The 61,527-nt window shown below is 48.2% G+C and overlaps 1 long non-coding RNA gene across 1 annotated transcript; it reads right to left on the reverse strand.

Annotated features, from left to right (window-relative positions):
• Positions 1-8,921: 8,921 nt before the first annotated feature.
• On the reverse strand, positions 8,922-28,702 carry LOC106146714. The gene is made up of 3 exons (XR_001231272.1): positions 28,481-28,702; positions 12,560-12,664; positions 8,922-10,193 (listed from the first exon to the last, which is right to left on the reverse strand). It is a non-coding gene; the product is annotated as an uncharacterized LOC106146714 (long non-coding RNA).
• Positions 28,703-61,527: the final 32,825 nt, after the last annotated feature.

Raw genomic sequence — 61,527 nt, forward strand, 5'->3', positions numbered from 1 at the left:
TGCAGCCCTTTTCTAAGGCACTCATCCCTGCACAAGGGCCCTGTCCTTGAGATTCACTCACCTCTCAGCCTGTAATGCTGCCCCAGGGGAGGTTAAGTCTCAAGGAAATCACTGGTATCAACGCCATAGCGATGTCCTCCATTCCTGTAGGCCTCACAGATAGCCCGCCTGCATAGGTAGCGTTCTTGCTTCCATTTTTCAGATGGAGAAAACAGTGAGGGAGAGGGAGGATAACTAACTTGCCCCCAGCTGTACCCCAAGGAGGTGGAGTGGGGGATTTTAAGGTAGCATCTGATTCCAGAATGTTTTTAACTACCGCACTGGCTTTTCCTGGATACGTCTCTTGGAAATCAGAAAAAAAATTTTTTTTTGAATAATTTAACTTTACATCACTTTAAATCAGAAAAAATCATTTTTAAAGAATTTAATTTCATCAGACAAATGATTTGACAAGTCTGTGGTGTTTACACTACAATATATGAATTCACACACATTATGGGTTCAGTCTTTTTTATAGCCTAAAATGCTATCTGAAAAAAATGTGACATTCTTATGGCTTCTCTTGAATTTTCTAAAATATCATATAATTTTTTGAAAGTGACTTCTGGAAATGCAAATCCAGATTTACCTTCTAAACAACCACAAAGGACAAAATACCCATGGTATTGTACTTTAAAACGTACAATATTGTATGTTACTGTACATTTCAAAATGCACTTCTTAAAGTGTGCCTTGGACCATTTGCCTGAAAGCTGGCCTTGCAGAAAATGAGGACTGCCATTCCTTTTAAGACTCGTAAGTTCCAAGGTTTATTCCATTTTCTCGCTTCTTCAGGATCAAAGTTCAGAACTGAGGCAGAAAAATGGAAAAGCTAGTTCTTCATTTTAAAATGCATTCGATTTAACATCTTCAGTGAAGCACGGCAAAGCCTTCAGAAGAGAATTGCTGCCCACTGGCCTGAGACCCGTCTCTCTGGTGGGGTCACCCCGGCCAGGGCCGCTCAGTTCCATCCACTGCCCTTCGAATGTCTAATTCGCTCTGGGAATGTCTGCTGGCCGTCTTCCACTGTGCCCGCCCGTCAGCACACCACCATTTGAAGCACTTGGCAAACCCTTCTTTGAAAGGCATACTCAATCCAGGAGTCTGTGGTTAAAAAAAAAAAAAAAAGGTCTACAAATATTTAGATCCAAGGAAACAGGCCGTCAAGTATATGTCGACCTGTCCAGCATCAGCTGGAGACAGTCTCTTTGGAGAAGGTAAACACGAGGCGGAGAGCTCTTGGAAGTCTTGGTGGGCGGTGAGCGAGGGTGGACGAGAGCTTGATGGTGCTGGAGGTGGAGCCCAGCAAGCCAAGCTTTTGAAAGGTTCTGGGAAAGCTGCGCTGCTCTCTGTGCCAGCGTTAGACCCAAAACAAGCAGTTCAGACCACGCATGCTTGCTAATGGCAACTGCCCGGGCCTTTCACAGCGGGACACGCCCTCCTTGGGTCGGCAGAACCTTGACATAAAACTTTGTTCTCCTGGCTTTCCTCTGGGTTCTGCTTGCCCCTCTGTGTAGCGAAGTGGCAGTCGTGGGCCAACGTCCAGCTTCCTGCGGCAGTGGTTTCTAAAGGAATGCGCTGGACTTCATTCCGTTTGCATCAAAGAAGCTTTTTTTTTTTTTCCTGCAAAACTGCGTCCCTTTCAGATTACACTGAGGGATGGTTCCTGTCTCCCAGCCTTCCCAGAAAGGGTGAAGGAAGAATGACGCCCGCTTCTCTGCAGGCTGCCTGTACGGAGGACCTGCCCAGGGAAGGCAGGATGGTATAAAACATTCCTGCTCAGTGCCCCGGGAGGGCTTATGAGGAGATTACAGGAGATCCCTGCCTTCCTCCCTCCCTCCCCTCCCTCACTTCCTCCCCTTCCTTCCTTCCTCCCCTTCCTTCCTTCTTTCCTTCTTTCCTTCTTTCTCTTTCTTTTTTCTCTTTCTTTCTTTCTTTCCTTTCTTCTCTCCCACTCCTCTCCCCTTCCCTTCCTCCTTCTCTCCCTTCCCTCTCTTCCTTCCTTGTTTCCCTCCTTCCTAATATACACATTTAAACTGCCATGAAGCAACAGGGTGGAGCACAATGTGTCTTCCTTCAAATGCTTTTGGGGTGCTGCACCTAAGAGTGACACTGAGTTTCTGGGACCTGGACTCTCAAGGCTCAAGGAGGTCCATGGTCCCGACTCAGGCAACAAGGATAACCCTCATCCTTCAGGCTTCGAACCCCTCTGCCTGAGAAAGGAAGAGACAGACGTTAGAGCAGAGGCTCCTCAGGCACTGTAGTTCTAGAGCCGTGGGACTGGGCTGCTGGGGAAGCTGCCTTTCTCCACCTCCTGTCCCCTGGGATGGACTCTTCCTTCTCTGTGCCCCACCGGGTTGTACCAGACACAGGACGTAGAAGAGGCCATGAAGCACGCCCCTGGAGATGCGGTGCTGTGAGCTGCCCGCCATCCACAGCCCCAAATCCTCCTCCTGGGGTTTTCAGCCTCTTTTCGGCGCCCCTGGTGACAGGAGAAAGAACCTCGTCACCCATCGGTGCACTGAGCATTGGGGAATAGGCAACAAGGTGTCTCACGGGTCTCTGTCCTGCTGGGTCCTCCTGCAACCTGCTGAAAGCCTGCAGCCACTCAGGGACCCGAGAAGCATTTCAGAGCCTGTGTCTTATGTGGCCGGGGCAGGAACCTGAATTTCCAAAGGAGACAAAATAGAACTGACCTCCGTCTGCCCAGAGGGGGCTCTGAAGCAGGAAAGGGCACAGGGTGGAGGGGAGGGGCATGCACTGAGCAAGTGAAGGACAGAGGGGGAGGGAGGGGGCGTTAGGAGGAGATGTGCGAGGAAGAAGCCAGCGGTGCAGGACAGACGGACGTGGTGAGGGGTGTGGCGGATCCCACTCAGAGGTCACTGTGGGGTAGCCACACAAGATGACATCCCCAAGGCAGAGTAGAGAGCCCACAGCTGCTCCGCCCACAAGGTCCAGGCTCCAGGGCCCCCCGCCCCTCCCCTCTCCCGCACACAAAGAGCCACCCTCTGCGTGCTTCCTATGTCCCTCCTCCGGCGCGCACCAGCCCTGTGTGTGGCCTTGTCTAATCTCCCGCTGGAGCACAAAGCTGTTTGGCCTGTGCTGTGGCCACTGAAGAGAGAGTCCTTTGAGGAAAATGCGGAAAAGAAAGGAGAAAGGAGGCGGTCTTCCTCTGCCACCCCAGCTCCTTCGTGCAGAACACTGATGTGGCCCCAAAGTCCCCAAGATGACATCTTCCGGGCAGCTGCTTTGAGACACAGGCGTTCCATTGCATTTCCACTGTTGGGTTCGTTAAGGAACCGTGTTTCTTTCCCCCAGTGTGGGAGGCAAACATCAAAAACAAGGTTCAGCAATGCAGGATTAGGAAGAATTCATTGCTTTTCCTGACCACAGGACTTCTCGGCACCCTCCACCTGAAAGTGCACCTCTTCCCCTCAGGGTGACAGCACTGGGCCTGGGCCCTGGACTGCAGGCTCTGCCTTCTTGTCTTTGGCTAGAGAGCAACAGATAGAGTGAAAGACTGCGCCTTCCCGAATATCCCATGTCTTGAACAGCGTCTCTGGCATAGTAAGATCTCAGTACATATTTTCAAAATAAGTCAATAAAGGATTCACTCCATAAAAATAATTTTTTTCATGGGACACATCTTTGGATGGCTGTGCTAAAGAACAGAGCTTTTAGAAACACTTCTAAGAGGGCCAGGGATATAGCTCAGCGGCGTAAGTGCCTGCCTGGAAAGCTCAAGGTCCTGAGTTCAGTTCCCAGTACCAAAAAAAAAAAAAAAAAAAAAAAAAAACACTTCTAGGGAATGCTGCCTTGGGGGAAATGGCAATAAAACTACGGTGCTGTTCAGGTTCTCCACTTGATGTGGAAGAGTGCAGATCCATCACTCCATTCTGTGATTTTCTTTTTCAGGAGACTTTTTCCTTCTAAAGTTTATTTCAGCCAAAACTGTTTGTTGTCCTTGTCAGTCCAAAAGCCATCTTACTGTGGCATCTTTTCCCACTCTTTTTGACTCTCTGATCTCCCCATACACACACACACACACACACACACACACACAATGGCACATGGCCGTCATTAAAGCATATTTTAGAATTAGAAAATGCAGAGAAGGAAAAGAAAACACCATGGCCAATCCCTGTTCTTCCTTCTTTCCAGACTTCTTTCTTTGCTGTTTCTCTGCAGCTCACGTCTCTCAAAGCACACACTGGACAAGCCAGAGAGGGGACCCGCCAGCTCCCTCCCCAGTGAGAAGCCAGTGGGTGTGCCCACCATGCCCACAGCCCCTTCTTGAGCCAACCCCCAGGGCTGCTGGTGCACGGACATCACAATTGGACCAGAGGCACGTGGGGTCCACTGAGGCTCGCCAGCTAGAGCTCTATGCCTACCAGGGCATCTCAAGTAAAACTTTCCCACTGTAAAAAGATCAATATTTCTCCCACGCTAGGAAAACAAAAGCACTTCCTTTTCTTTCTGCGTTTCCCTTTTTATTGGCATGTGGCATATTATATTTCAAAGATGTTTCAAAAATGACTACTCCCTCTGTCACTCCAGACATTAATTGTTCAGGGACACAGGCTTCCTGAGTCCCCATCATTTCAGCACAAGTCAGTAGGTTTGGAGGTGACGCCACTGCCAGGGCCAGGGGACCCTCCTCAGCCCTTGCAGTGCGCATCTTGCACCTGCGCCCGGCCAGGTCTCAGAACAGGGCTGGGCTCTTTCTCAGTCCCCACTGGGTCTCGCTGCCTCCTATCCCATACCTTCCAAAGACCCAGACAAGCAAGGTGGGGATATGCTCATATTTTCCTATCCAGCCTTGAGAAAATAAATAAGTGCACTTTTTTCTCCTCTGCCCATTTGAATCCCAGGCTTCTTAATGCTTTTCACAGAGAAGCATTACCATCTTGTAATTAAATTAGATGCTTGTGGGAAACAGCACAATTACAACCAGAAAATAATTTAGAGAGATGAAGCCATTATGGTAAGACTTTTCCTATTTAGTGGAGAGGAAATACAATTAGGTGAAGTGACTTATTAAAAACACCTACTCGGAATCCGAACACCTCCCAAGTGCACCGAAGCGCTCTGCTCTGGATGCAGAAAGGGACTCCGCTTCTGCTCCGCCCAAATCAAATTAGAAAGCCGAACTCAGTGATTCCCCAGGAGGGGTGGCTACATCGCATAGCAGATTGAAAAAACGTTTAATCTGAAGCTGTCCGGAAATTACTAAGAGCTAAGTTATTTCCAATGTTTTAAGGTGATGAGCTCAGGGTTTTGTGATAAGACAGTCCAACCTGTATCACCTTAATTTATATAAATCCTAAAGAATAAACAAGGGAGTAGAAATCTACTTTTCAGGAGGGGGCAGCAAAATTCACCAGGCATTTGATGACAACACTGAGCCAGTTACAGACAGGACCTGACGCACTGCACAATAGTTTTGGTGTTATACATGCTTCTCTGTGTGTGTTTAAGGGTGTACACAGCGAGAGTTACCAGCCAGATGCTCCTAGAGTCTGATGATTGAACACACAGAACCAAGTGACTGAACGTGACTATTTTAGAGTCAGAAGGACTGGGGTCCAATATGGTCAATTTACATAGCCCTAAAGAATCTCTCTCCAAACTTAAATCTCCATGCAAACTTCAGCCTCTGCCTCTGTAACGAGGAGCTTGTAGAACCCATTTTTAGGATTGATATGGAATTAGAGGAAGTGTGTAACCCGTTCAGCACTTTCCTGGCACGCAGGAAATACCCAGTGATGGCTATTTCAAAAAGTAAAAGTGACAGCTCGCACATTCGTAGATGTTTCCAGGTATCAGGCGCTGTCATGAATGCTTTAATACATTACCTGAGTAACCGGCAGGGGGTATTAGGTAGGTATCACCCATCCCGTCTCCCTGTCACAGAAGAGGAAATCAAGGTTTGAGAGTTTGAGTGATGTCCAAAGTCATACAGCCTGGGCCTGCACCCCTCACCCTAGAGCCATGCTACAGGAACTCCTGGCATCTTCTTTGAGAGAGGAGAACACAGTCTCTAGAGCAAAGAAACAGCATAAAGAACCCCCACTTAACCCCCACTCATTTTATAGTTTTTAATTTCTGTTTCCAGAACTAGGATTGAGCGCAGCTACATCACCAGTCCCTTTTTTATTTTGAGACAGGGTCTTGATGATTCACTAAGTCACTCAGGCTGGGCTCCAACTCTTGATCCTCCTGCCTCAGCCTCAGAGAGCGGGGATGACAGGTGTGCACCACCAAGCCCAGCTGATTAGCAGTTAATTTTCATCCTCAGTGCCGGAGAGTGGGTGCACACAGTCCTCCCTTCCTTCCTATTTTTGCAAAATTCAGTCTCTCATACTTCAGCTCAATTCCACTAGCTCTCCGACAGCAGGCTGTGAGGAAAACAACTCCACATCCTGCTGTGTAGTTCACAAATCCCCGCCGAGGTAACAGGTGCACTCGGGATCAGTGGCCAGTCACGTCGCAGCTTTCATGCTGTCTGTGCTGGTTCAGTTTGCAGAGCTTGATCCTCTTTCCTCCTGTCTTCCACTGAAGAAACACACGTGAAAGTTTACAGAAAATAAAGGTGGGACCGAAAGAGGCACCTGGCTAAAATAAGGACAGTACAGCAAAGAAATCAATAATGCTGAGCTGTGTGAGGTCTGACCAAAATACACAGTGAATGCCTAAAGAAAATTTATTACAGCAAAAGACGCATTGCTGTGAATCCCCCTCAGAATCCTTCCCTGACTTTGAACACGCTCATCCATCCTTCTGGCCACCTTCTGCAGCAGCTCTGGAGTCCTCTTTCCTGAGCGTCTGTAGGAGTTGTGATCAAAAATTCGGTGAATGCTGCCTCAGAATGCCATCCAATGGAAAGGCAACTCTTAAAAACAGGACGTCGCGTCCTCATCCACGTTAGTCACTGGATCGAGCACTGTGCAATTTCTGGCTCTTCCCCAAAGCCAAAATAACCATGAAAGGGAAACATTTTGAATCAGTTCAGGACATCGAGGCAGCCAGGACAGGGCAGCTAAAGACACTCAGGAAAGAGGACTCCAGAGCTGCTGCAGGAAGTGGAAAGGACGATGGGACGAGTGTGTTGGAAGCAAAGGAGAGGATTCTGAAAAGATTTCATGGCAATGTGTCTTTTACTGTAAACATTTATTTTTAGTTTAAATATCTGCTGTATTTTTTGATTGCCCCTCGTAAATGGAGCCCAGAAGAAACAGCTGACTTTGGGGGTATCATGCTGCCTCATTTAGGGACAAGTGTAGGTGTGTAGCCAAACGGCTGAGCAAGGGTGACAGACCCATATAGCCCAGGGATGCTTGTTGTGGGAAGGACGGCAGCGACGGTGTCCACAGAAAGTGACATCAGCAACTGGCGTCACATGGAATTATTTCACGACACTGACAGCACAAAGGAGACGGTGTCGGAGGCTACCCCAACCTAGAAAGGAGCTCAGTGCCCGAGGCGGAAGCATGGCTGGAGGAGCATGAGTTACAGGGGGAAAAGAAGAAATTGCTAAAATTACAGTCTACACAATAAATATTAATTTTACAATTTTTACGACTGATGTTAAAACAATCTTTAAGACAAGTTTTAGTGTCTCGACCAAATGTTTTAAAGGTTGCAGAATCATTGTACTATTTCCCATGGATTACTGAGATCATTTTGCATAGTTTCAGCTATTTTTTTTATATTGGGGATTGAACCCAGGTTCTCCACACTAAGCTACATCCCTTGTCCTTTCTTTTATTCTTTATTTGTGACAGGGTCTCACCAAGTTGCTAACTTAACCCAGTTGGGCTAGAATTTTGTGATCCTCCTGCCTCAGCCTTGCAGAGGAGGCTGGGATTACAGACCTGCACCACCATACCCAATTGAACGATAATTTTCATGGTCCCACAACTTGCCCAAATTGCTGTCAATGCCTATACACCTGAAATGTGTTCGCTTCCTCCACAGCAGACCTCCGTGCAAGGCGAGAGCCTCCCCTCCCATGTTCTTCTGACCGTAGTGGTTTTTGTTTGGCCGCCTGCCTTGGGCTGGCTCCCATCTCCGGAAGTGTTCTCTCTCCTGCACCCTCCTTCCTCAGGAACTCATAGTGAGGCTTCTTCACCCAGTTCCCTGCCTACCTATTTCCGGTTCTGGCCTCCATTTCTTCCTAACACCCCAAACCATGGGCAGCAGCCAGGCTGCTCCCAGCTCCCTGTGTCTAGCTTTAAGAACTCTGTGTGTCAAGCACCTGCTTACTATCACCCCCTTCCATCCTCACTCTCACAAGCTCCTGCCGGGAAGAGGACACCAGTGCTGCCACCGCTGTGCTGAAGAAACTGAGGCACAGACAGAGTAGATCCCTTGCTCAGTCACCAGGAGGGCCCAGTGCAAGGGTCACAGCCAAGTGGTCTGGCCTCTCCCCAGGCTGCCCCTCTGTGTCACCACCCTGGGTCAGCTTAGCCATTAGGCTTGAGTCACAAGCTACCTATGAAGCACAAAAACATACTGCAGATTAAGGGAAAGAAAAAATATAGTCTTCTCCCTCGAGCCTGAAATCTATAAAAACAAAACCATCTATTTAGTTTGGTATAAAACATAATATTTGTTGACTTCAAAAACAACGAAATTTGTTGTTTGGAAAAATACCATCATGCCAGGGATATAGCTCAGCAGCACAGCACCTGCCTGGCAAGCGCAAAATTCTGAGTTCAATTCCTGGTACCAAAAAAAGAAAAGAAAAGAAAAATCTCAGGCTGGGGATATAGTTCAGAGGCACAAACACCAGCCTGGTAAGCACAAGGTCCTGAGTTCAATTCTTGGTACCAAATTTTTTTTAAAAAAGAAATTTAAAAAAAGCAAAAGAAAAGTCCCATCATGTTTTCAAATATTGTATAGGTTAGGTTTTCTGATTTGGAAAGCATTCCTAAGCCTACAGACAGATTACCTGCACACTTAGAAATACTTCACATCATAGCCGCACGTGAAACAACTCATTTTGTAAACAAATGTTTACAAATTATTTCCAATTAATTTGTAGCCAAATACATGCATATCTGATGTGAGCTGTGGCCTCATTTTAAAGTATAGGCAGGAATCTTTGCTTTGCAAAAAAGAAGAGTCCAAGTCCCACCTAGGGTCCACCCTTGGCTGAATTTCCGTACATGGCAGTGGACAGGCCCAAGCTCTTTGTTCCAGCGCCAGAGGGGATTCAGGACCAAGATGCAGGAGCAGGTTGCCGGGATACTCATCCACAGTCTCCTGCCCACGAAGATGCGACGCCGGGCTCCTCACTTAACCTTTGTATCCTCACAGGTGGAGATGACAAAGATGCCTGCTGCAGAGGGAGAAGTTCATCCATGGCTTGAGGAGCACACTCTATGCCTTTGTTTGTTCATTCAACAACCAAAAACAATGCAGTAATAAGACGGTGCGGCCTTGTTCCACTCCTGGGACAGGCCTGCAAATAAAACTGCACTCAAAGCCACATCTGGTGAAAAAAGATAGTGAAAAGGGAGACAGAAAAGGAGCCAAAAAAAGAAGTCAGGAGGAGACAGAGGTGGAGACCAGGGAAGGCTTCGGGGAGGGGTTGGTATCTGAGGGAGACCTGAAGCAGGTGGACCAGAGCTGTGAGCAGCCAGGCAGAGGGCAGCAGCCTGTGCCAAGGTCCTGGGGCAGGAGTGTGCCCTGGGTGTCTAGGAATGGCAGAGAAACCATGTAACTGGAGCAGAATGAGGACCAGGTCATGAGTCTGCTGGGCTCCAGCAACAAACCACCACAGATTCAGAGCTGCGGACATTGATTGTCCCACAGCTGTGGACACTGGAAGTCCAAGGTCACAGGATCAGCAGGGCAGCTTCCTAGTAGGGTCTCGCTCCTTGGCTTGCAGGAGTGTCTTCTCCCTGTGCCCTCAGGGTTGTCCTCTCTGTGTGCCTGCACCCTGATCTCTGCTTCTTGTAAGGTCACGGTCGTGTTGGTTAGGACCCACCCTTAGACCTCGGCTCACCTTGATCACATCTTTAAAGAACTTACTTCCAAGGGCAGTCACATTCATAGGAACCTGGGGTTAGGACCTCAGCATGTTACTGGCCATGTTACATGGCCTCCTTCCAGAGATTCTTCTCACAGTCTTGGTGTCCCAAACAGAACTGGTCAACACACAGGGAAAAGGTAGTAAGGTTTTACATCTATTAACACTATGAAAAGTATACTCTATAGGGTGACAGTGGATCACTGAGAAAGCTAGAGCACAGGCTAATGGCTGCCATCAATTGTAGCCCCACCCACTTCTCCCTCCATCCTCAAGTTGACCTCAGATCTAGGCCGTCCAATCAAAAACCAGCTTGATTTCATGCCAGAAGAACTGAAGAGAGCACTTTCTGATTGGTCCCAGTTGCAGGGCTTGGGACCGTGTTCCTGTACAAGCCTCCTGAATCTCTGTGATTGACAGGTCATGGCCACAGGCTCAGCCGGTTGGCCATGCCCCAACCTCCTGCCTCAAGCTTATGAATTCGAGAGGTCCCAGTTCAGCCCGTGACAGAGAGTGCAGTCTCGGCAGAGGCAGATGGGAAGGACACAGGAAGTCTGGAACAAGAAAACTCTACAGGTGTGTTCACGGGGGGAGGGATTTAGAACAGGGCTCCGTTGCTTGCAAACACTGCCGGAAGACCTGAGGCCTCACAGAGGCTGTGAGTAATGAGGCAGCTTCCGGAGCTGCAGTTTTAGAACTTGCACCCATGCTGCAAGCCGAGAGGGAAACTTTTCCCAGTAACAAGCAGAGAAAGTCTACACGACAACCATGGTGGGGGCAGAGATCAGAGCCTGCCGAGCGTAACTGCACTTTCCCATTACCTGTCCATTCCCTAGTCTCTGTTCCTTTCATCTCTCTGTCTTTTCATCCAATGCTGAAAAGCCTGCTTGGGGACCCCTGGGATACCTCAGTCCTTCAACTTATCCCTGATCCTTCCATCTGTCTCTCTCTATCTCTCTCTCTCTCTCTCTCTCCCTCTCTCTCTCGAGCTTCCTGGTTCCTCTCCTGCTCACCCACCCACCCCCAGCCAAGCCCATCACTTCCAACTCAGCTCCGCTGGACCAACCCTCCCCACTTCTGCAAACGGCCATCTCCTGACTCCTCCCAGACGCCACAGCTATGGAATCCACAGACACATGCCAGCAAGCCAGGAAAGTCCATCCACCGGGAAGCGGGTGGAGCACAGGGGAAGCTTCCAGGGTGCTAGAAACTGGCGGAGAACATCGGTAAGGCTGGTGGAGACCTGTGCTTGATCACACCCAGGGGAACTTGGGCCAGGACAAGCAAATTGTCACCTGCTGCGGGGAAAGAGCAAAGCCCCCAGCTAATGTAATTGCTCTACCCCCATCCACGGCTGCTGCCAGCAAGGTTGTCATATGCATGAGGAGGCCGCCGCCCCCGACTCTCCCTGCAGCCCACGCCGGCTCTGCAGAGGGCACATTGCTGTTGCAGGCCGCGCCGGACACGACCTTGGACAGCAGCTTCCCTCCCAGGGCGAGCGGATGCCCCTCGTTTTCTACCTGTCAAAAAGCCTCAGTATCCCCCATCTGTGGCACAGCGAGGGCCCCGGAGATGAGCAGATGAACCTCACGTGCATGGGCCAGACACAAAGAAGCCCCTGACCAGTGCTGACTTAGTTCCAGGTCTGTCTCCTCGGTGTCCCCACCGTCACCCTGGTTAGTCTGAAGGAACGGTGCTGGAGGGCAGCTGCCCACAGTTCAGGCCTGGCCAACCCCCCAGCTCACCAGCAGGGGGCACTCTTTCCCGGAGCCCTGGGTGCAGACATTACCTGTTGGGTCAGGCAAAAACCACACCCAACCTCCCACTCGGAGTGGTCCCCCGGGGGTCTCCAGGACGCCCACCAGGAGTCTGCTGTTTCTATCGCTGAGGAAAATAAATTGTTTCTGTTCTTGGAAAAGCACCTGAGCGGGTGTGACCAGCAGAGTGGCAGTAAGCGTGGGTTCTCCACAGTGGAAGGAGAGGACAGGCCCGGCCCCAGGCCAGCAGGCAGCTTGCAGGCCCCTCCTCTTCTGGAAAGGGACAGTGTGACAATCTGTGCTGCTACCACTGTGGGCAATCTCACAACGGGCACTTTCAGACAACTTTCCTAGGGAGTCGGGTTAATTTTTACTAAAATCAGATTCTGCCTTCCTTTAATACAACGCTTAGCTTATCACTTCCTTGTCTTAGCTGGGGTTAGTTAGGGAGAGTGCTGAATTTGTTTAGACAAGCTCTATAATATTAAAAAAAAAAAAAAAAAAAGGAAGGCAAAGTACACTGAGTTTCTAAGTCCAGAGAACATTCCGTACATCTTCAGTTTACAACCAAATGTGCTTTACGTTAGCGGGCAAGCTATAGCTTGTAAAACCGATGTGGAAATAATCTCAAGTATGAGGTGCACACACACCCCCATTTATTATGCAACTGGAGAGAATTCAGGCAGGGAGAAATCCGCAGCTGAAAGCGGAGATGGTCCATACTTACTTGTGCTTAAGCAAAATTAAAATGGAGCTGTTTCTTTCACGCATTCCGTTCCCCAGGCCCGGTGTCAGCTGGGTAATCATTAGATGGGAAAGAGCGCAGTGTTCTCTGGGTAAGAAAGTCAAATATTGCAAGTGTTGACATTTTGTTCAGGTTTTTTTAAGCACACTCAAACACCTAAATTTAGAACGATGACATTTTTGTCTGTAAAATCAGTAAGCCTTTGACAACGCCCAAGATAACATTTTTGAGGTCCACCTACACATTAAAAGCATTTGGATCATGTTCCGTGAATTCTCACCGGTTTATCAAATACAAGTCTCCAGCTTTTCAAGCTCTGATGACGGTTTTAGTGGAATCAAGAAAAAGTGCTTTAGGATGATCTTCGTTGCCTCTGCTTTCAAAGCAGTTTCCTAAAGACGCCACCCTCCCGCCATCCAGAACTTGGTGGAGGTGCAGCGTTTCTCAGGTTCTCAGCTCTGGGGAGAAGCAGCTGTCTGTAACACCCCCTCCCTTAGACAGCCTCCTTTTCTTTACAGCACTTCTCATCTGACTCATTTATTGTTTTATTTTTTCTCTTAACAAAAAATCAACTCCAAGAGGACAGGGGCTGAGCCTGTCTCAGTTCCATATTCTACACCTCTGCGCGCACGTAGTCAGTACTCAGTAATTCCTGAGGATCTGTTAAGAAACGTGATGATAAGAGTCTGCGATTTCAGGAATGACACTGGAAGATTTTGTCTTTTATTATAAGCAGTAAATTCATGCCTATAAAAGTGGGGTATAGCCGGGTGTGGTGGCACACACCTATCATTCGAGCACTCTGGGAGGCTGAGGCAGGGGGATTGTAGGCTTGAGCCCAGTCTGGATGACTTAGTAACTTAGCAAGACCCTGTCTCAAAAAAAAAATAAAAAGGTAATACATATGTATATAAGATATTATTTAATCACTGGTGGAACATCCAAAACTCCTAAGAATAACCTCTAGGACCAGGAGTACTAAACATCGTGCTATAGACTTGACCTTGTTACCAGTGATATAACCCTAGTCAGCACCACTTAATGTCCCTGAGCCTTGGCTTACCTGTGTGGCAGGTGGGGATAATAATAATCATCTCTCTACCCCACAATGCAATGTCAGAGAATGACCATGACGTATACAAATACACGAGCTCCAAAGGACCACGCACACGCAGACCGTTGCTGCCGCTGTCATGATACATGGTCAAGAGAACAGAGGACCACGCTGCCTGTGACTTTAGTCACCTTGATCACCCCAGTCTCTTGTCACCAGTATTATAACAAGAACCTTGACTCCCTGGCCTCTGATGACCATCTCATGTGCGAGAAAACCCCGGGGAAGCGTTGCCCTGAATATAGACTCCCCATTTGTTGCTGAGCTTGTATGGATGGGACTGGGCCAGTGTCAGCTCAGGACTCACAGATTGTACGTCTTTTACCTTGAGAGTTGTGGCCCTTGTTGCACATCTGTTCTCTAACAGGCTCTGTCAAGCTATTTCCTACTGTCTCACGCTAACACTGCTTTTGCTTTAGATCAGATCAATTTTCAACTGTGTTGGAAACATTTTATCTCTGACCTTCCTTGTCTATTCACTGTTTTAAAAAGGAAAGGAAAAAAAAAAACCCTATGCAAACATGAGGATCCTGATGAGTGATTCATCTCCCCCTACTCTAATCAATGAAATGTGCCGCTGATTACCATGGTTACATAACACCAGGGCACACAGGCGGAGCTCCACATCCTCAGGACATCCTGCTTGCTGTAGCTTATGCAGTTAGGTTCACCACTCCATACCTGAACCCTGCCAACCACAGACTCAAATAACTTTGTGTTTAAAAATTTAGAAAGGCTGTGTTACTTTTCTGTTGTGAACTACACGACATCAGCAGAAAACTGTGCAGATCAGAAATGTATACCTCAATGGATATCATGTGTTTCATCTCTCTTCAGTTTTATATCCTGAACTTGGCATCCTTAATACTCTAACTCACTAGTCTGTTTCCTGAAACCTGCATACATGGAGTCCTACAGTTGTAATGCTTGTGAGAGACATCCATGTTTATGAAACTGTGGCTTGATTTCCACTGCAGTACAGGAGTCCATTCCATGAAAACAGTATCTTCCTGAATGCACCCCATCGTTGCTGGACAGTGGGGCTGTTTCCAGTCTAAAGCTACAATGTGTGATGCTGCTGTGAAGTTCCTACACCAGTCTCTTGGCAAACACAGCCATGCTTTCCTGCTAGGGGCGGGATTGCTAAGAAAGTTCACATGCACCTTCTTGGTCCAGTTCCTGGGACCAAGAGTATGGAGGTGGGACGGACCATTCCTCCTAATCCTCACCAATTCATGGCATGGATAGCCTTTAATTTAGTTACTCCGGTGAGCATGTTGTTGAAATTCGCTATGTTTCTGATGGCTGGTGAGGTTGAGCAACTTGCACTGTATTTCTTGGCCACTTGAATATTCTTCTTTCTCAACCGTCTTCAAGTCTTACCCCTTTTCCTCTTGGTTAGAGTTCTGTGGGTATATCTCATATCAAGAAACATTAAACTTACTTATCAACATGAATTCAGCTGAATCCTAATTCATATTTAATTTTCTGTACATGTAATTACATCATTGGTGAATATTGACGGTTTTATTTCTTCTTCTATGTATCTTATATTCTGTGTTTCTGGGTAGGACCTGTAGGACTTCCCGTGCAATGGAGAAGAGAACTAGTGACAGCAGATATCCTTGGCTTATTGTCAGTCTCAAACATTTCACCATTAATGTTTTCTGTAGATGTCCAGTGACAACTCCAGACTCCCACTCCTGTTCATCCTGGTGTGCTAAGACTTTCTCATACATGGATGTTGAGTTTTAATAAATGCTTCCCCCACATCTACTGGGATGGTATTATTTTTCTTCTTTATTATGTTAATGCAGTAAATTTACGATGGTTGACTTTCCAAATGCTTACCAGCTGCTATAGTTTGACCCCAAGTCGCATGAGTTGGAGGCTTGGTTGCCGGCCCAGGGTACCTTTGGGAACCCTTGAGAAGTGAGTCCCAGGGAGAGGAAGTTAGGTCATTGGGGGTGTGCTGTTGAAAGGCATATGGGATCCTGACCCATTCCTGTCTCTTTCTCTGCTTCCTGGTTGCCATGAGGTGAGTAGGCCTCCTCCTACTGTCCCACCATGATGTCCTAGGTCACCATAGGCCCAAATCAGAAGGGTCAAACAGCCATGGACTGAGCCCTCTGAAGCTAGGAGTCAAAGTAAACATTTCTTCTCTTAAGTTTATATCTCAGGTATTTTTTCACCATGATGAAAGCTTACTAAAATACCAAACTTGCACTCTTAAATTAAACCCAGCTTAGTCATGATGTGCTATCCTATTTCTATATTGCAGAATATGATCTGTTAAGATTCAGCTTTGGACTTTTTTCATCTATGTTTGTTCACTCATGAAATGAACCTATAATTTTATTTTCTCAGGAAGTGTGAGGTCTTTGTCAAGTTTTAATATCAGAGATCTGCTCCCATGGACCATTGAAAAGTGATTCTCTTTTTCTATTCTATAGAACAATTATTTAATTATAATGCTATTCCTTCCTTAAATATATGTTAGACTTGCTAGTGAAGCCATCTGTTCCCGGGGATTGGGGTTGGGAGGAGGAGTGTTAAATTCTGGATTCTATTATTTTAATAGTTATAGCATGATTCTGATTTTTTAAGATGTTATTCTGGTGAGTTGCATTTTTCTAGGAATTGTCCATTATTGCTTTAATTTAAAATGTTTTGCAACAAAATTAACCATAATATCCCCCACCATAAAAACTATAGTGCTACTTCCTTTCTTAATCCTGATTTTTTTGTTTGTATTTATTCCTATTTTTCTTCCTTCCTTCCCTTTTTCCCTTTCATAGTCTTACCAAGGATTTCTCATGAGTCTTTTCAAAGAACTACCTCTTGGGTCTGTTAAATTCCCCACCTGAGTGCTTGTTTTGTAGCCATGTTACATGTTCATTGATTCCTGTTCTGATTTTTAATATTCCTATTCCCTTCTTCCCAAGCCTTGGGTCCCACAGGGCTCCATCATGGAGCACATCGCCTCAGCCTGTTGGATTTCCTGCAGGAATCAGGAAAAGAAAACACAGCCCCGCAAGCCCAGGTGTGGCCTCAGGCTCTCCTCCCTGCCTCCTGGCTTCCTCGCTCTTCACCGTGCATTTGGTTGCCTTTATGATGTTTGCAAGAGATTGCTTTCCACTATTTTCACCAGATTTTCTGAACACCCTAAATTGCCTCTCCCACCGTTACACCTCCAGATCTTCCCCACGTGTGGGTGGCTACGCACCCATGTGTGTGTTTCAGGGGCACAGAAATGTACCAAGGATAAAATCCATGTGCTGAGATAAGAACGTCATCGTCTTCCTGCTTGCTCATGAGGCTCAGCATGGGTGATGCCCGAAACCGCGCACGCTTCTGGCCCCGTGCACTGGCTCTGCCTCTTTCCCATCTAACGATCCTTGTCTACTTACAGACTATTTTTGGACTCTGCTAATGCCACTGACCACCGTTCACTCCAATGACTAAGTCTTCATGGATCGACCTTCATGAATATTTGTTCTCATAATAAGATCTGCGAGTAAGAAAGAGGCTTTGTCCTTAAACTGGGGAATCCTGAGTCTGGACCCTCTGCTATTTTACTGACAGAGGGGAGGGATGGTCTGAGGTCACCTTTTTGGCTATAAAAGCCACTTCTGGGACAGGAGCCAGGCTGAGAATGGGCTCCCACCGTGGCCAGCAGAGGAGCACAAGGCAGCACCCCATCGTCCCAGCCCAGGAACTCGACACTGGTCTCCGTTCACTTTCTGCGTTCAGGGGCCCTATCTTACCTTTCCTATGGCTGCTGTTGCTAGTAAGGTCACTCTCACAGTCTCTTTCTCATGCTCTTCCAAGCTAGTGAGTACATTTAAGGTGCATAAATTCCACTGGGCGCAGCGGCACATACTTGCAATCCCAACAACTTGGGAGGCTGAGGCAGGAGGATTGCAAGTCCAAAATGAGTCTGGAAGGCAACACAGTGAGACCCTATCCCAAAAAAAAAGCACAAGTGCCAAGGATTCCGACCAAATAATAGCACATCCCACAGTTAGAGAAGTCAGACTCATCTTTGGCTGTAACCCAGATACATTATATTTTTTGAGGTGGGAGAAATGTCAGGAGGTTTCTGCAGGTGTCCTTGACTCCACTACCCCTATGAATCACTGGCGTCCACTGGTGGGGGTGGCAGATTCCTGCCGCAGCCCAGACTGGAGTTCCCATAGGCGTTGGTGGGCTGTCTATGCCGCTGTGTACAAAAAATGAAACAGTTCATACAGACCAAGCAAGCCAGGAGTGGTGACACACACCTGTTGCCCCAGCACTGGGAGGCTGAGGCAGGAAGACTGAACTGAGTTCAAGGCCAGCCTGGACTATATAGCAAGACCCATTCTCAATGCCTCCACCCAAAACCTAAAATGAATAAATAAAGACCAAAAAAAAGAGAAATATTATCTATAATTCCATTGTCACACTACAGCCAACCCTAATTGTTATCTTTCTTTACAACACTTTTTCCTACCTCATTCTGGCTAGTATTGGGAAAGAAGAGCAGAATTTTTGCTGCTACTATGAACTTTACAGTCAAAGCTGGTCTTTCCTTAATTTCCCCTTGCTTTGAATGTCAGCAGGACTGAATATTTCTCATGAATTACTTACTAACTGCATTTCCTCTTTCTTTAAAAACTTGCCCAGGATTTTTTGGTACTCTTTCAAAAAGAAAGATATCTATCTCTTGCAGTTTTTCCAGGTCCTGGTTCTAATTAAGTCTACAATTAAATATTTTAGTTCTTCTAAAAAAATAGTATATGCTATTTCAAAATGAAAGATTTCTGAGCCCTGGTTCTAATTAAGTCCACAATTAAATATGCTAGCTTTAGAAAATAATACATGCTATTGCCCACTATTTACTTCTATTTTGTTTAAAACAAATCTAAAGAGCTCAAGTCAGTGAAGTATCAAAAGCAGGTAAATAGAATTCATCTTCCTCCTCAGAGGCAGTTTGGACACCCTAGCGTTAAATGCCCTTTTTATTCAATTCTTACTTTTTAGGTTCTTCCATATTCAAAACTGTTCACAGCTTTTTGCACTCAGTTTGTATCGAAAGGGATCAAACAGTCTTCAAGATATTTAAGCCAGTTCCCTGGGTCTGCAGATGTGTTTCCTCTTTGGCTTGTGCCCCCTGCCTGTTCATGTTTTCTCATCCTCTGAGCGTGATTTGGGAACCAACCTCTGGCTAATACGAGATGTTATCTCTCATCCTGGGAAATGAAGATGCACGTGGTTTTGTGAGTTTTCAGCCCAGAATCCCCAACCCCGGCTCCCCTTGAGTTAGGGGACTCCTGAAACCCTCACCCCTTCTCACGGGGCTTTACCCTTCTGCTTGTCTATTCAGTCCCTCCTCACTCAACTTGAACTCACGGCGTCTAGCAAGTGCTGGGCACAGTGCTGAGTGCTGGGAATGAGGAAAAGTTCCGGTGGAATTGACTGCCTAGTGGGGGCAGGAAACCAGCTCGTGATAAAAATGAATGTGTAGTGTGCATAACCTGAGGAAAAACAAAGTAAAGTGAGGGATCAAGTTTGACCAGGAAAGGGGCTGGGGTAGAGAGAATGATATACATCCTACACACACACACACACACACACACACACACACACACACACACACCCCTTCCCTCCTACGTGCAGCGCCCTGACAACAGTGACAACATCTGTCTCAGCTGATGTCCTTATAAGTGGAGGAAATCAAGCACCCATGAAGCCAAACACAAAGCAGGACTGGCACAATTTTGAGAAAGCACAGAAACTCTTTTGGGGGTTCTCCGTGCATTTCACGTGGCTGACGAGCCATTTCTGGAAATGTTCTTGGGTGTTCTGAGGCCGCTGCTGGCCTGAAGGAGTCCACGTCTCATGGCCAGTGCCCTGTGGGCTTTTCCTAACCCTGCTTACCGCCCACCTACCTGTGATGTTCCGCAGCACGGCATCAGAGGCCGAGGCCCGGGGTGGCTTGGTCAGGTTTCCCGTTCACGTGTAAACACGGCCCTGTCTGCACTGCCAGCCAACTCTGACACAGTTCTTCATCAGAGAGAGGGAAACAGTCCGCCCCACAGACACTCTGACTCCCCAGTAACTCATCCTTGGGCACCAGGCTTCACAGCAGGGCCTGGAGCCAGCCCAGGGGACGTCTCCGCAGCTAAGAAAAGGGGCTTCTTCACGGTCCAAGACAAAATGCCAGGCTTGGCAACAATACAAATATGAGCCTTTGTTTCAGACCAACCAAAAAGCTCCACTGGTTATGTGTGCATCTGTTTATGTTGAACAAAAAGCCCAGTTCTCTTCGGGCAGGGAGGGAGACCAGCTGTGTCCAATGAGTGGACCACGCCAGAGGCTCCTTAGGCCCAAAAAGAGCAAACCGTGCTCACCCAAGGCATGGCCCACTGATGGAAAGAATGCTCCACAGACTCCGCAGCATGAGGAGACAGTTCCACAGAAACCCTGCGACTGCAGTTTCTGCTGGAAGCTAGGAGGGTCCGAGGAAGAATGAGCTACTTTGATAAAAATCAAACAGTGCCTAGGACAGAGGCCTGGGACGAAAGCCAGGTCCTCAGCATGCAGAAATAGCAATCAACGTGCGTCTGGTGCTTTATCCCTGGACAGCATGCGCTCACCTAACTCAGCCGGCTGCCTCTGGCCTCATCCGCAGCCACCCCGAGGACTTGCCGGTGTTATGCTGACCACGCTGGCAGTGAGGACACCCGGCTAGGTTATCAGGCTCACTGTGGTGGGCTGGGGTCTCCCCACCCCTGGTTCATGAGCTTGAATCTTGCCCTGCCCGAATGCAGGTACACATGGAGATACAGCCCTCAGAGAAGCGATTAAGGTGAAGTGAGGTCATAAGAGTGGGACCCTGATCCTACTAGCTGATGTCCTCAGGACAGCAGGGGATTGGGGCACAGGCATTCCCGCAGGGATGACCGCGTGAGGACACAGGGAGAAGATGCCATCTGCAAGACAAGGACAGCTGCCTCGGGAGGGAGGGGCCGGCCCTGCTGACACCATGAACTTGGATTTCCACCTCCAGAACGTGAGACGGTAACTGTTGTTTAAGCGATGTGCACACCCATGTTTATAGCTCACAACTCCTGACAGCTCAGTCTTGGAAGGAGCCTAGGTGTCCGCCGAGAGATGAATGGATAAAGAAATGTGCTCCTTACGCTCCACCGCACGCTACTCTGTATGAGGAGGCACACACGCGAGTCATTGGTAGGTACATGGTGCACCTTGAGACCGTAATGTTAAGCGAAGTAAATCAGACACCCAGGCTTAGATATCACAGGTTTCTCTTATGTGAGAAACCCAATGTATAAATGAATGAAAGAGCAAACAAAAGATAGGTGACAGGAAACAGGGAGCTAGATCTTTTGCAAAAGGGAAGGGATGCAGAGCTGGAGGGAGAGGTGAGGGAGGAGATGGAAAAGAATGGAGATGTGTCATGTGCCTGCACTGCCTCCCCACGAAGATGGTAATCCATATGTACTGCAAATACATAGCAATAAAAAAATTTTTTTTTTGTCTTTTTGAGACAAGGTCTCGCTCTGCAGTTCAGGCCGGGCTTGAGCTCACTTTGTAGCCCAGGCTGGTCTCAAACTCCCAAGGATCCTCCTGCCTCAGCCTCCCGAGTGCTGGGATTATAGGCGTGCGCCACCACACCCTGCAGTAATAAACATTAAAATAAATGAATTAATTAAAAATAACTGTTGGTGAAGCCCCAATCTGTGGTTCTTTGTCTCGGTAGCCCCAGCAGACTCTGCACTTACACAAGGTGCCTGGGGCACAGCGGGTCCTTGCTGTGCAGGGGGACGTCTTCAGGTTCCGGGAAGTGGGCCACATTTCCTGGAATGCCTTCAGGGGTGGGACCAGGAGCACCAGGCCGGCCCTCTCCCTCCCAGCCCTCCTCACCTCCCCTCTCTCTTCTCTCTTCTTCTCTCCCTCCCGTCTAAGTTTCCCTTGAGTGCTTTCCCTTCATGCTAGTATTCTCCATCTCGTCACATTTCTTTCTCTTTGCTTCAGGACCAAGCCTCCTTCAGAATGAGCATTTCCCTTCTCATCGCTGCCCCTGAATTCCCGAAAATGCCTTTCTTCCCCCTTTGCGGTGGGTCGGTCCTTGGTATAAGCACAGCACTACAGGTGGGAAAGCGGCTCCAGACAGCACCATCATCTTGGATGTCCCAGGGCATCTGCTGGGAAGCTGCCTCTTCGTATTTGGCCTCTCTTCCTCTCCCCTGTGAGGCTTTCTCGTCCCAGCACGAGGATGGAACCTAAGGCTGATGCGCTGAGCTCTCTCCCCAGCTGTGTCTCATTTTATTCTTTTGGATACAGTGTCTAAGTTGCTAAATGGCCCAGGTTAAGCTCAAATTTACAATCCTCCTGCCCTACTCGAAGAGAGCTAGGATTATAGGGCTGCACCATCACACCCAGCTCCCAATAAACTGTTAAAATATTCTTGGCGCTATGTTGCTCTGAAGTCACACAGCAGTGTGCCTTAATGTGCATCTGTTCTTAACCATCGCCCTGGGCCCCTCTGACGTACACACTGCTGTCTTTATCTCCGGACGGGGGTCTTGAGCTGGGTTCCAAAGCCCTCTTATCTCCTCTCTCCCTCCTCTTGGAAATTGTCACCTGGCAGCAGCTCAGCCTGCACGGACCTCCCCCAGTTTCTTATACTCTCCCCTTTCCTTCTCTCTGTGCCACTCTGCCCCATTTTCAGATCGAGTTTTCCAGCCACACCCCCCACTCCTCGCACCGGGCCTTTCCTCCCCTATCACAGCGCTGTCTTTCTGGTCCGGCTGTCTCTGTAGTTTCCGAAGTCTCCCATCTTCGACCCCTAATGAGAAGCCCTCTCATCTAAGGTTAGCCATGGACACAGTCTCTGTTTCCTCCAGGTTGTTCAAATTTTTCTTGGGATGTAACTCACATACCACGCGGCCTTTTTCCGTGCTGGGTATTCCATTGAGGATCTTCAAATACAAGCCCTCAACCTGTCGGAGTCATTCCCCCCACCCTACTCCCATCCCTGGCACCCGTTAACCCACTCTTCTGTCTCTCCCGATCGGCCTATGCCAGTCTTTTGCGTCTGGTTGCCCTGCTCGGCAGGCTGTTGCCGAGGTTCATCCACGCTGTGGCAGCTGTCAGAGCTTTGCTCGTTTTGGTAGGTGAAGTCGTGCTCCGTCGCGGGGCTCGTCAGTGACATACAAGCCCAAGTTTCTGGACAGATGCATATCTCCACTTCTGCGTAGTCACCTATGTGCGCAATTGCTGGATCATGTCACAATTACAGGTTTAACCCTCTCAGGAGCTGTCAGATGCCTCCCTGTCCCCCAAGGAAGTAGCACCCTGTCACATTCCCGTCCCCAGTGGGCAAGTGTTGTGGTCTCTCTACATCCTGTCGACACTTGTTACTCTCTGTCTTTTTCATAACAGCCGCCCTAAGGGGTCTCAATGTGTTTTTATTGTGCTAAAATCCCATTCATCCATTCATCTGTCGAAGGGCACTGGCTTGTTCCCACATTTTGATACTGGGAATCATCTGCTATGAATGTAGGTGTGCAAACTCAGTGCAGCTTCGGTTTGCACTTTTCTGGTGTCCAACAAGACTGAGCATTTTTTTCATGGACTCAGCCCACATGGACTGGGCTCAGCGTTTTTTCACAGGGGCTCACAGCTCCACTTCCGGAGACACTCCTGCCGCAAACCCGCCAGCCGCTCTGCACATCCTATGTAAGATTTGGCTTTTTGAGTCAGCCAAGTCCAGCACCACCACCCACCTGGGCCCTGGCCTTTGAAGTCCATTCTCTCTTTCCCTCTCCCCAGCGGCCCTTGGGAGTTTACAACATTTTCGTTTGGGACTTTCTTAAGGATGCGCAGGAGTTTTCCGTCTTTGCCATATGTACTTGCTGTTCTTCCTAGTGATGTCTTTAATTTAATATGGAAATTCATGTTTAAATCACTCTCTTAATCCTGAGGACAGCTGGGGTGCTACCATGGTTACCTGCCAGGCACAGTAACCTGTCTCCAGCAGCAGGAGACCACAAGGGACTGGGCCCTGAGCTCAGTCACCCCACCTTGGAGCCCTCACAGAGCTGACTGCATAGACACAGCAGCTCTGACTTGCAAAGTCCTGCTGCGTGGCCCAGTGAGGCCCAGTGGGAGAGCATGGGAACCACACTGATGGGCATAGAGATGGGGCTGGGCTGCCATGGGTGCAGGGGATGGCCCTGTCCAACCCTACAAGGCCTGCAGCTGTGTGAGCTCCAAAGAGCCCTGTTTGTTTGTTTGTTTGTTTTTTGCCATACCGGGGATCAAACTCAGGACCTTGCGCTTGCCAGGCACGCGCTTGTGCTCTTGAGGGTTCTGTGACTCTCCTTACATGGAACCTCAGCACCCTTCCACCTGGCCCTTTTTTTTTTTTCTCAGTACTGGAGATTGAAGCCAGGGCCTTTCCACAGAGCTACATCCTCAGCCCCTTTTAATTTGTTTTTACTTTGAGACCAGATCTTGCTAAGCTGCCCAGGTAAGGCTCAAACTTGAGATCCTCCTGCCTCAGCCTCCCACAGACTGTTAGGATTTCAGGAGTGTGCCAATCCCAGCTGCCACCTGCAAGGGATGTTGGACCTCACTAGAGAGAGCTATCAGGCTTAGCCCTGGAAAACGGTGATGCCCAGGGCAGGCTGAGCAGGACAGAGGGAAACTTCACAGGTTCCAACTAAGACACCAACAAAGGCAAGACAAGAGTGAAACTGCTCCAGTTCAGAGAGAAACGGAAAGATAGTGTCACAGGGGCAAACGCAGAGGGGAATCGGGTCCACTCATGTAAAGCCGAACAGTAATACCGCTGATTCAAACACCTAAACCTACAAAGAGCATCAAAGCAAAAACAAGAGTGCGTCTGGCTCCGCCCCACCCGCTGTGCCCCCCACCTGCCCTCAGCCTTGCCTGGCACAGCTGCTGTCAGTGTGCTGGGCACTGGCGGCCAAGCTGCCCAAGGCCCCTACAGATGTGCTCTGGCCTTGTTTCATTTACTTGCTGTTATGGGCTGGGGGATATTTTTGCAAGGGAGAACAATGTAATACAGGACACATATTTTATATGATTATGTATAATAATCACCAAAAGAACAATATATAAAAGAGTGCAGGAAATCTGTCCACACACTATAGACCAGGAATCTAGTTGAGGGCCTGGATCCTGTGATAATGTCCAGCATGAGTCCAGCTGAGGACCTAGAGCTCATAATAATGCCTCCCATGAGTCCACCTGGAGGCCCAGAGCCCATAACAATATCTCGTGCAGGCCTGTTTCACGGATCTATGCTGCAAAGGCCCAAAGGTCAGTGGTGGAATCTAGCAAGTCTGTGCCAGCAGGATGAAGGATCTGTGCTAGCAGGCTGAGGAATCTGCATTGGAGCCAGGAAGCCACACTCAGAAGAACCAGAGCTCCCCCGAAAGGTACCACAGTCATCCTCAGCAACAGTGAGGTCCCAAACTCCTCCGATGATCAAGATGGCCGAGTTCCCATCAGGGAAGCCAATGCAACAAGCTTTTCCAGGAGACAGGGAGTGCACCATCTTCCCCTTCAGAGCCAGCAAGCAATGCTCAAGGTAAGGACCAGAGCTCCACCAAAGTGAACCAAAGCTATTCTCAGTGCCCACAGGGTCCCAAGCACCTCAGAAGATAAAAACAGCCAAGTTCATCAGGAAAGCCAGCATGACGAGCTCCTCCAAAAACCAACAGCTCCTTACAGCTTCCACCAGCTCCAACAGCCTCCCTCAGCTCCCAACAGCCTCGCCTATTTCTTCTCCAGTTCTGCCTCTTATGCTGCTGGCAACAGTCCCCAGGAGGGCCTCCCACACCCAGCACCACGCTTACTCAGTTCATCTGGGGGTTAAAATTGACCACCAGTTTTCAATCCACTACAGTTTCATTTTATTTTAAAATCTTAGCTGTTGAGAACTTGCTTTCTCCTTCACTATGGATATCTTTCTGCATCAGAAATACACATTTTCCAAATTGGGGATGGTGGCCCATGCCTGTAATCCCAGCACTCTGGGAGGCTGAAGCAGGAGGGTGGCAAGTTCAAACTCAGACTGCACAACTTAATGACTTAGTGAGACCCTGTTACAAATTAAAAAAAAAAAAAATTTAAAGGGCTAGGGATGTAGCTCAGTAGGAAGGCCCTGGGTTCAATCCCCAGCACCACCCAGAAAAGGGGGTTGGGGTGGGAGGGACTACCTACAGATTTATCTCAGTAGCGATGCTGAGTAAAGCAGCTTCAGAGTAGCTCTGTGAGGCCCCGGGGTGATTGCAAATGACTGTAAGTGCAGCGTGCTCTGTATCACCACCTGTTTCTACCACGCAGCTAGCACACCATTGATTTGCATACCGCAGAGCCAGGCTATCAGTAGATCTTAAGAAGGATGCAAGATAGTCAGCTAATTTTAAAGCCGAGGGTTCTCACCATAAACGTGTCAAGTGTCTCCCCTACAACTGGGAGAAAGTGGCCGTTGGGAAAGTCTGGGTGACATTCAGTAATTATAGATGAGGGGAATGGATCACCACAGGAAAGAGTGGAAAAGCTGGTGGAAATCATCCATTTTTATCTTGCGTCAGAAGAGAGTCCTAAAGTACATCATGAAGAAAGACTAATTTACCATTTAATGCCTCCGTCTCAAACTGTTGAAGGTAAATCATGAGGGAACCCAAAAAGACCAAACAAGGGGGGTTAAGAAAGGAGACTTTCTTCCTGCAACAGATAAACCGTGGGGCGCGTCTGTGATTCCTTGCATGTGTTGCAAAATTTCTTTTCGTTCTACAGCTTCAGACATTAAGAAGGGCAGAATTCATTTCTCCCACTCTGATGAATCATGTTATACCAGAGGTTCAGCCGGGGGTGATTTTGCCTGTCCTCCCCCAGGGAACATTTGACAGTGTCTGGAAACATCTCTGACTGTCAGATCTGGAGGTGGTGCAGGAGGGGGTGCTACTGGTATTAGCGGGCAGAGGGGGCCACGCTCCTAATGCACACGATGGGCCCCCCAAAGGGGTGACCCAGCCCCAGGGGTCGGTAACAGCCAGGGTGAGAAGTGCTGTGCTGTATCGCTTCTCAAGGGGTTGTTTTGCTTGCTAGCAGTTCTGATACCCTATGCAATTGCTCAGTAGACACCTCAGAAACTGAGATCACATTGTTTTCCTGTGAAACGAAACCAATCGATCCTAAACCCCCTCTAAAAAAAAAAGAGTGAAAATGCTGCATGAGAGTGAGTCCACATGTAAAGCCACAAAGTGAGGTTAGCCAGTAGCACTCAACCTTCTAGGCAGGAAAGAGATGGCTTCAGACCCTTGGGGGTGGGGCAGGCTTCCATGAAACTAAACCAGGCGTGTCTTGAAGGTAGCCTGAAAGTCCGAGCTATGTTCCATCCTGGGACTATACCTTAAAACCATTTCTATCTTAAAGGGAAGGAATAGGAGCTTAGCTTTTCCTGTGATTAGTTGCCTAGTAAGATACACACATGCAGGTATACATATATGCATGCACTGGAGTCTTAGGAATAAAATCCAGGTCAAGGTTAAGATGGCCCCAAAAAATCATCTTGTGTTTTTTGTGGAGTGCACATGGCCTCTGATCGTGCCTGAGTCCGGCGTAACTCAGTGCCCAGCTGGCCCACACCCCCAGTGGCATCCACAGCCTGGATTTCCCCCGGCAGAGCCTGCTGGGTGTCTCCTCGCCTCGTACGGTATCTGCCCTGAAGGTCGCCATTGTCTGAGGCCAACACAGGATGTTCTGGGAACCCCCCCTCCCCGCCCCGGGAAGGCGCAGCAGGGTGAACATAAACTGTTTATGTAAAGGCAGGTGGTAACCGACTGCGGGTGAGCCACAGCTGCATAAATAGATCCAATGAGGCTTCAGAAAAATCCTGCAGTGACCACAGGACCGGAGACGATGGGAATTCTAGGCAGGAGGCCTCCTCCCCAGGAGGGCCACCACTTCTGGGGCCAGGAAAACCCCTCCTGGGGCTTGGGGCCGAATTCAGTCTGCTCCCACCTGGCCCAGCTGTGCAGAGCAGGGCATTTCCCTCTAACCCTGGCAAGCTACTGGAGCTTCGCCGCAGTCTACCCACCGGCCACAAACGTGAACAGGCTGGAGGCCAGGGGGCCGCATGGCAGCCGTCCGGGAGGTAAATGAGGGGTTCCCTCCAAATCAGCTCAGCTCTGCCTTCTGAGTTTCCATGAGAGGCGGGAGATCTGCTGATCCTTATTTATTTTTAAGCTATCATAAACTAAATGATTGGTTCCTATTAATGACCCTAATTATTCAGCTCCTCTTTCTAAATGCTGGTCTTTCAGCATGCTCGAAGTGGGTGGCTTTAATTAGGCCTAATTGTAGATACGTCACATCCAAATATACACCCTACATGATGATTAACAGGGTTTGGAATTTAGATCACTAAGTAGGGGTTTGTAATGGGATGATGGCGCACACCAAGCTGAACTGTATCCTAGAAATTACTTTTCTGATAACTCAGACAGTGGAGCGGGTTGTTTGTCAGAGTCATTTGGGATACAGCCTAACCAGCCTCGGGAGGGGATTTCTCAGCAGTGGCTGTCGAGTTCCCGGAGCTTGTCTCCTTGAGGCTCTGAGTTGGAGGTGCTGGTTTTGATTTTCTTTTGGATCTGTAATCCCAGATGTCGTCCTCTAACTTGGTAAAATGATTTTATCATACAGAAGCGCTAATCCTAAATAAAAACAAACAAGCCACCCACCTCCTCTGTAGAGTCCAACCGTTCCCTCCAGTCCTTCGCTAGAAATCAGCTTTGTATCGCTGACAGGACACTCTCCAATCCTTACCCAGCCCAATCGGGCCTGAGCCTCCACAGCACAGCATTGCTGCTTCCTGTATGTTAGAGGAGAGGGCCTGGAGCTCTGAAATGCTAGGCAACCAGCACAAGATCTCCCAGGGTAGAGCTGGACTTCGGGCAGATCTGCTTGTGATTTCATCTGCAAGAATGGAAATCTGACTTCTTCCCACAGCCTGGTTCAGGCCACATGGGCGGGGCAACCTGCAGCCAATCAGAGGCCAGCCTAACAAATGCACTGTAACTCAGCCCTGCACCTGCACTCCTCCACCTGCCACCTGTAGTGGACATGCGCCCTCTACACCCGCAATGGGTTTGAAGTTATTCCAGGGTCTGTCACGTGCCAGGTTGTCTTCATGCTCGCTCCTGTGCTGACTGATCCCAACGCTGCAGACAGTATGAGCAGAGAGTTGGTCTGATCACCGCTGGAGTGTGCGGAGTAGACATCAGCCTGTTTAGATGCAGTAGTGAAAAATGAATGAGCCACAGACACAGTCATCTCCAGATGACTACTTTTAGGCTATTTTTAGCAAATTCTTCCCTGTGAAAATATGTTCCTGGTACTCTGATGTGCAGACTAAAACGCTCCATGACAGGGGAAGAGAATTGGCAGTAGGTGGGACTGAAATTAGATCTCCTTTCCAAGGTGACCCAAATTGGGTCCCATTCCTTGACCTTAACTTTCAGCTGCATGGGAAAGGAATTCTTTTTCCCAAGGTCAGAGGTTGGGAAGTCGAGAATTCAGACATGGTCGCAGTCTATGTGCAGATGTGACCTTTGGATATTTAGTCACCAGTGTAGTTGACTCGGGCAAAGTGGGCAGAGAGATTAAGGTCAGGAGTTTAGTACCAGGAATATCTCCCCCAATATTCGCTGTGTGACTTCAGTCCTGTAACCAAACCTCTCTAAGCCGCTGATGGCCTGCATCTATAAAAGTGGGCTGTGATTTTTAAATTATTGGATTGCCATGGGGTTTAAATGAATGGATGGTGATAAAGTATCTTTGCATAATAAACCCCATTTGAAAGTCAAAGGAGAGGCTATTTTTATGTGAGCATTTTGTTCTCCTAAAGTTAGAATATTCTGATAGTATTGCATAGCAAAGTTACCATAGTTCTCGAATACTCTCTAATACACTGACAACGCAGAGAAGTAGCTGACCCTAAGCCCCATGGACACGTTACATCGGTCTCGATGGTGGTCTGTTGGCCAGGGTCAATGCCAAGAATGAGAAAAGCAGAAGGCTAATGTCATAGCGATAACAAAAGTGCCACTCCTAAAACCCCCAGGTTCTTAACTGCATCATTTTAAAGTTTTATTTTTTAAGACCCAGCTACAGCTGTCCCGTTTATCTGTCCACTGATCGCAATCCCCTTGGAAATAAATTCATTGCAAGTGGACTTTTCTCAGTGTAATTATCCTCTGGGACTCAAGGACATGGGCAGAGAAACTCGCATGTCCCATTTCATAGAAAAGGGAGATAGTGGTTTCACAGATTATGTTCCATCTGTTAGGTACAAATGCAAGGCAAATACAAGTTGGCTGGGGTGTAATGGTCCTTGGGCCACCAGTGAATCAAATGAATACAGGGGGAAGATGAATGTCACAGAAAGTGAAAAGAAGAATCAGGTATGCAGAAACAAACCGTGGTGGCACGGTCTGTGATTATCTCCCCGCCTGGGCTCCCCGGAGCCCGCCCACTGGAAGCCAACACATCACAGTGTTTCTGCTCAAGTGCTCAAGTCTTGTACAGAGAGCTCATGGCCTGAGCGACTTCCAGGTGCACACGGAGCATGGTTTCACACTGGAACAATCCTCCTGGAGAGATAGTTGTGAGTTCCACGACACCCCCACTGCCCCCTCCCACCCGCCTTCCCCCATCCCATCCCATTTGCCTGCATCCCTTGCTCTGAGCCAAGGCAAGGGTTGCATAAACTCAGTGTCCATGTGAGTCCACTCCCAGCCTTCCCACTGGTCTCCATGCAGCGAGGAATCCCTTTACCAACCTCCTAAACCAGCGGACTCTAGGACTCTCGGTTACCAGCCCTCATGGTCCAAAAATGATTCATCCATCCCTCCACCACAGTAACATGAGTCACATGTTATGGAAAGCTAAGAGGATGTATTCTATGTACACAGAAACGTAAGGTTTGCAAATTTCTGGGATTTCATTTTACGGAGACGGGAGACATGCTTTCCACATTTTTTCAAAGTGAATCGTACCAAAAACAAGAAAATCCACAACAGGCAACATCTGCATGAATCGTTCTCCAAGGACTCCATGTAAATGATTGTTGATATAAATAGATTTGCTTTTAAGCAAAGACAGATGTCCCAGATCCAAATGTTAAGAAAACACATAAGACAGTTAAGTTCAAAGACTTGGCTTTCGTGTCTTTCCTAGTAGGTGAATCTCCACGGGACTATGACAAGGAGGGGTGGAAGGAAGAACATTCTGTTTCCTAATAAAAAGGCGTGCAGTGCTGAGGCGCAGGTGTGGGGGCGCCCACAGCCCCTGGGGCGGCCGCTCACCTCCCTGGAGCGGCTTTGGAGGCCTGGGCCGTGAGCCGCCCTGTTACTCATGCATTCTCTCCGCATGCATTGATTTATTTGAAGACTCCTCTGCCCAGACCTCCTCGGAATATTATTTCAGCGAGGATTCAGTGGGAGGCATTGGGAAATCAGTCACGGGAACCTGGGGGTCAAGTGAGGCTGACATCAACGAAAGAAGGATCCAGAAGCCGACGGGATTCTGAAGCCAGGGCAGACCTGGGAAACCTCACTACCTCCCATTTCTCCACGTAAGGACCCTGAATCGGAAAACAACAAGCAAATCTGCATTTTATGTGGGAGGAACATTCTCAGTGAGGAAACTAGAACTGAGCTGAAAGGGTCATTTACAAATAGAAAAATGCACATTGCTGGTGTGGCAGGCACGATGTCAGAAGCAGGTCACACACACGGACTGCGGAGAATGTAAGAGTGCACAGGAATTAGACATTAAAAAATTAGAGTTAGAGGCCAGGAACATTACAATCACACCATCCTTTACACAGTATGAATTTCTACCTGCTCCTACCAAATCGGCTTTTCCTTTCCTTCCACAAGGGTGTGACCAAGACTCTCTTGACTCCTGGAATTAGCTTAGGAAGGGAAAAAGCTGGCTCTGCATGGAGCAGTTGGCACTGCCCCACTGGAAGAGGAACAAGCCGGAAGGTTGGTTCTACCAGGGCATCCCAGGTCCCATGGTACCGGCACAACAAAGGAGAACCAGGACCCCCACCAGGAGGGCGGGGCCGCCTTTCTGACCAGTGAGCACGCCCCTGGCCTTGAACTGAAGGTAGAAAATCCCAGCTTTTGTGCCGTTTGTCATACAGCCAAATGATCCAGCACTCGGTCCTTTCTCAAACTATCCAAAAAGGACCGCAAACAAAGCCCTAATTTTGAATCACTTTAGGATGTAGGTTATACTCTTCCCGCACCCAAGCATTACTGTCGATTGGAAACTGCCACCAGCTTGTGAGCACAGGCTGGGCAAAGTGTCAGAAACTGGGAACAGTTGCTAGTTGTGTCACTGGGAAGCCAGCATCAGTCCCTAAGCTGAAGGTCTGGTCTCCATGCTCCCAGGCACTGGTGAGTTTAAATGTCATGATACTGCAGAGGGGACACACGAAGACAGACACTGCAAAGAGGCCACAGGCCAAGGCCGATGTTTGCAGACCTGGCATAGAAGTGACAGGCAGCTCTCTACCCTGTCCCTGGGCAGAAGGAAGACTGCATTTCTCAGCCTCTCTTGCAACAAAGTCCGCCAGTGCTTTGGTTCTGGCCCATAGAATGTGGACAGAAGTGACGGGAACTACTCGTAGACTTGGCCAGAAAGCTCCTTGACTGATCTGCAACAAACTCTCCCTGTTCTGGGACGAGCTTACAGCACACATAATGAAGATGGTGGCCTCACAAGGTGTAAGGGGACAGAATTCCTGAGCTGACCACTTGACAGAGAGCTCAGGAGAGCTCCCCAGCCTGCGTCAGACTGTGGAAGATGGGAACAAATCTTTGTTAAGACACTAAGATGTGAAGATTGTTTGTTATAGCAGCTACTATATGTCTTCCTGATCCTCCATCTACTTGCTGGGAATTCCAGATAGGCCCCCAGCAAGGGTGAGCCAAGTAATTTATTGCCTGGCATTTTGCTGATCAGGTGTGTAGCTCAAAATCAACCCCTAAAGATCACAGAAGGGAAGAGAAAGAGAAGCCAGGAATGAAGCAGAGGGAAGCGAGGCTCCCTTGGGGACTAAGTCCTGTAGGATTCCTGGGGCGAAAGGCATCAAGAGCATCTCAGCTCCTTCCCTAGTTCTAAGCGCAGCTGTTCCCAGGGCATCCTTGAACAAGAGTGTTCCTTATTCCTCAATGCAGCCAACCGTGACACCCCACAGCCCTGCTAAGTAATTCGGTGACTCAAACTGTGGGGCCAAGAGGGGGGTTCCTTCCAAGTGTTGGAGCCAAGCCCCTTTCTGGCCACACCTTCACTCTGGTCACTGGTACACTTTCCACGCTCCAAGTCTTCATTTATTTGGCTGTGGACAGCATGTTAATTCCCCACCCTTCTTTACTCTCTAGGTAAACCATGCACTCCTTTTAAGTTTGTTTACTCCATCCAGCAATTCCTGGCTGTGCACCCAACTCTGTGGCAGGAGGGCTGGGGCAGATTTTGCCCTCAAAGAGAGACAACATAATGTGCAAAGGTTAAGAAGACCTCAGCACCTGCTCCCATGTATGGGAGGGACCTGAGGAGAAGAAAGACATAAACTCCGAGTGGGGGGCTTCCCAGGGGAGGTGGGCTTCGAGGGACCCTGAATGATGATAAGAACTTGGAAGAGTCAGGAAAGGGACATTATGAGAGAGTTCTGGAGGTCAGGAAGCATGTGGGGGGAGACGGCAGAGAGAGTGTGAGTGCTGTGGAAGCTTCTGTGGGAACAGAGGGGTAAAGGGTTCAGGGAGAAGCATGAGAACAAGTCTTAGAGAAAGATGTAGGTGGGAAAGTGAACATTCAAGTGCCTGGAACCACATCCTAATGCCTGGGACCTGTGACTATGTTACCTGCCATGGCCAAAGGGACTGTGCAGGTGTGATGCGTGAAAGACCGTGAGGTGGGGAGGTGATCCTGGGTTACGCAAGGTGGTCCCTAAATGAAATCACAGGCCTCTCTGCAAGACTACTGGGACGGACCTGGGGAAGATCTGAAGGTGGGAGCAGAAGAGAGATGGCAGAGAGGGAGAAAAAGAGGAGAGAGAGACAGACACCAAAGCTCTTGAAGACAGAGGAGGGCCCTGAGCTAAGGAATGTAGCTGACCCAGAGGTTCTGGAACAGGTGAAGAAACGGTTCTCCACCAGACTTTCCAGGAGAAGCACAGCCCTGCTGACACCCGGGTTTTAGTATTTCTGACCTCCCAAACTGTAAGATACTAGAAGCATGTTGTTTTAAATCACTAAGTTTGTTGTAATTTGTCCCAACAGGCTTAAAACACTACTGTGAGCCTGATGACACTGAACTGCAATAACAATCAGTCTTGGACTCAGATGGCTTTTGAGCAGAGGTTAAAATTACTCATTCTTCCTATGTGCATGCTACAAGCTCCACCTAAGCACTGTAGAACCAGGTCCTGCCCGTGCTGGTCCCCAAGGACCCCAGCAGGACGACGCTGATGAAACCCAGTAGAACGCTGGACGTGTGACAAATGTGTAGTGGGTGCCACGGTCTCTGTCATCAAAGTCCTTGCTCCTCCTCACCTGAACTATTACAACCTGCCCTGCATTGGCCTGTCTTTGATCTCCTCTCTATTTCAGCTGCTGCCAGGTTTGTTGTTCTCCAAGACAACCTTTGGCTCTATAAAGTTCAGCCAAAAACAATCCAAATTCTTTAAAACACCAGTTAAGCCCAGTAGAATCTCAGAATTCCCCTAGGAGCAGAAATCATCACCTGCAGCCTGGTCCCTGGATAACGCCACCTCCTTGGTAAGCAGGCCACCCTAACATGGCCTTTCTGCCTGACTGTGCTCAGCAGTGCTTTGCTATCCTAAGAAGCTCTTGCCCGGGAAAATAAAAACAACTAACTTTATTGTTAATGTCATGAACTTGCCAGAAAAATCCACTTCTACAACCAGCCAGCTATTCAACTCTGCAGTGTGTAGGACCAAGAGTTAGTTACCTTTGAGGCCCTTGAAAACCCGTCTTTACATCTTCTCTGTTGTCTTCAGTCCTAAATCATTATGATATGGTCCTTGTCCAATCCTAATCCAGCTTTCTCCACAGCAGAAACCAGCACCCCTAAAACCTTATAAATATCCAGCTTTGCCTTCCCCCAGATGACACTATACAGACTTTATTGAGGGGTGCCTCTCTCACTACGGTAAGCAACAAACTCAGCTTTGTCCTAGCCACAAAATGTTGTGGTATTTTAGGGGAGTCAATGTTGGACGCTCAACCCAACTTGGGACTGCCAGCATCCCTCCTCAAGTAGGTAGAATAATAACTGCCCCTGGAGGTCTACCTCTTCATCCTTGTTATGGTTGATATATTGTGTCAACCTGGGGAGTCTAGAGGTTTGGCTAAGGGACTCAGCAGGAAGCCAGGGTGCTTACTTTGTATACATCCTGAGCCTGTGGAAGAGGAGCGCATGGAGATTATGTGAGAGCTACACACCCCTTAGGTGGGGGTAGCCTGTTTACAGTGTAAGGGAGGGAAAGAGGCTGCTTGCCGCCATTTCTCCCTTTTGCTCTGGCTGCTTTGCTGTTCAGCTGCCGTTCCCCTCTTCACTCTTGTTGCTTTGCTATCTTCTGCCTCGGAGCCAGCCAAGTGCGGACTGAAACCTCCACAAACTGTAAGCTAAATAAACATTTCCTTCCTTAATTTTGGGCATTGGGTATTTTGTCTCAGCAATGAGAGAAAAGTAACCAAGACAGAATTTGGTACCAGACTAGTGGGGTTGTTGCTGTGACTATATCTGACCATGTGGTTCAAGAGCCTTTGGAAATGACTTGTGGGAAGAATTTGGCAAGGTTTGGAGTTGTCACCTGAAAGAGAAGCACTAGAGCACCTTCAGCTGTTCTGTCTGGGAGATTCTGGTCTGAGCTCAGAAGACCAGAAGGCTGATAGAAATCCTGCTGGTAAAGACCAGGTTCAGGAGGTTTCTGCTGGGAAGAAGGACTGCATTGGTTGTTGAACTCTGGATGATGTGTGTTATGGCTTGGCCGAAAGTTCATTTGCATTTTGCTCATGTCCAGAGACTTTGCCTAAGACTGAGATTAAGGGCAACAATGGACTGATTAATCTGGCAAAAGAAATTTCAAGGCAGTCGAATGTTGGGGCAGTGGTATGGCTATTGTTGGGGGCTTTTAGCCAGATTTATGTTGAGAATCAAGAGCAAAGAGCCCAGCAGGATGATTTAAAATGTGAGTTTGGCTGGAAAGGAAGCTCCAGTAAAGCTGTGGACTGCAAAGATAAGGCTGAGGAGATCTGTATTGCTGAGAAGGAACAAAAGAATGGAAAAGATGGCCTGAGGGCACCACAAGCAGCAAGTCTCTACCCTTTGCAGCCTCAAAACTGCAAAGGCGAAAAACCTTGCCTTGACAAGAAAGCCGCAGAGCACCAGGTTCCAGAATGATGGAGGCAGCTGCACCAGGTTCCAGAATGGCAGCAGCATAGAAAATCTGTTCCTCAGAATTGGATTCAGAGTGTCCAGCGATCCTGCCACACGACCCCTGTGGCCAAAAGAGAGGAAAGCTTGGCTACTGCTCCAGGTGGCAGCAGACTTTGGCATCATCCACGTGGCCGTGGCTTTAGGTGCATGGAGAATGCAAGAGTTCTGACGTTAAAGAGGCTTCCACCCAGATTTAAAAAGAAGGCCTGGGAGGCCAGGCAGTGTGCCCCTGAGAGGGCAGTGTGTGAAGCTGTGAGTGTGAAGCAAAAGGTGCCCTGGAGACCTCAGAAGTTTAGAAAAACCAGGACTGTGGATCATCTAAGGAAAGCTGCAAGGAGGGAGCAAAGCAGGACTAAGAGAGAAGCCGTGGAAGCTATAACCACCAGAAGTGCCATAGGGGTGGACTCATGTAAGCCCTTTGGGGCTCACAATGTGCCACAGATTGCTTCAGATGGTGGATGTGGAACTACAGGACATAATGTTAGCCCTGCTGGATTTTGGACTTGCTTTGGTCCCAATGCTCTGTATTCCCATTTGTACCTTTTGGAATGGTAATGTTTATTTTGTGCCATTGAATGTTGGAAGTGTTTAAATTTCATTTGTACAGGGGGTCACAGCTAAGAGCTTGCTTTACATCTTGGAGGAGACTTAGGACTTGGACTCTTCAGCAATGCTGTAACTGTTAGGACTTTGGCAACTCTTGCAGATGGACCAATGCCTTTTACATAAAAAGATGTGCAGAGTCTTTAGGGGGTGAAATGTTATGGTTCTAATGTAATAGAATGTCTTTGTATCTGGAAACTGGTTTAAAGAAATGCATCTGGTTGCCAAGTTGACAAGGGATGGAGTGTTATGGTTGATACATTGTGTCAACCCGGGGAGTCTAGAGGTTTGGCTAAGTGACTCAGCAGGAAGCCAGGGTGCTCACTTTGTATACATCCTGAGCCTGTGGAAGAGGAGGGCATGGAGATTATGTGACAGCTACATGCCCCTTAGGTGGGGGTAGCCTGTTTACGATGTAAGGGAGGGAAAGAGGCTGCTGGCTGTTATTCCTCCCCTTTGCTCTGGCTGTTTGCTGTTCAGCTGCCATTCCCCACTTTGCTCTTGTTGTTTTGTTATCTTCTGCCTTGGAGCCAGCCAAGTATGGACTGAAACCTCCACAAACTGTAAGCTAAACAAACCTTTCCTTCCTTAATTTGGGGCATTGGGTATTTTGTCTCAGCAACGAGAGAAAAGTAACCAAGACAATCCCTGGAGCCTTGCATGGTCAAGAGGAGTTAGGGTGGCAAACAGGTTTAAGCTTGCTTATTAGCTGACATTGAGATGGCATGATTACCCTGGATTATGCAGGGCGGACCAGTGTGCACATAGGTCTCTAGACATGGAAGAGGGAAATTGAGTCAATATCCCACTGATGAGAAGAGAAAGACTCAGCCAACCACAGCCGTCTTTGAAGATGGAGGAAAGGCACGCAAGCAAAGGAATGCAGGCAGGGTCTAGAAGGTAGGCAACTAAGGAAGTTCACATCCAGTGTTTTGTTACAGCTGCTATAGAAAACCACCACCGCTGCCTTTGTTCTTTCCTCACCTGAAATCCTGATTGGATCCCACTTCTCCACCTGGTGAAATCCTGCCTGGCTGTCCTTCCATAGCAATGATAAATGCCATCTCCTCCAGACCCCTTCCCCACACACCACTTTCCTGAAGCCTCTCAGTGTCTACTTTGTGCTCCTTCAGTTTAAGCCAGTGGTGGCAAACCTGTAGCATGCATGCTGTGGCAGGCTGTTTGTATCACTGAAAGCTCAAAAAGGTTCTGCTTGAAGCTACTATGTTTAATTGGATATGCGATCTATATCTTGCGTGTCTTATATTCCCTGTTAGCTTAACGCTGCAGATACATTTATTCTTTTATTGTAACCATGGGACTGTCCCTGACCCAACTGAATGGGTGCAGATGTTGGGGACAAAGGCAGCTTAATGGAAGTCATGTATTTGGGAGATCAAATATCACTTCTCAGGAACTAGGGCTGTGGGAAGCTTCAGAGATTAATATGATATGAACTGAAAAACACATTTCTACTCAGAAAGCTGAAAGAGTTTGCTATATAAAGGAATCTGCAGATAATAGAACCAATACCAAAGGGCATTTGATACAAGGCCAATTTATCCACTAGGCATGAGGTGCTGGTGCTCTGACCTTACCATTTTCTCACAAACTTTTAAAAATATCAGAAAGGAAATGTTCCTTTCCTTCCATGAAAAAGGAAAACTTGAACCTAAACTTGTTTCATGAAATGTTTATGAACTTCGACATTTCTCAATTTATTAATTATTGAAGTTGGCATATGTGCTGAGTCCTACATCTGAAAACAATCTGTGCGCTTTACTTTCTCCTTCACCAAAATCCAGAATCCTCAAGTATGAAAAATGGATGAAATTAGCTACCTTTGGCCAGCTCATTTTTAAAGGATTTTTTTTTTTTAATCTCTACATACTTCGCATTTTAAAATATTTAGGATGGGAATTGGGTGCATGCGAAGGTATGAGGTACAGTATGTTGTGGGGTCTCTAAAAGAGTGAGTAGGCTGCCTAAGTTTAAAACAGACCTTCTGGAAATAACACAGCCACAGGAAGTGTGCATGAAGGTCATAATAACAGTGGTTCCTGTTTCTTGGACTGCCCAGGGATCCTTGATTGCCTTCCACTTTTCTTTTCTTGCAGTAGTAGGGCTTAAACCCAGAGCCTTTGAACTAAGCTACATTCCCTTTTTATTTATAATTTATTTAATAGCCCTTTTTATTTTTTTATTTATTTATATTTATTTAATAGCCCTTTTTATTTTTTATTTTCAGACAGGATCTCACTAAGTCTCTGAGTTTCCCAGGCTGGACTTGAACTAACAATCATCCTGCCTCAGCCTCCCAGAGAACTGGGATTACAGGTGTGCACCATGACACCCAGCTTTTCCTTCCATCACTTTTTGTAAATTGAGGTAAATCTCACCCAACGCACACTTAGCCACATTGAAGTGTGCAACCCCCTGGCACTTTGTACATTCACAACACTGTACAACCATCACCTCTCTCTAGTCTCAAGTGTTATTCCTCATTCCAGAACAACTCCCCATCCTTTTCCCCTACGGCCCCTGGTAACCACCCGTCCAATTTCCATCTTAGTGGATTTTCCTATTCTGGACATTTCATCTATGTGAAATCAGATAATTTCAGCCTCAGGTGTCTGGCTTTGTTCACTTAGTGTAATGCTTTCAAGGTTCACCTGTGCAGTAGTGTGTTGTCAGAGCTTCTTTCCATTTTATAGCTGAATAATATTCTACTGCACGGACAGATCATGCCTTGTTTATCCATTCATCACTTCATAGCATTGGGGCTGATTTACTTTTTGTCTCTTATGAAGAACATGGCTATGTACATTTGTGAACAAGGTTTGGTGTGGACATATTTTCATTTCGTTCATATATGGTTAGGAGGAAAATTTCCAAGTGTTGTGGTTGACGTCCTCAATATCCCCCAAGGGCTGACTGTGTTGAAGACTTGGTTGTTGATGGGCTTTGGGGAAGTGATTGCATAATGAAGGCTGTAACTTTGCCAGTGGATTAACTCGCTGATGAGATCATGATTTGATGACATTATTGGGAAAGGATAGAAGCAGGAGGTGGGGCCTAGCCGCAGGGTCTGGATCATGGGAATGTGACCTTGGACATACTATCTGATCCTCGCCCTGCTGCCTCTCTGGCTCTTTTTCTCTCTCTACCTCCTGGCTCCATGAGATGAGCAGCTTTCTTCCACCACACCCTTCCATCAGGATGTTTCCACCTTACCACAGGCCTAAAAGAAATGGAACCTGCTAACCATGAACTGAGCCCTCTGAAATCATAAGTCAAAATGAACCTTCCTTCCCTTAAATTGCTTGGCTTCTCTGGTCACAGGGATGGGAAACTGGCTAAGGCCCTGGGTCACAGAGACAGTCTGAATTTTACTTTAAGAGTATGATGCCTTCTGTCTTCTCAGCAGCCACATGAGAAATTGAAAATGAGTGTGATCCTGTGCCCCAGGTGATATATCCCCAAGGGGTGGAGCTAATGTTTGAAGCCAGGCCAGTCCGACTCCAGAGTCCCTATCCTTCCACCTGGCTCAGATGCCTCATTAGTGTGTGTGAGATCAAGTGCAGTGGTAGGAACTTATGGACTAAGTACAGGACAGAAGGGGAAATAAAGGCTGGTCAGAGTGTTACATACTCAGGTACATCCCAAGGCCTGTGAGGGAGGACAGGGTCAGCATGGTGGGACAGTAGATAGCCACAGCTCCAAAGTCAGGCCGCCAGATGCAGATGGGTCTTAAGGGCCAGTGGAACAGGGATGTGTCATGGGCTCTTCAGTGACTTAGGTAAAAATGGTGGCTAGGAGGCAGCCAGGTCAGAGGGTCCATACTCAGGCACAGAGCAAAGCAAAACAAGCAGGCCGGGGACTTCTGCATGACTTATATGATGAGATGGAGAGTCACCACCTCTTGGCAGGCGAGAGAGAGGAACAGCTCAAACACACAGACAAACTCATAAGGAGCCACTGGGACACTGCTGGTGCAGCTGTTTAGCTGTGGCAATTAAGCAAACTAAACAGAGAAGTGAGCACAGCCTGTTCTGTCCACACAGGGAACTGTGAATATGTTAAGATGTACAGACTCGCTCACATGCATACAAAAAGTCACCATTTCAGGCGGCCTCCCGAGCTCTTGAGGATCTATTTGCACACTTGCATCCCAAGTTTACTTATCTCTTTTGCTTGCATATCAAAATTGATGCTTTTCTCATTGAGTCTCTAACTGTGTTTTTGTTGCTCAGTAGGAACATTTAAAACTCCTAAGTACTCCTAAGTTCTGCTTTGGCCAAATTCCTTTAACTTTTAATAGATAGCGTTTTCTTACTCATTTCATCGCAAATAGTTTCAAATTTCCATTGTAACTTCTTCTTGGACCTCTTGTTATGGTTATCTATTGCTACATTTTTTTAAAAAAAAGAAAAAAAAACCCACAAAATGTAGCAACTAAAATAAACATTTCCTTCTTTCCTCGTGATTTTGGGACAGGTTTAGCTGAGCAGTTCTTCTGCTCTTGCAGGTACTGGCTGAGGTAGCCAGGGGTATTCAGCTGCTGATGGGCTGGTCCAACGGGTCCGAGACCATTTTGCTCACATGTTGTCATCTTGGCAGGGATGGCCGGAAGGTCAGGCTCAGGTAGGACCACTTCCCACCTGCTCTCAGGATGGCTGCATCAGTTCAAGGCAGCTCAAGAGTCCTGGGGAAGAGTGCTCCAAGAGGAAGAAACCTACTAATCTAAGGTCAGGACCCCAAAACTGGTAGAGCACCACTTCCATGATGTTCCATTGCTCAAAGCAACACACAGGGACCTCCTGGATCCAGTGGAGGGGCATAAACATGGTGGTTCATATCTAGATGCCCCCCTGCAAGGTCTTACACTTCCACAGCTTTTGGGAGGTAACTGCATTATGGGGGCCTCTGGCTGACTTATTGTTAGGAGCTGGGGTCTGGTTAAAAGAGGTGGTTACTGTGTGCCTGGCCCAGAAGAGTTTATTGCCCTCCCTGGCTCTTCCCTCCCCTCTGCTTCCTGTCCACCATGCCATGAGCAGTTCTCCTCCGCCAACCCTCTCTGCCATGCTGCCCTGTCATGGAGCCAGCTGACCATGGGCTGGAAACTTCTACCAACCAAGATAAACCTCTCCTCCTTTAAGTTGTAGGTGTTAGGTATTGTGTCTCAGTGACAAGAAAGTAACTAGACCACAGACCCTACCCTTGGATGGTAGAAATAGCAGAGGATTTCTGGCTATTCTTTTGGGGGTTGAAATGTCTTATTTCAAAGTTCAAACACTGAAGCCAAACATAACCATTTTGAGATAGGGGCTATGGTGGATTGACAACTAGTGATCAACTGATAACACCCAGGTGAACTGAATCAGCATGGTGCTGGGTGTGGAAGGCCCACCTGAGGACTGTTGCCAACAGCATAAAAAGAGAACTGGAGAGGAGGAGGTGCTGCTATTGGTTCTTCTGGAGGAGCTTGTCACACTGGCTTTCCTGATATGAACTCAGCTGATCTCTTTGTTGAAGCTCAGGACCTCGCTGTTGCTGGAGATGGCTATGGTTCTTTTCAGCGGTGCTCTGCTCCTTTCTTTGGGTGTCGCTTCCCAGCTCCAGTGCAGATCCCTTTATCCCACTGACACAGACTTTCTAGCTTCCACCACTGACCTTTGCCCCTTCCCAGCACAGATCCATGACACAGACTTGCATGAGACATTGTCATGGGCTCTAGGCCTCCAGTTAGACTGGTGGAGGACACTGCCATGGGCTCTGGGCTCATGCAGGACATTGCTGTGGGATCCAGGCCCTCAGCTGGATTCTGTGGGTCTTTAGTGTGTAGACAGATTTGATGCACTCTTTTGTACTTGATTCTTTGGGTGACTACCATAAAATAATCCTGTAAATTATGTATCATGTACTAAATTTTTTTCCTTGCAAACTCTGACTACACAGGGACTTTAAAGAGATAAAGTTTAAAAGGGTCCCTTCCGATGGGCCAATATGACTGGTATCTTTACAAAGAGGCAGTTGAGAAGTAATTAGCTAGTCAGAAAGAGCACCAGCAAGTCAAGAAGAGCGTTGTCAGAAGAAACCAACCCTTTCATCCCTTGATCTTGAAACTTTGGCCTCTAGAATGGTGATAAAATAAATTTGTTATTTAGAACACACAGTGTGTGGTATTTGCCATGGCAGCTCTGGCGGATTAATATGATCTCTTTAAGCTATATGTCCGTAAATTATTTATAGTTGTGTTTCTTAAACTCCGGACACCTGGATTTCCTCTAGCTACCAGTTGGTCACTGATTTTCAATTTATTAGCACTGTGGTTCGAGAATGGAGTCTGCCATTTGCCAACCAATTGTAATTGGCCAAGTCCCGTGTCCTAGCCTCACGTAGCTGTGGGACTCACTTTGGTAACTTTTCTTGGTAAAGTTGACAGGAAGGTGTAGTCTACAGTCCCTGGTCAAGAAACAGCAAGACCTGGCGGTTAAGACAGCCAAGACAAGTAAGCCAGGGCGGCCTTAAATGAGGGTGACCCAAATGGGCACAAGTAGAAGCCCTTCCTCAGGGCTTGCTGTCACTAAGAAGTGGGCCATCTCCTCTGTGCCTCGCTTAACTCAGAAGCAGCACTTGGTGACCGACTCCTTGTCAAGAGAAGGATTCCAGGGGGTCAGTCATTTTCACCAATGGTGTACTTTGGGCTCAACAGAAAAATCACTCACTGTTCAGGCAGCATCAGGTTCTATTTAAGCCAAACAGTCTCTGTTTGCATAATTTGAAGAAGGTCTTTGGAGAAGAAAGAAACAAGCTTTGCTGCCAGGCTCTGAGCAGACACCTCCCCATCGCTCTACAGGCAGGTTCTGAACTTCAGAGCCCCATTTGATGGGCCAGGAAACCAGCAGTGTGGGAGGAGCTACCTGGCGGGTGTGGGGAAAGGGAAGAATCTGTGACTTCTGCTCACCATGGTGGGTTAACTTACTCCATTGTCCTGTGTAACAGACCCACCAAAAGTCACTTCTAAATGAGAGACATGCTTGTAACTTAGGGACTTCATAAGACCTTGATTCAAAATAAAAAGGGGCTGGGGTGTAGCTCAGTGTGAAGGCCCTGTGTTCACTCCCCAGCACCACCCAAAAAAGTCATTTGTCGTCTACTGTACAGCAGTGGGGCAGAACAAAAAGAACACAATACCTTCTGTTTCTATTGTTTGCCATTTTTACAACGTTGTATTAGATTCTCAAAGTTCCACTGTCCTCCTAGGCTCTCAAATTGGAGAAGAAAACAATCCTACTTTTCCACACAAGCATAAAGCCGGATCACTTTAGGAGGCAGCATGGCCGGTGCATCTAGCACAGGGCAAGATCTGCAAGCTACGACCACAGGATGTGTGGCTGACGGATGATCCACAGTGCAGGGAGGACAGGGAGACAGGCAGAGGGCCAGGGCGGGTGCTGGTCGCCACAGCAGCGCTGAGGTAGGTGACGACTGAGTCCCAGAGCGGGTCAGTGCCTTGGCAAGCTCACGCGGCCTGTGTGCGCTGGACTCGAGATCAGACCGCGCCAGGATCCCATCCGGGCTCTCTGGCCACCTCTCAAGATGCACCCAAAACCCGACTCACACTGAAGCGCTATTTCTCCCGGGTTGCTGCTGAATCCAATCACCGCCTAGCGCAAAGCAATCTGAAATATCCAACCGCAAAGAAAAAAATTAAAAATAGGCCTGGATTCTGTATCTTAGCCCAAATGTGGCTTTTGGGGAGCCAACTATTTAATCCTAAAATCAAGTTTTTCTTGTTTTTTTTTTTTTTCCCCCAGCTGTGGCAGTTTCAGTCCCAAGGAGGACAAGAGCTGTGGTGACAATGATCCCTTGGTCCTCCAGGCAGCAGGAAGCAATGCACAAGTCTCTTTCTAGGAGAACCCAGAAACGAGGCTGGAATGGTAGGGGTGTGTGTGTGTGTGTGTGTGTGTGTGTGTGTGTGTGTGTGTACAGTCATGTGTGTGTACCTATACTGCCTAATTTGCCCTGACTTTCCCCTGAAATGTCTGTCTACCCTGAGGAGTCTGAGATCACTTCAAAGTGACAGCATTAAAAAAAAAAGGATTCTGTATAGAGTTGGGGAGTTTCTTGTAAAATTTATGGTTTAATAGCATCCTAATAAATTGTCTGTCTCCGTCTGCAATCTGCCCCTGGCTTCCGGCGTTCATCAGCAAGTACACTGAGCATGTGCTTCTATCTGCGGGGGTGTGAGGGAGAGCCACGAACTTGCGTCTTTAAGGAGCCTGCGTTTGGCATTCACCTGGGGGCCCAGTGGAGAGGCAGGGGGTACCTGATCGGGGTCAGATGTTCCCATGAAAGTGGTGACTGAGCAGTGGGTGAGGGCCCTTGAGATATGGGGAAAGATGGGGCCAGGCAGGAATGAAAGGCGAGTGACGGATCACCCCGTACCCCCAGGCTGAGGCTGAGGGACCCAGAAAGCTCAGCAGAACACACTCCGCTAGACCACAGACTGCAGCTAAGAGCTGACCGTGAGGAAAACGGGTATCCAGACATTATTTCACTGGAAATAAGCCGGTGGTGCTTTAAAAATCTATTTCACATTAGCATTAAGTCTTGCGTCATTTGCATGTTCTAATTCTTCTCTGTATACTTTCTCTTCATTTTAAAGCAACAACTTGTGTTTCTAAATTGGCATTCGTATTCCCTAAAACGAGATGGGGCTGACAGGCCCACGTTCCTTCCCTCTATGCATACTTGTACGGCTGCCGTGTATACCACGTCTGTGAAACATTGGAACATGTGACAAGGAAAGCACAAGAATGGATTTTTAATTTCACAGACTGGAGTACATGAGATGGCCTTCTAAACTTACTCTGGAGTTTCAGTAACTGCAGTAAATACTTAATAATTCACATTTACAATGGCCATAAAAACCTTATCAACCAAACTATTTTATGATGTCAGAGTGTCTCACTCTCCATCAAAGCAGTCTGTTTCAAGGGTGTGTTGTAAACTCTCTAAGGTGGGGCTTCCTCGTCCCAGTGTCCGTTTCCTGGCCTCGGGACCCCTTGGCTCCCTTCCAAACGCCCTGAACCCCACACTGTGCCACTGGTTTGCATTTTAAGAGAGGAACCCCCAAGAAAGACTGGCGGGTTAATATGACTCATGCACCAGATATTTGGGGCACGACTGGCTCAGAGATCCCCAGTTCCATCACCCGGAGCTGGTGGCAGGGGTCGGGGCTGCTGTGTTCCCTTTGGGAGACTGGCTCACTGCTTGCATGCGGCCCACCCACTCAGGGCTGATTTTTCTACTTGCCTTCCCTGTCTCTCACAGACCTTTGATGGGGCTGGTGACTCACTGGCGACCCTGGCAGGACTTTCTCCCTCCTGATAACATCAAGGTGACTCATGGGTATGACACCTGGGTTGCTCCGTCCTGTTTGTTCAGGCCGTAGTCACTCCAAGAGCTGCCTTTCCTGGAATAGAAGCCAGATGTTGGCAGCAACCGTTCCTGGCTGCCACTCCGGGGCCCCTGAAACGACGCGTGGCCTCACTCACATTAGAAACTCGAGACTGAGATGTTCCTGGTGGCCCTGGAGATGAAGAACCGACCTGAGGCGGGGCCAGCCCTGGAGGTCAAGCTGGGCCAGACACGGTGCGGAAGGCTGGGTGCTCTCCCAAGGGTGACGGGCTGGCCTGCAGCCATGTGATGGTCCTCTGCCAAGAGCCAGCCAAGTCACCTTTGTCCCACTCATCAAAGGAGACTGTTTCCCGCAATCATAATGACTCCTCTCCCTACACACAGGCTGCACTTAGAACACACCAGCCTTTCAGAAAGCACAAAGGGGCCTTGTGCAACCACCGCCTGCCTGGTGGGACCTAGTGGGACAAGAAGCAGGAGACATGCCAATGACAGCATCGTGGTGGCCCTGCAGGATCTGCCATGGGCTACCCCACCCCACTCAGCTGGCCTGTGCTTATTTCCAACATTGCTGATTTTTGATGAGTAGAATACCTGGTGTTTGATTAGTGCTGAAATAATAAGCAAAGGTAAACACTGTGCTCGGGATAGGACCTTGGCTAAGATGTCACGGGCATGGGCTTCAGCCCGTGCTGCTGGCTGGCTGTCACCCTGTCCCACAGGGACCCCAGTGTCTCATCTGAAAAATGAGACTGGAGCACATAAATGCAATGGTTCTCTAAGTGTGGTCCAGGGACACTCGGGGTCTCCAAGCCCCTTCCTGTGGATCTGTGAGGTCATCGCTACTCTAAGTATCACTTGTGCTTTTTACTCTTAAACTCTTGAACATATCAAGTGGCTTTTCCAGAGCTGTCCTGACATGCGACACCACAATCCTGAATTCAGAGGCAGTAAGAGGACCCAGCTACCTTCCACTAGGCCAGACCTTAGGAAGGGCTGGGACACGCCACATACCACACCAGTTCTGCTCGTGTTGCTTTAGAATGTGGTACTTCTCGTTTTAAGAAGTCATTCGTGTGACAGTGTCATGGGTGTATTGCTGTTGCTTTTCAATAAGCAAATATTTTAAGCACTTTTCAGTTTTGATTTCTCACGTGGTAAAAATTGATAGACAGAGTCACATAGACAGGAGCTATTGGGAAGCCTCAAAAAACTTTAAGATTATAGACGGATCCTACAACCAAAAAGTCTGGCAACTGCACCAGACATCAGATCATCTTTAAGAGTCTTTGACCTTTGGTAATTTGGATTTCCTAGACCTTGTTCTGGCTATTTCTTTTTGTACCCATCCAGCCCTTATTGCCCTATTGACTTTGGAGGTGGCGGGGGTTGTTGCTGCTTTGGGAGGTTACTGGGATGTTTTAGTTATTTTTCTCATTGCTGAGACAAAATACTCAACACTTAAAGTTAAAGGAGGAAAAGTGTATTTCGTCTCACAGTTTGTAGAGGTTTCAGCCCATAATCGGCTGGCTCCAAGGCAGGGTGGCATGGCAGAGGAGAAATAGTCCATGGTGGGCAGAAGACAGAAGGCAGAAGATACCAAGCAAGCAAGCTACAAGCAATAAGAGACAACTGACAAGCAAAGACCCTTTTTCTGTCCTTTATGTTGTGTCCAGGCTACCTGCCCTGGGAGCAGGTAGCACTCATACTCTTGGTGGGGACCCTTAATTCTATCCAGAACTGCACTAAACCAATCAGTGGGCTCATTTAGCAACAACACACCCTTAATCAGCATCACACATGCTAGATCCAGCCACTTCTGAGAAAGCCCCACATATGAGCACAAGAGGCTTTGAGGGGACATCTAGACACAAGTCATAACATGGGGATTGAAGCCAGTGCTACATCTCCAGATCTTTTTGTATATTTTCCTTTGAGGCAGGGTCTCTCTAAGTCCCTAGCTTGGGCAAACTGAGCTGAAACTTGTGATTCTCCTGCCTCAGCCTCCCAGAGGGTTGCAATTACTACTGAGCTAACATGTTAATTATCTGGTTGTTTATTTATTCATCATGCTTGTTGCCTATCATGGGTATTCTCTGTCCCTGTATAAATTCCATAACAACTGAGCAGTTTGTCCATCCTAGTATTCCAGGCTGTCTGAACTGGGCCTGGTTCTGAAAGAACATTTGAGAAATATCTGTGGACAGCAGGGAAGGAGAGGATGGAGGGCAGAGCTCTCTCAGGGTCTGTACGACCTGCAGAGACAGATGCCTGCATCTCAGGGCTCCTGGGGTGGTGGGAGGAGAGGAGCAGTGGGAGAAGAGATTGGCAGTGCCGATGGAAAGGGACAGGCTGCAATCTCTGCTTTATGAGCGAGGCAAAGACACTGGGAGTGAAGGGCTCTGCACAGAAGCACACAGGAGGTGGCAAGGCCAGGGCTCCTGCCACAGCCCCCTTGGCCATTTGACTGTCATCTGAGCCCCCCGTAAGGCAGTCACTTGACACCCAGTAGGGATGCATGGGGTCTGAGTTCCCCACCACAGCCATCAGCAGAGAACCTGTGTGTGGAAACTGCCCCTTCTTCCTCGGTACACAAGTCCCTGTGGGGAGGTTAGCGGGAAGGCTCGGGTACACACTGTGCAGGCAAATGCGATCTTCCACCCAGGGGCCAAGCTTCATCCAAGCAGCTCCTGGCCAGTGAGCAAACACAGGCCTGGAGTCAGCTGAGGGTCTGGCAGTGCAGGTCACCCCTGTCATCATACCTGTTTCCCACTACCCACGTCAAGGGTGCCCATCAGGGCTGCCCATAGCTTTAGCTCCCAAGAAGTCCAGGTTTAAGTAACCACGACTGCAGATCAAGCATTGCTGCCTCTGCTGGGGGCCTCTGTGGAGGAGTTTTATACTCACACCATCCAGGTCCAGAGCTTGTGGAGTTACTTCAATCTCAACCTCCCTGGCCAGAAAGTAACCACCCACCAACTCCTCTTGGGGACCCCAGGGCTTCCTCCACCCTGACAGCGAATGCTTCAGGGGAAGGGGTCTTTCTGGACCTTAGGAAGCCGAGTCTCTATGGAGAAGCAATCAGGCAACACTGCCCAGAAGCTGGTTGAGAGCCCGTGCCGGCAGCTGGAAGGACCACATGCTCGGAGAAGCCAGCCCCCAGCGGGTGCCGATGCATTGCAGAGCACGTGTGCACTGCCTTGTGCTCGCTAGCTTGCCCTTCCCTTGCCTGCATCTCAGGGCTCCTGGGGTGGTGGGAGGAGAGGAGCAGTGGGAGAAGAGATTGGCAGTGCCGATGGAAGCCCAGCCGAGCTGGGTGGATTTCATTTCTGGAGGCTTGCAGAGGGAATAAGACCTCAAGGGAGTGTTAGGAAGTGTGTCTGGCTTCTTGGGATAGTACTGCTGAAAGGAAGCTGTCAGAGGGAGGGGATGTGTTGGAAAATAACTTCCAGATGGTGTTGTGCCTGTCCTTGCATGATGAGTGAGGACAGGAAGAGAGTGGTAGTCAAAGGAACTCAGGAAGTAGAACACAGGTAGAATGGAATCCTCCTGGATCAAGCAGGCTGAGGACCACTGCTGGATGACTGGGAAATAAGCCAGGAGAAGAGATGGATAGAAATGTTGGTTCTTCTGCTTGTCTTGCTGGTATCCTCAACACAGACTCATCCAGCTATACATTTCCCAGCCTCCCTTGCAGCTAGGTGAAATCATGTGACTAAATTCAGACCATTGGGAATGAGGTGCTCTGTCATGTGCCATTCTGATTGGTACCCTTAAGAAGGGATGTCTCTGCCCTGCTTCCTTTGTCGGGGAAATATGGATGTGGTAATAAGTCATCTTCAGCTAGGATGACCAGGGCAGATCTAGACGGAGGAACCTAATCCCAAAGTTACAGATCCACCAAACCAGATGTTGCTCACTTTCCCCAAGTATTATGGGAGAGAACAGTAAACGTCTAAGCATATAAGCCCCTGTATCTTCAACCCCTTATTACGGATGTGCTGTTTTTAAGTATCATTCTACATGAAGAGCAGACTCATTTGCTTGTGTTGCATTGGAAGTGACCTACCGGTCACTCTGAGAGACTGACTTTCTGAGCAGAGGGCTCCTGAAGCCACCTTTCCTCTGCCTGCAGGCTCTACATCCACTTGTGGCATGAAGAACATACGGGAAGCTCAGGGAGAGACACCATGTGGGCGTGCAGATCCTCTGGGCAGGCATGGCCACTCCAACTCTGCTCTTTCAGGAGCTAACCTAGAAACACGTCCAGTGAACAGAGGCTTGGGGTCACTAGAATTTCACAGAAACACGTGGTGCCAGTGTAACTGGGCCAGTGTATGGGAGGAGCAGATAAGGCAGCCTTGGCAGATGTCTTCACAGTCCATAGGCAGTCACAGAGAGAGCTAATCAGCCCCAGGAGGATGTCACCACAGAGAGAGAGTCCCAGTGACATACTGCAGGCTTGCCTTAGTCACTGTTTGCTCCATGACGTACTTGTCCAGGGTTAAAGGTGACCCAAAGTGGTTAGTAAAAGAAGATGCTCTAGATAAGAAACTCAAGAGTCGTAAAGATCTGGGGAGACTGGAATAATGCCAGGAGCCTGGACAGTTGCGTTCACCCACTGATCAGTTCACTTGGTGACATCCAGGACCTACCAACATCCTTCATACTGTGGCAAGATCTGTGCCTTGCACTTGCTGGACCAATCCACTCTCAGGCCAGCACTTGGCCAGCTCCCCTACTCCCACCACTCCTGGCCCCACCATCTAGGATCAAGATTGAGGGAACCCCCCCCGGGGGTCCACTAAAACCCTTCCAAAGATTCTCAGAGGGGATGGAAGAAGCACCATGTGGTTCAGACTAAGTGAACAGGTAGGCAGGTGGCCACCAGTGGCCCTGTCCTTGGACAGCAGGATTTAGCACATCTCATCCAGGGACAGCACAAGGATCCGAGGGATGGCGTCAGGGCTAAAGGGATGAGACCAAGGCAGATGCCTCAGGTGGGAGGGGCACAAGGTTCTGGTCCACAACAAAGTGGAGTCCTGGGGCTTCTCAGGACCCACAGTGGCCTTGAGCTGGACGGGTACAATCTCTAACTGACCGTGGCTGGCTGTGGGTGGACTTTCAGTCCCCACCCAGGAGTGCGCAGGGCCAGCTTTTCTAGCCAACTCAGGCCCAGGCACTGGACTGGACTCCAGGTGATGGGTTCAGAAGACCCCTCTGTGAGAAGAAACAGGGAACATGAAGGTGGACCTCTGGTTTTCTTGTAGCTAACCCCGCCCCCTCACACTGCTATTAACAAGTAATTGATAGGGATTAGTGACTTCTGGATCTTCTAGGATTTTTCCCCCCGCACGAATGGAAGCAGGTGAGTCACTGCACTCTAACATTCTATCCTGTAATTACAGCCATAATACACGATGTCCCCGCTGGCGGGAACAAGTTTATAAAGCTCTGCTTCTCATTTTCATGGAGAGAATGCTACAGGTCCAAGTCACCACCTAATCCCACATTTGACTCTTTCCTCGCCATTTTTCAAGTCGCTCGAAGCTTTCTTGAGAAGACCCCTGACTTTCAGAGAATGCTTTATGGCTCCTGGCCTGGGGCCCCACCGCCAGGAGATAGCACCAGTTTCCTAGAAAAGTAGTGACAAATTGCCACCAATTTGATGGCCTGAAAGAAGAGAAATTTACTTTCTCACTGTGCTGTCAGCCTGAAGCCTGACACCGAGGTGTTGACAGGTCACCCTCCCTCCCGCTGGAGGCCCAGGGGTGGGGTCCTTCCACAGCTGCTGGTGGCCCCAGGTGTCCAGTGGCTGCGGCTGCATTGCACTAATCTCTGCCTCTATCTTGATGTGGTTTCTCTTCTTCTCCCTGCTTGTCCTTGGAATGTGTCTTCTAAGGACACTTGTCATGGTGTTGGTGCCAGCAGGGTAACCCCAGGTGGTCTCAGATTGCTCCTTACTATAGCCACAAAAGCATTTGAGCCAAACATTTGTAGGTTTAGGGTTTAGGACCTCAACATGTCTTCTGGAGACGGGCACCACTCAGCCTGCTTCAGGGACACACTGCTATCCCTGGAGCAGAGTTTCTTTGCAGGCTAAAAGAAGGAGCACCAAGTCAAGTGAAGGGAAGAGCTGGGCAGGGTGTAACTGAGACCCACACTTCAGCTGCATTTCAAAAACAGCTTTCATGGGGCCTCAGGGCTGTGGCTCAGCGATAAACCCAACCAGCGGTGCGGCATCAAATGCCAAAGGTCACGCTGCAGCCCCTTCTGCAAAGGGCAGGAAGTGATGCTCACAGCCTGCTGTTCTTTGCTGTCTGTTGTCATTTGGTGGAAAGAATAGAGGCTGGGCCTGGGCCCCAGCTCCACCAAGCCGGGCCACAGGGCCCTCTGAGTCACCAACCACAGTTCGAAGGCTGCCCAGAGATGACAGCTCCCTCTGCCTATCACAGTGCAAGGACCGAGGGCTGATATCTAAGAAAGAGTCCACAGCCTGCAGTGGACCGCCCCCACTGGCCTTCCTGTCCGCTTTAGGGCAAAAACATGCTAGAAGAAAATGCAGGAGGTTTTGGTTCTGACTCTTCTGGAATTTTGCTCCGTGACTTTGGGCAGAGTACCTTCCCTGAAGATAGTGACGTAATCCAAAGTAAACACTGTTCCAGGCGGCTGTGCATTATGTTCTTGCAAATCGGTGTCATTAGTATGTCTCTTACCAGTTGCACAAAGTGCGGTGAAAGACACGGCCACAGCTGGAATGTGTCTCCCAGCATTCATAAATCGCGGGCTTAATCCCTAAATTCCTACGTGGATGGTGTTTGGAGGTGGAGCCCCTGGGAGAGGAGAGGAAGGGATGAGGTTCTGAGGGTGTGATGGCCCCGCAATGACATTAATGGTTTTGTACACGGAGGCAGAGGGGCCTGAGATGGCACACCGCTGTCTTGCCATGGGACACCTCTGCCACGTTACAATGCAACAAGGCCATGCTCTTGAACGTCCAGCCTCCAGAATCGCGCGCTAAAAAGTCCTCTGTTCTTAATAAATGAGCCAGTCTCCAGCCTCCCATTGCATCAACAGAAACTGAATAAGACAAAAAACGGCGCAACACACTTGCATTACAATCGATAAAACTTCTAACACATCCGCACTTCACACTTTCACTGGAAAGGTGATGGGAATCCACCTTAAGAATTAATCGCTGTCATTTATTCAACAGGTATTTGTTGAAGACTGTGTCGGGAATTGTTCTAAGGGTTGCTGATCTAAGTGTTGCAGAAAAGTAGTGAGCAAAGCAGATATAGCTCTGGTCCTGATGGGGTAGAATACATGCTAGGGAGACAGAATTAACAAGGAAAAAAATTAAAATAGTAAATAATGATAAGAAAAAAAATGCATGTAAGTAAGATGAGGAATTTTATCTTATTTTATTTTATTTGTACTGGGGATTGAACCCAGGGCCTTTGCACTGAGCTACATTCCCAGTCCTTTTTTACTTTTTATTTTGAGGCAGGATTTCATTAAGTTGCCAAATTGTGTAGGATGGGCTCAAACTCAACATCCTCCTGCCTCAGCCTCCCACAGTGCTGGGATTATAAGTACGCACCACTGCACCTGGCTGAGCTGTTGACATCTTAGAGAGGGCAGCAAAGACCTCACCAGAGGCAACTGCTTGGCAGAGATGAGGCCGGAGTAGGGGAAAACCTATCTTAGGAAGCTGCCTCCCTGGTCTTAGAGAGCCACAGGGGTCACATTGCAAGGGTGAAGGGGGCTGGAGGCTCCTCCTGGCACTGCGAAGAGCTTGGCTTTGTCTCTGAGTCCCCCAGGGACAGCAGACTGATGTTTCAACAGGACCCCTCTATTTAGAAGTCTGTAGGCATGAGTATAGGTCTTGGAATCCACATTGCAAAGTTGATTTCATAAATGTCAAATGCTTGCTTTTCTCCCTAAAGAGGAGCAGGTGGGTTTCAGCAGAAAAAGCGGTCCCACTCGTGGTACAAGAGCCTCCAAGGCGAAGATGAAAATAAAGGAGAAGCCACACTTGCTAAGTTTAGCCCAGTGTCGATCTTGAGACAGCGGAGCGTATATGTTCAAGCTCAGAATAAAGAAAGGGCTTCCCGCGCCTCCTCTCCACGCAGAGGGTCCGGCTGTTTCAGTCCAGACAGATGTCCGCAGTGGCGCTGCTTCTTCCCAGGGACCAGCTGCCCCCTGTAGGGGGATCAAGACCACCACTGGCCAAGCTTCTTCCTCCTGGAATAGGACTTGGGGACGCTATGTTGCTCTGGTATTGAAGACCAAGAACAGCATTCACCACCCGCGAGCAGCAGCTTCACGTGGGCTGCAGACAGAAACCGGGTAGCTGGGGACAATGAAAATATACACTGGCCATAAAAGGGAATGAGGTGTTGGCGTGAACCTTGAGCATATTTTGCTCAGTGAAAGAAGCTAGTCAATAAAAGACTGCGTGTGGCTCCGTGCGTACGAAACATCTGGAATAATCAACTCTACGGAGACAGGAAGTGGATTGGAGCTGGGAAATGAGGCCTGATGGGATGGTAGTTCATGGGATCAGGCTTCTTGCTGAGGTGATGAAAACATTCTAAAATCGAGATGTGATGGTTATCCATGAATATTCTAAAAAAGTCATTACATCAAAAATTTTAATGGAGTTTCCATAGTCTTGAATGATATTTCCCCACTTTGAGTTTATATATAGAAACCTACCCCTCCAGGTGATGGTATCAGGAGGTGGAGCCTCTGCAGGTGATGGTCAGGAGGGTGGGACCTTTGTGAATGGGGTTAGTGCCCTTATGAAGGAGACCTGAGGGAGCCCTTTGCATTCCTGTTGTGTGAAGGTGAGGAAAAGGTGTCTCTGGCACAGGAAGTGGCCCTTCCCAGAAGCTGACTCTCTCGGCCCTTAGAAACTGGACTAATGGTCTCCACAACTGTAAGAAACAAGTCTGCACTGCTTGTCAGTCACTCAGTGGCTGGTCGGCTTTCGATACTGTAACAAATGCCCCAGGTCATGTGTTGGAGGTTTTAGTTTGAGGGTGCTCAGCCCCTTGCTTTTGGGCCTGGAACACAAGAGCATGTGGTAGAACAAAGTCTCCAGGGCGTGGAAAGAGAAAGAGAAAGCAGCAACTCATAGCTCCCCCTGAGGGCACCCCGTGACCTCTGAGCGTCCACCAGGCTCCCCTCTTACAGGATCCTCCACCTCCAATATCGTCAAGCCAAGGACAAACTTGAGCACCTAGGCCTATGGGGGACATTTCAGACCCAGACTACAGTACCCAGTTTAGACTTCCATCACAGAAGCCTGAACAGACTAAGACACAGGTCAGTGCTGTGGAACGTGAGTTTTAGACAAGGTGCATTTGAACTGTATGGTGACGGTTTACATAAAAAATTACTACAGTGTAAAAGACACACTGCCATTAATGCCCCTCAGAAATTCCCCCTCATTTTGAAAGCACTTATCCCATTGTTCTTGTCACTTTCTTTTTGGCAGGGGAAAGGGGAGGTTGAGACAGAGCGTTGCTATGTAGTTCAAGCTGGCTTTGAACTCACTAGTCCAGGCTAGCCCTGAACTTAAGGTGATCTTCTTGCTTCAGCTTCCTGAGTGCTAGAATTACAAGCATGCACCGCCATGCTGTGTTACCCCTTTCTGAAGCAGCTCTGGAAGTCCTCTTTCATGAGGGTCTTTATAATACATGTCCAAAAATACAGTGAATGCTGCTTCTGAGCACCGTTCAACAGGAAGGCAAGATCATAAAAACATGACACTGTCTTCATCCACCTTATTCACTGGATCTGGCACTGTGTGACTTCCGATCTTCCCCAAAGTCAGAATGACCATAAAATGGAAATATTTTGAATCCGCTCAGGACACCGAGGCAGCCACAACAGGGCAACTGAAGACACTCTGGAAAGAGCACTCCAGAGCTGCTGCAGAAAGTGCCAAGGACAATGGGACAAGTGCGTTTGAAGCCAAGGGGAGTTTTTTGAGCGAATTCATGGCAATGTGTTGTTCACTGTAATAAATATTTTAATTTAAACCTTTGAGCATTTCCTCATAATAAAAGCATGTATGCACATCCACCATATGCATCCATGCACACAAACACAAAAGATGTGATTCCTAGAAGTTAATCATCATGATTCAAATACTTACCCTCTTTTAAACATGTCTTTCAAACTCCCGTCCTCAAATCCCTTGGAGCAGGTGGCCCTGTCACCTCGCTCTGGGGCACAGCAATGCCCATTGGCTCCCTGAGCCTGGGAAAAATGTCCCCCTGTGGCCAAATGAATAATTTACAAGGCCAAATGCAAGATAAAATGTCTTACTCAAAATTTACTGTGACTTCAAGAAGACAACAGCAGAACAGGCAAGTGAGCATGGGTGCTCTGCGGACAGCTTCTTTGCTGAGAGCGCGGCGGTAACTTCTGTAGTATCCCCTGAGTATTTTCCCAAAAATGGGGCTAGGAGCTCTCTCTCTCCAGAAAACAAAGACCAGAAGTCAGTCCCCCTCCTGCCACTGCTCAGCCATGCTGCAAGCACATGTTCAAGGCAGTGACTTTGGCATTTAGAGGTAAAGATAGCAATGGCATGGAACAGAGACACAAAGACAGGCGTCTTTCTGGAACAGCGGTGAGGAAGAGGCCCAGGAGCTCAGTGGCCATTCCCCCAAAGAATTGGTGTTACTTCAATATTCCAATTTCTTAGTGATGTATTCACATGCTTGCTTAAATCTGTTACACTGTTTAGCAATTAATCCAGATCATACTTTAATCCAGATTTTATTCTGTTGCCCAAAGTGACCTGTAAATTAAGTTTCCTTAATCATTTGCTAGACTGAGTAGTAGAGGGATGACTAAATAAGCTGATGCATTATTTCATTCAGTGCCTATGTGGGAATCTTTTTTGTGATTCAGAAAAAAAAATCCCATGCACAACTGCAAAATCATATATCTGTACAGGTCTGACTCAGTTCAGACATATTTATTTAGGGATTATCAATTGTACAGCTACCACAGGTCCCTGCTGCGAGCCTGGCTGACCAGACTTGCCTAAGGCATGTCACCTCGCAGTGGCTTTCCAAGGTGGTGAATGGGCTTGAACAACAAGGCCTTATAAGGGCAAATGGCCGGGGCAGGGTGGCAGTGTCACAGGCATGGGGGCAGTGTGCCAGGAAACAGCCACATGACCCTGGGCCGGGACTCCAAACTCCCTGGGTCTCTGTTTCTCTTTCTGTAAATCCAGGAGCTGCCTGAATTACCAACTCCCTAAAGTCAATTCTAGTTTTAAAATCCAGGACTTCATTCCCTGGCCTCTCACCACCCGAGGCCAGAAAATTATAGTCGGAAAGACCACAGCTCCCATGGGCAGTGCTGGTTTCAACCTGACGGCTTATTGAGATCTGAGACTCTGCACGGAGCGTGGTGCAGGCAGTGACCAGGGCTGACTCAGGTTTGCAATGGGCTCAGACGGCCAAGGGTGGCAGGCAAGGAGAAAACTGGGGCTGCTGGATGGCCAGGGAAGCTGACCCGGGTCTTCACGGGCAGGCTGTGTCCCCTGGTCCTGTCTTCATGGCCCCAGGCAACCCAAGTGACAAAGGCAGCTGCCAGCAAGCAGAAAAAATGATCAGGGGCATCAGGAAAAGGTTTTAGCCCCCAGGATATCATTTTTGCTCCTCGAGGAGTCTTAGGCCATTTCCTGGTTTACTCAGCAGCAGCGCTTGCGGGGGCAGCATCTTCCCGGAGACACTTGCCGGTAGCGGTCCTAACCCTACCCCATCTTGCCATGAACTGTCTCGCTTTTACTGTGATGTTGGCACAGCTCGAGTGTATGGAGAGTCATTGGAGACAAAAGGCATTGTGCTATTTACAGCGCTCTGTATTTTCTGAATGATATTTCTATTTATAAAACATAGTCATTCTCAATTGCTGAAAATTAAATGAAGGCTGGCCTAAATTTAAATTGAAGCTGCACCTTTTTTTTTTCTAAACGGGAAATGGGTTAATGAAGAAAACAGACATCCAATCACACAGGAGTTAGCACAAAGAATCAACAACTGGGACCTCATCTTTTTTTTTTTTTTTTTTTTTTTTTTTTGGTTTTTCTCCGGTACCGGGAACCGAACTCACGACCTTGCACTTGCCAGGCAGGTGCTTTGCCGCGGAGCTACATCCCCAGCCCCTGGGACCTCCTCTTATTAAAAAGCTTTTGCACAGCCAGAGAAAGCACTACCAGAGTGAAGAGACAACCCACAACGTGGGGAAAATGTTCGCCAGCTGTTCCTCAGGCAAAAAATTACTATTCAGAACATGTACAGAACTCAAAAAAAAATCAGACCTCCCAACTATAAAGACCCAACCAAAAAATGGACATCTGAGATGAATACACACTTCTCAGATGAAGAAATACAAGCAGCAAATAAATATATGAGAAAATGTTCAACATCATTGGTCATTCAACAGATGCAAATTAAAACAACTCTGAGATTCCATCTCACCCCAGAAAGAATGGCTATCACCAAGAAATCAACCAGTAACAAATGCTGGCAGGCCTGCGGGGGAAAAAGGAAAACTTCTCCACCGTTGGTGGGAGTGTAGACTGGTACATCCACTGTAGAAATCAGTGTGAAGATGCCTCAAAAAATTAGGATTGGAGGTCCCATTTGATTCAGCTATCCCCTTCTTGGTATCTTCCCAGAAGAATTAAAAACATCACACCATAGCAATATATGTGCACCCATGTGCACAATTTGCAAGAGGTAGATCCTGGAAACAACCCAAATGCCCATCAACTGAGGAATGGATAAAAAAGATGTGGTGTTTTCATACAATGGAGTACTACTCAGCTATAAAGACGGATAAACTGAAGACTTCTATAGGTAAATGGATGCAACTCGAGACCATACTCATAAGTGAAATAAACCAGATGCACTTGTGTAAACATCGCATTTTCTCCCTAGTGTGAGAAGCTGAAAAAGTAAATAAGATCCAAAAGGTATAACAGATATTATAAAATGGAAATAAACTTCAAAAGGAAAGTGAAACTGGGATGGGGGAATGGAGAAAAGAAAGAAAGGAAGAGCAAAATATATATAGATAGATAGATAAATAGATAATTAAGATAGTTATACTACTAATTTCTCTTAGTTCATTGAGAAGAAAGGTGTATGCTAATATTATTTGGATAATTAAATGCTGATATCGTGTATTGTGAGCAACAAAGATAACAATACTCAGTGTATTAACTATCGTTACCCTCCTATTATCTTGTTTTGAAATTTTATTATTTTTTCTCTTTAAAATAGAGAAAGGAAGAAAGGAGAGAGGGAGGGAGGGACAGGGGGAAGGAAGGAAGGAAGGAAGAAGAAAAGAAGGAAGGAAGGAAAGGAAAGGAAGGAAGGAAGAAGGAAGGCAGGCAGGCAAGCAGACATCACTTGCTGTGGGGTGGTTTGTGACCGCCCCGTTGGGAGGTGGACTTGTGGTACCTATGCCCGCCAGTAATGGGGCAGGAATGGGGGTCTGGAGGTACAGGGAGGGGTTGGGTTCTAAAGCTTGACGTCTCCGTTCCTTGACCTCAATACGTATCAGCAGAAGGGCCGCCACTGCTTTCACACGGATTACATTATTTCTACCACCGCTCTAGGAAGCTGAGGCAGGAAGATCACAAGCTGGAGCCCAGCCAGGGCAGTTTAGAGACTTATCAAGACCCTGTCTCAAAATTTAAAAAGGGCTAGGGGTGTAGCTCAGTGTGAAGCCCTTGGGTTCGATCCTAGTGCCACAACTTGTAAAAATTTAATGTGTGATTTTGACAACACAGCATACTTCACTGTACTTCTTCAGAGGCAGAGAGAAAGCCTTATTTACCTTTGTCCTCTCAGCATCTGGCATTGTGTTTGCTGAATGAACAAATGATACACCTCAGATGCAATGACGTCTGTTTAACTTGCAACTGGAAACTACCGAGGACTGTGTTGACTATTGATTTGGATCTCAAGGTAAATACAGACAGGCCCCGTAAGGAAACTTATTTAGGTTGTTTTTCATTAAAGGGTGACTTGGTAGGTTAATCATTTTTCATAATCATGCCTGCATTCTGAGGTCCTCTCTCTGCACTTCACTCTCTGGCTATTTGTTAATGACCCTCTCCTCTCCAAGGTGGGGGGGAGACTCACACCTGCCCTCCCACTTAGTTGCCACGGTGCACTCCATCCCTTTACCCACCGTGCCTTCCGACTTTCAATTTCCTCCTAACACCGACTTTTGATCTCCATACTGAAGGGCTGCACTTTTATTAGGTTTAATTTACTGTTCGGCCCTGTGTTCCCTGTGAATGGCACCATCATAGTGAATGAGTAATCACAGGCTTTGACCTGGCGAGGCCTTAATTCGGCTGAGTAACTAGGAAACCAACTAATAATAGGAAGGAGAATCTGTAAGGGGCCCAGGTACAGCCCCAGAACCAGCATCTGCCATGGAACCCTGGTCTGAAAGCTGCCTGAGGCAGAGGGCGATTGGGCCTGACCCAAGACCCTCGCCAGGGCCCCGGGACCAGCCCAGGCCTCACGGGAAGAGACAGGGGTGGTGAAACAAAGGTGGGGTCCAGATCTAGGCTTCTGGTTCACCTGGATGAACAGGTCACCAGAACCTCTGACCTTTATGCTTGAAGTCACTGTCATTTTAGACAGTTTCACACATTCAGAACCAAGAGGATAGGGATTTCTTTATTTCATTTATATGATAGGGCTTTTTTAAACCAAAGTTTTCACACAATAGTCTCAGAGGAGAGCTTGGAAAGAGAAATATAATCGCTGTAGCTGTTACCCTCTGTAACCCTGCTGACGGTTTCCTTGCAGACTGGGACTGACCACATGACTTCCACAGGCAGCCCTTACTCTTCCGCGGAGGGGGCACTGCAGTCTGCCCGCCCTTGGGCTCCTTCCTTCCACAGCTTTCTGCTCACGTACATCGCAAACTTCCCAGCAAGGAAAGTGCCCCTTCTAGCCTTCAGTCTGGGCCAGCCCTGCAGGGAGAAAGATGTCCTGCTTCAGGAAGCCCCTTGGGAGCCCACGGGCTCAGGACCAGGTGGGATGCCACAAGCACTCTCACTCTGGGCACCTGTGCTGTGGGGAACACACAGCCTCTCAGACACTGCCATGGCAGTGACCAGTCAGCAGCAGAGACCCTCTAATAACTGGCACTGTAGTCCCAGAGAGTC

This window comes from Chinchilla lanigera, unplaced genomic scaffold, assembly GCF_000276665.1.
Source record: "Chinchilla lanigera isolate Chin_1 unplaced genomic scaffold, ChiLan1.0 scaffold00006, whole genome shotgun sequence".
NCBI classification, from domain to species: Eukaryota; Metazoa; Chordata; class Mammalia; order Rodentia; family Chinchillidae; genus Chinchilla; species Chinchilla lanigera.